Below are 72,089 nucleotides of genomic sequence, written 5' to 3' on the forward strand. Positions count from 1 at the left end.
ATAAGTTCAAATTGTTATTAATTCAGTTAATGCATATGATTAAAACAGATCTTAATTACTAGCATTCTTTTATTCGAAAATAATATTTTATTACGAGAAACTCTTTCAAGAATAAGATTGCAATTTTGATAAATTTATTGTGCTTCTATATATCATTTTGCAGAAATAATAAAATTAATTAGTTAAGTTTACAAACGGAACTCTACCGAAATTCCCTTCATTAGTTGGTGCCCCATGTGATTCCGATCTACCGCTCCACATAAGCTCCTTAATGTTATACTTTTAAAGCATTACTCTCTTCAATAATGATCAATATTTAATGATCAACATAATTGATTTATGAAAATCAATTCAATAAAAATCTTCCATAAAAGTATAATCCTAGTGTAAAGAGTATCTTCCTTAGTTCTAGGCTTATGAACTGTACGTTGTTGTCATCAGTGTGTACAAATTATAAAGTTTGTTTAAGCAATGCTAGCTTTTGATGACTAAATTCTCCAGATTTGCTCATATTTACAGTCAATTAATGTTCCTGATTTGCACACTTGCATGGGATCTTCTTAAATAAAGAAAGTACTAAACAATTAGAATAAACCATAATCCTATATTTGAAATATGCGCACCTCAATGATCTGTATTCCACTCCCTTCATAATTAATGTCTTACTATAAGAAGCTCAGGTTCATACTTGATACCTAATACTAGACTTCTCCAAACGCACTGACAGAGGATTTCAGTTGTGATAATCAAAAGTTTAAGTTTATAGTCAGAGAGGTTAAAGTATATTATATATATAATCTAATATACCCTTTAAAAGAGAGTTATTTAGACTAAAAGTATAGATGTAATATATGTTACCATCATATATACTTCACGCTGAATATATATTCCACTATGAATGAGAGGTGGTTCATATTCGAATTTGTGATCTTTTTTCACGTTGACTTTCGATACTATATTAAGTAACCAACTCAATCAAAAGTTTAAGTTGATGGCTAAGACCTTAAAGATATATTAATACTCAATAAAACACTTGCGCATGTGCATATATATATATATATATATATATATATATATATATATATATATATATATATATATATATATATATATATATATAAGAAGACTATTTAAAATAAGAATGATAAGATTGATTTTTTCTGGTCACTATGTATTCAGAAAAAGGTATTAAGTTATAAATTAAAAACATTTTTAAAAATACCCTTATTATAAATATTGATCGTTATTATTAAAAGTTTTTCTAATTTTATATTAATCTTAAATTTTTTATCTTATTGAAATTAAGACGGTCACTACAACAAAATAAACTTTTCGCGACATAGGAATTAGTGACATTAAAAAAATATCGTTTATTTATATTTTCAGTGTAACTTTTATTGGTTTTTATTTTAAGTTTCACTATAAAGTAATGTAGTGATACTTTATTTGGTTTTTTAATGACATATGTAATTATTATTATACTCTATAGTGGCATTTATGAGAAATGTCACTAGATCCTATGTCGCAAAAGACTTTATATTAATTGTTTATTATGCTGTTAAAGATCTAATAAATGTCACTAAATTCACTATATATACTATTAGAATTTTAAAGTAGTAATATTTAATCTAAATGTAACTAAATATATCTCACTAAAAGTATGTTATATTATAGTAGGTATAATAGAATACTTCATTTCTTCTTATTTTAAACACCTACATAATGCTTAAGAGACATTTAAACTATAATTCTCTCTTATTCTGTCAGATTTTTGTCTCAACTGATTAGCATATACTATTTTTCAGAAAATATGTATTTTCGATTCTACACCTACTTCTACATACCCCTTTTCTCACTACACGAAAAGTTAAATGCCTGTGACGACCCAAAATATAAAGTAATATATTTTCTCAGAAATCTGAATTGTTATTCTCTTTTGTCACAAATAACTATTCTCAAGTACATGCTTTTGGGAATTAGGATGAAATCAAAAAATTTATGCAGAGTAAAAAGTTATGGATTATGGAAAAATGAGTTAAATGTATGGATTCAATGAAAAGTTAAGTTATATATGTGAAGAAGAATTAAAAAAAAAGTATGTGATAGCTAAAACTATATAAAACCCTAGCAAATTAAATTAAACGGATTATACATGGAATGTATATTTTATTTACATTAGAATTAATTTCTTTAGGCTCTAAAAATTTGTTGTTTATTTTTACTCCGCCAGTATATATTATATAATATATACTGGCGGAGTAAAAATATACAATAAAATTTTAGAGTCTAAAGAAAGTAATTACATAATCTGTACAATTTAATTTGCCACGGTTCTATATATTTAATTATTTCACTTACTACTTGGTTTCGTTCTGTCAGTTTGTTTCTATAAATTGCAAACATAACAATTATCTCATACACCCATATTCAGTTGAAATCAACTCAAATCTCAGAGAAAATGGCTGTTTATCTATGCTTCTTGTTCTTCTTCCTTCTGTTTTCATCTGTTAATGCTGCTTGTAATCAATGTGTCCAAGCTAAAGCTACGTTCTTTCGCAACTCTGAAGCTCTTTCATGTAAGTTTTTTCTCTTTTCTTGATTCACTATAACATAATATATTTTTCTTAGAAAATATTTAGTGACATTTAATTTAAATATCACTACTTTTAATTTCTAATGATATATATAATGAATTTAGTAATATTTATTCGACCCTTTAACTGAATAATAAAAAATAATACTAAAATTTTTTGCAACATAAAATCTAGTGACATTTCTTATAAACGTTACAATAGACTATAGTAACAATTACATATGCACTAAAGACCAAATAAATCAATACTGAATCACTTTATTATGGAACATAAAATATAAACTAACAATTTGAAAGGAGAGGTGTATACCTCAAGGATCAAAAATATGAAGTTAAGTTGATGTTTGTGTTGTGTCTTAGTATAGGAACCAAATATGCATGTATATGATGAATGACAATAATAAAGTAAATAATCAAGACAAAGATTTTAAGGTGGTTCGCCAAACATAGGCTACATTAACCATCTAGCCTAGGATTAATATTATATGTTTAAAGGAGAGAATACAAAATTTAGTACAAGGGAAGAGAGGAGCTAATATGAAGTAATTTACATAGAAGAAGGTAGCTGCTTTTAGTGTGAGACTTTGGTGCATTTGATAAGTCCAAGTCTTGTGTATATAGATAGCAAACAATAGGCTTCTAGTAGCAAAAGTGGGGCATCAATAACAGACAACACAGCAGCATGCTGTACACTCAATAAAGGAGCAGCAGGTCAATTTATGGCAGCAGCTTCTGTTTGCATTTCTTTCCTCTTTCATGCTTACCCACGGTCTTCGATGCCTTTTTACACTTGCACTTAGGATTTAATACTTGCTCTCCTAGCCTTCACATGTCAAAGATACACATGGTACTATTGATGCCTTATATGTCGCTGAAAAATAAATGTTATTGTAGTGATTTATTATAAACACAATTGATCTTTTGTGCAAAAGTGCAAACAAAAAGTTACATAAATTGTTGAAACAACTCCTTGTGATGCAGATGGAGCATGTGGGTATGGTCCTATAGCTCTAAACTTGAATGCTGGACATGTTGCTGCCGCTCTTCCTTCTATTTACAAAGATGGTGAAGGTTGTGGTTCTTGCTTTCAGGTATCTCCCCCTCATCACTTTTTTTCTTACTTAAATTTGCTTATTTGCTCCGTCTTTTAAAAGGTGCAGCCATTAAATAAAAATTGGACCAATTGAATAGTTGTAGTTTTATATTTTTTTCAATTAACTTTTTATTAATATTTTTTCATATTAATTGTCCTTACTTTTCTTCTATTAAATTTATTATCAATAGAATAATTTGTTAATTACAACCTTAAAATTTAGCAATTTTGCAAATTACAACCTCAATATTTATTTTTTTTCGAATTACAGCCATTAAAGAATCAATATTCGCAGGTTCAGGCCAAAAACATAGAACTCCGACCACCAAAATAGTCGAAATTCTGTGTTTTGGCATGAACCTGCAAACTTTAATTTTGGTGGCTGTGATTCGCATAAAATAAACATTAAGGCTAGAATTTGCAAAAGTGCTAATTTTTAAGGCTATAATTTGCAAATTATTTTATTCATTATAAATTAATTATATATCCAAAAAGTTTATTTTTCTAAATTCCTTGAACATTCCTTGTCGAAACAATATTAAGGAACGGATGGACTATATGCTTTTGAGCTACGAAGACTTGACTAGTCACAAATTGTGAGTAACAGTTTACATTTAGTGATATGATTTATTGTTTTGAGCAGATAAGATGCAATAAAACTGGTGTTTGCAAAGGAACAGGAACGACTTTTGTAGTGACTGATAGCCAAACTGATGATCAGAACATCACCACAGATTTTGTGCTAAGTAATAGAGCTTTTAGAGCCATGGCCTTACCTGGCATGGACAAACAACTCTTACACCTTGGCATTGCCGACGTCGAATATAAAAGGTGAAACTAATGTCTTTGCCAAACTTGTGATAGTTTATATAAAATTAATTGAAAGGTTGTAAATTATATATAAAAGTTTTTAATATATCATATGGTAATTGACATATATATAACTATACACTATAATAAAATATTAACATAATACTTATGTAACTAATTAAGTAACATGTACAAATATAAATATATAAATAATATACATGTAGAATAATTAACTAAAAGTAACACATAATGAATGTTGCAACAGGGTACCCTGTGTTTACAAACATCAAAACTTGGCTATTCGAGTGGAAGAATTCAGCAAACCTCCAAACTATTTAGCCATCAAAGTCCTCTACCAAGGTGGCCAAACTTCCATCTTGGGAGGTGATGTAGCTAGGGTAAGCTGCATTGCTTTATCTTTAACTCATTCGAAACCTTGTTTTTATTGTCATATGGTTTTGAGATGGTATCTGCTTGACTTATAAATTATATGCACTGTTTTTCCTGATTATATTTTGACATTGACAATGTAAGTGCAACTAAATTTAACATATTATTGGTCTTGTTGGTTGCCTTATTCTTTCTCGGTCGAAGACCTCACTAGCTGCAACCGTCTTCCGATCCAACCCTTCATACATTAGCTATAATGATGATGACGTTGGCCTTATTCTTTTGATTAATAGTCTGGTCAAATTGTCAAAAAACTAGTCATTTCCACAATTCTTCTTTATATAATTTATCATTTACTTGTGAAATGTAGTGAGTAACAGTGGTGGTGGCGTATCTAAAGTGATGTCATTAAGATTAGATAATATCACTCAAATCTAAAATAAAATTAAATATTACATATAAATATATCTTAGATGAGTTAGTTGGTACATTGTCATTTATTACATATGTGAGCAGGGATATATTAGAACCCAATAGACGTTTTTTACTTAAATTGATATTAACTTTTTTTTCTGGATCCGTCACCAAGTGAGTTACAAGGTTTTTCCATCTACTGACGGGTATATAAATGTTGCAACTAGGATGATGAAAGCGTGTGGGCTTTCTTAAGCCGAAAGTATGGTGCAGTTTGGGACACAGACAGTGCTCCAACCGGGAATCTGACGTTCAGGTTCATCATAAACTCAGGCTTTAATCCTCGATACTTCTACACCAATCAAGGAGTGTTGCCTGCAAATTGGAAGGCTGGTGTCATATATAACTCCACTGTACAGATCACTGACGTCGCTTTGGATGTGTGTGGTCGTAACTGTAAACCATGGAAATAGAAATTAGACAGTATTCTGTGTTTTCTGTGGTGTCATAATTGTGTGGAATATTAGTGTACTGATGTTAAAAATTGCCGTAGGAAGAAAGCTTGAGCTTCATGTCATATGCTTGTTATTAATCTTATATGATGAGAAATTATAAAGTGTTCGATTTCAAGACTTCAAAAGTTAATTAATATGATAATTATTAAATAAAATTTACTTATTACAATGTTGTAATAGTTTTTTGAACAAAAATTATACAATATATTTCTTTATAGATTTTCGTGCTAAATACGGTTTATGAATGTTTTTAATAAAACTTAAAATAATCGAGTAATTTGCAAATTATAATCTTTAAATTTATAGCTTTTGCGATTTATAGAATCAAAAATTAATTTTTGCGAATTACACCCTTCAAAATATCAAAGTCTACATCATAAGGCCAAGTGACCATTGACCAACCTAATGACCTTTGACTAGGCTAACTCAAGGTTATTAGAACCGGGATTCTACCTAGGGTCGTTGAGAAGGTAGAATCAAAATCGGTAGAATCGGATCGTAAGATCGTGTGATCTTACAAGTATGCATCAATGTGCTTTGAATTAATGATTATCATTTATATTTTTTCTCTTTTTAAGTTTTAAGGTGTAAATAAGAACTTATTTGACTTCATCTATTAAGTTTTGAACAAAAAATACTTTTAATGAACATTTTTAAACTGCAAATTAACAAAAACTTGAATTTTATAAAGGTATTAATATAATTATTTTAGTTATATATTTATACGTAAGTGAAATTTGTATTATATGAAAATATTTTACGATTGAAACTACCCATGTAGGATCGGATCGTAAAATCGTAGGATTGTAGAATCGCGTAATGATCCTATCACCTAAATTTTTTAGCTAAGTAGGATCGCATGATTCTATCATATTAAGATCCTACCTACGATCTGAATCGATCACCCATTTTTGGATCGTAAGATCGTAGAATCATAGATTAGAATCGGGATTCTGATAACTATGGGCTAAATGACCGTTGATCATTAATAATCGCCTTTGACTTTTGTTGACAATATCTAATCACCTTTGACTTTCCTAATAACAATGGTACCCTTGTTTTAGCACTTTAAGATCGTTTTTACCCATCATATTTTTTCAAAAAATGGATGTCACGATTACTTTTATGGGGTAATAACCTGTTCTCTTCGTCTGATCTGATTGAATCTTCTCTGAATTTACAAAAGTCTAATCTGATCTGATCTGGTCTGATTCAGTCTGATCTAATCTAAATCTTTCTAATCTGATCTGGTCTAGGCTGATCTGATCTGGTCTGAATTAATTATATATTATTATTATTATTATTATTATTATTATTATTATTATTATTATTATTATTAATTTCTTTTTTTTAATTATTATTATTATTATACTATTATCATCATCATCATCATCATCATCATCATCATCATCATTGATGTTTAATTAATAAACTAACAAAAGTTATATTGATATGAATTAATGAGTTAATGAATTAATGTATTATTATTATTATTATTATTAAATTATAATTCATTTTTTAGTTTATTTTTTATTATTTAATTATTATTATTAGAATTATTATTTATTTACATATAGCTATTTTATTAATTAATCAATTAATAAATTAATTAATATTAATATTAGCTAAATAATTTAATTAATTAATTAATTAATTAATAATAATAATAATAATAATAATAATAATTAATCATTATTTGATCTGATTTGATCTGATCTAATCTGATTTGGTCTGATTTGATCTAATCTCATCTGGTCTGGTTTGGTCTGGTCTGATCTAGTCTGATTTGATGTGAATAAATATGATCTGATCTGATCAAATTTCAATAAGAATAAGTAATAAGTTCAAAAAATAAGTTGAAGAGAACAGACTCTAACTTTTTCAGAAATCTAGTCGAAATAAGTGCTTATACGCTTATTTTCCAACATGTAGACCGAAAAAGATATCTAACGTCGATTTTACCCATAATTACAATATGTTTTCAAAAAAAAGGAGGTCGCTATCTATTACTCTTATGGGGTAACTCTTTTGACAATCCGATTGAAACAAGTACTTATTCGCCTATTTTTCTGCACATGGACAGAATAATATATTTAGCGTTGTTTTCACCCATCATTACGATATTTTTTAAAAAAACAAACATAGCAATTATCCTTATGGCGTTACTTTTTCGAAAATGCGGTCGAAATAAGTACTTATTCGCCTAATTTCTGGCACGTAGATTCTAAAAGAGTAACCCCATAAGGATAACCGCAATGTTCGTTTTTTCCAAAAAATATCATTATGATGGGTAAAAACGACGTCAAATATCTTTTTTGGTCCATGTGCCGGAAAATAGGCGAATAAGTACTTGTTTTGACCGAATTTTTGAAAGAATTATCTTATACGGGAAATTGCAACATCCTGTTTTTAAAAAATAATTTCATTATGATGGGTAAAAACGACTTTAACTTTCTTTTTCGATCTACGTGCCAGAAAAGAAGTGAATAAGTAATTATTTCGACCGGACTTCTGAAAGAGATATCATATAAGGACAATCGTGACGTCCATTTTTTGGAAAAGAATATCGTTATGATGGTAATAAAACGACGTTAAAGTGCTAAAATACAAGGATACCTTTGGTAATTAGGAAAGTCAAAGGTGGTTATGAATGGTCAACAAAAGTCAAAGTTGATTAGTAATGGTCAACAGTCATTTAGGCTAGTCAAAGGTTATTTGAGTTGGTCAACGGTCACTTGCCTTAATGGGGTAGACATTGATACTGTGGATCCTGTAATTCGTAAAAATTAAACTTTGAGCATGTAATTCACCAAAACCTTCAAAATAAAAACTATAATTCGCAAATTATTCAATAATCGTGTCATATACATTATACTAAAAGACTTGGACTTAAGAGTTAAACATAATGAAAAAAATAAGTATACTACTCAATTGACGAACACGAATTGATATAGCTTGCAACACTTTTTTGCTCAAAAATCTTGATAATTAATTGAAACTATAAGTAACTTTTTTTTTGTAATAATCTCTCACAAAGGTACTTGGATTATGATATAAAAAATCACAATAAAATACAATTAAAAAGGGAATAATCATCTAAATTTAAAATATATATCTTAACACAATGATTTATTCAGAATTCTATCAAATCGAAAATTGCTTAAACCAATAAAAATTCACTTTTAAAATTAATAAACTAAAAAATGACTTACCTAACATTTTCATGATTAAATCTTTTCTAATCGTACTATTTCTTTTGCCTTTCTTATTTTTTTATTCTTTAACATGTTAAAATTTGATGTATTACACTTGAACAAATAAAAAATAAAGCAAGTAACTTGCAATCACTCCTATGTTCCTATAAATTAAACCACTTTTCTATTCCTTTAAATTTGTTCTATTATGTAAATAAAGTGAGGTATTTTTATGTGTGGTATAGCAAATTCAAAAGCAGGAAATGAGTTTACTCTAATTATTTTACTATATTCGTACAATGCACAAATTTTATTGACTACATAAAGAATAAATTTTTTAAAAAATACATTGCATATTATTATTATTAGATTACAAAATTTCTAATGTAAAGTAATAACTAATACTTCCATCGTTTCTTTTACTTACAACCAATTAACAAAGTTTTGTACTGCTCATCATTAATGATATTTTATGTATTTTAGCTATTATACGAGAAATAAACATAGTTATGTGAGATCATGTTTTATTTGTCGCGTCGGATATTTTGATAATATTTAATTTTATAATTTTTAGTTGTGTATAATTCTTGATATAAAAAGGTGTTTGGATGCAAGTAAAAAACGGAGGAACTAAAAATTGATAATATCAACATAATGAGTAAATGATCGAATAAATAATTATCGACTATATCACTACAAAAAAAAAGTTTCCGACTACCCAAAACAGTCGGAATTAAGTCAGTCGGAATTCAGTCGGTATAGGGATATACCGACTAAATTCCGACTATCTTCATCCAGTCGGCTCAGAGTGGTCGGAAATTAGGATTAGTCAGTATAGTAGTCGTAATTCCGACTAATTTCCTACCACCATTTTTTTTAGTCGGAATTCCGACTAAAAGAGCTGGTAGGCATTTGGTCGGAATTTCCGACTGATCTCCTACTATTTATCATTCGGAAATTTCTGACTAGCCGTTGGTCGGAGATTTTTCGGAAAATTAGAAAATCAAAATTCACTTGATTTTTCAAAAAATTAGGTATTAAAATATTAATTTAATTTTTCGACTATTTCCCAACTAAAAAGTAGTAGGAATTTAGTCGGAAAAGTCAAACTGCAAAATTTACTTGATCTTACCAGAAAAAGGCGGCTACTGATTCCGACTGATTTGCTACTAAAATATGGTCGGTATCTAGTCGGAAAAGTCAAACCTGAAATTTGACTAGATTTTAGCAAGAAAAAGCGGTTTAAAATTTCCGACTGAATTGCTACTACCTTTTAGTCGGAAAATAGTCGGAAAATATTATTATTAAAATAATTAATCATATTGACCACGTTTGACCAAATGTACTATTTTATCGATGAAATAAATTATCGATCAAAGAAAACAATTAAACGATAAAAATAAGATCAAATACGAACGAAACTAAACTTATATACAAATTAACAAAAACATAAAAGGATTTGACAAATAAATTATACAAACCCAAATTGATGCGAACACAATTCATCTTTAAGAAAAGTAAAAACAGTGGTCTAAGATGGTGGAGGCGGAGGAGGTTGTTGAAAAGCCGGGTTCTGCGGGAACAGCGTGCGCAAGAAGGATAGCAAATGGTTCACCTCTTCCCTTGTTTTGCGTTGCTCCTCCAAAAGGGCCATATGCTCTTTCCCTGGAAATGGCATTGTTGACACGATCATCTATTTGATTCATGACTTGTTGAAGATGATCGAGCCTCTGATTAACCATTTGGGCCGGAGGAGGAGCGCTTTGATGTTGGGATTGCGGCGTCACAAATTCAGTATAATAATGTTGTGCCGCATCACCAACACCAAAGACAGCCTTAGAGGGCTTCTTCTTCCTGGGCGCCTATGATTCGATGGTTTTAACGGCCATAAAATAGGCGTCGTCCAAACACTCGACGGGCGCATCTACGGGGAGAGGTGCAATGAGGCGCTTGTATTCATCCTACAAATTGAAATTATAAACATTTAAACAATGGATTTGTAAAAATTTCGGTAGAGTTTCCTTTGTAAATTAACAAAAACCAAAACTTAAGTAACCCCTGAAATATAAACCAATATAGATATACTATCTATCTAATTCGAAAACAGCTAAAAATCCAGCATTTCCTCAACATCCAACATCAGCTATTCCAAAGAATGTTCTAAAATATATGTATATATAATATAATCTACAACAGCTAACCTACCAAAAGCTAATCTAATTATTTATGTTAACCAAAAATGCTAACCAAAAATAAGGTAGATAAGAAGTTAAACATACACTTATAGCCTCGGCCTTCTTGTTGACCCACTGAAAACCATCTCTGGTTCGCACTTTATGAGTGTGAAGAAACAACTCATAAGAACAAGGCGTCGTTTGTTGCTCTTGCTCCTGAAATAAATTTCATGAATGGTTATTGAATCTATGTATATATATAAAGTAAATAAATAAAATTAAAAAAATTAGAACTTATATCAAAATGTGCAACGTCCTGCTCGTAGAAACCGAACAAGTTTGAATTAAAACAGAAGTTAGAATTATCTCTAATTTTGCTTGAAGTAAATATGTATTAGTATTAGTGCTTGGCTACTTACCTTTTGAACTTTATAATGCCAACAATTTGAATGAAAACAGAATTATTACAATATTTATGGGCGTTAATAGATTAAACGGTGAATTAAACATTAAATTGGAGAATTAAACGTTAAAATTGTGAATTAAACAAAAACTGGATGCTATCATGTGGAAAAAACTTACAAAATGATGAATTAAACGGAATTTAACAAGAACTTAACGGAAAATACTACGGCAATTAGTTTATGCATAAACTGGATGCTACCATGTGGAATTTTTTTTAAAAAGTACTACCACTGGCATTTCATGAAAACTGGATGCTACAATGTGGAATTTCCCTTTTATTAATTTAGTATAAATTCTACAATTATATTTTAAATTAATCTTAATACTTACTTAAATTGAAAATCGTTCCAAATTTAAAAATAAATGTACTTAATTAAACATACGACTAAAAAAATATTGGATAACAAAATATTTATTGGGTTATATAATTGTTATTGACATCATCGTCGTCAGAAAATACAGGATCTTCGTCGGTGTCTTCATTTTCATCGACATCATCAATCGTTTCATCTAACACTAACAAATTACCGGCTGGATCACATAGCGGTGCGACTATTTCCTCTGAAACATCTTCATTTACCACAAAATCTGGTGATTTCTCTTCCAGTTGGAAAGCACTTTCCTCGAAATGCTTTGATCCGACTTTGTAAACAACTCGCCAATCTTTGTAATACTATTGACATGGTCAATCTGCTCTGGGTTTAAATTTGGTTCGTACTTTTTGATTAACAGCACAAATTGATCATAAAAGTGATTAACCTCCGGACAGTTTCGCAAAACATATGTCTGAGCAATGTTGCGATCTGCTTCATCCATTATAAGAACCTTACCACTCCCATGGAATTTGATTGGATATGTGAATATGGACAAAACACCCGATCTGACGTTATTAAAGCCTTCGTCATCGTTTCTAGGAAGATCTCTAACTCTGCATCGAATGTCTTGCCCAAAGTAATGCGAGACAAAGTAAGATGCTTCTTCTATAAGATATGCGTTACAAATTGAAGCCTCAACATGCGCTTTGTTTTTGATATTAAGCTTTAAATGTCAAAGGTACCTATAATTTTGTTAAACAGTAATTATTAAGACTTGCTGACTTGTAACCTAATTAATAATTAGTTTTAAAATTTACCTCTCAAATGGATGCGTCCACCTATATAGTACCGGGCCAGCAATCCTTGCCTTGTAAGCTAGATGAACAGGGAGATGTTTCATGACATCAAAGAATGTTAGAGGAAATATAGTCTCTAATTTTTAGAGCACCATTGTAATTTCCTCATCCAACCTCCACATATCAGTTGCATAAATCTTTGGAGAAGTAAGACTTCTAAAGAACAGACTAACTTCTGTTAGAGCTTCCCATACTTTGGCTGGCAGCAATTACCGAAATGCTATGGGAATTAATTGTTGCATGAACACATGACAATCATGAATATTCATCCCAAATATCTGATGTTTAGCCATGTCGATGTTCCTGGCTAAATTTGAAACATACCCATCAGGAAATCTTAGAGTTTTAAGCCACTCTAAAAGGACAGGCTTTTGTTGTGTATTAAGTGTGTATGAGGCCTTAGGGATGGTTGAACAAACTGGATGCAATTCCGATCGGATGTCGAGATCAGCTAAATCTTGACGTGCCTTCAAATGATCCTTAGTTTTTCCCGACACACACATTGATGTGTTGAAAATGTTATCAAAAAAGTTCTTCTCAATGCGCATCACGTCCAAGTTGTGACGGATCATGTTTGCTCTGTAGTACGGTAGATCCCAAAAAGGGCTTCTCTTCTTCTATCCTACACATTATTTGCTAATTTCAGCGTTGTACTCAGGTGCATCATCTTAAAATACCCGTAAAAACCAAAAATGATCCAACTCCTCTAACAGCTCATTTTTCGTAAGTATGTCGGGTCTAATATCCTTCTCAACAGCTCCATGATTGAAATTTATTCGATTTCTGCGGTACGGGTGCCTCCTATCTAAATTCTCCTATGTGAGTCAAACCAACTCACTTTTCTGTTGTGTCTTAGATAGACGGCTTTGGAATCATCCATACAGTACGGACAAGCGTGCACGCCATATGTACTCCACCCCGACATCATCGAATAAGCTGGAAAGTCGTTGATTGTCCACATCAAAGCCGCACGAAGCTAAAAGTTCTCCTTCTTAGATACGTCGTATGTCTGGATTCCATCTTCCCACAACAGCTTCAACTCATGTATCAATGGCTATAGGTACAGGTCAATCTTATGTTTTGGGTTGTTAGGACCGGGGACGATAACCGTTAAGAACATATACTGTTTCTTTATGCACATCAAGGGAGGAAGATTATATGGAGTTAATATTACGGGCCAACATGAATATTTTTGTCCCGAGCTGCCAAATGGGTTGAAACCATCTGTACACAACCCTAGTCTCACATTTCTTGTCTCCCTAAAAAAATTCGGATGGATCGCGATGAATGTCAACCAGGCATCACTGTCCGAGGGGTGACACATCTCTCCATCTTCTGAACGGTGCTCCGCATGCCACCTCATGTGACTGGCAGTAGTCGCAGAAGCATACAACCGTTGTAGCCTAAGACCAAGGGGAAAGTAGTGGAACTGCTTTCTAGGGGTCTTATCTGTTATCCATCTAGAAACCCCACAATTATCACATCCTGTCATACTCGCTGTGGGGCCCCAATAATCATACACCTATTAACATAACAGTCAATTTTCTCTACCAGCAATCTAGGAGCCGAAATTTGTTTCTTCGTATCTTAAAAACTGGATGCCATCCGATTATCTTTCGGCAACACTTTAAAAATCAATTGACAGATTTCATCATAAAGTCTCTCAGGAATAAGAAAGTCCGTCTTTAGACTCCTCGCCATCCTTCCTATTACCGACATCTAAGTATGATTTTTGATGTGCAAATTTTATTTAACCACAAGCACACGGTGTACGTGAGTCGTGGGTCGAACACAAGGAAGTTAGGACAAGATACTTGCTAATTTCTACTAACTATATTGCTCAAGGAGAAAAAAGGTTGATTGGTTGTTTATCTAACAGACTAAAAATGCCATGATAATATGGGTTTAAACTATATGATGAAGAGATCTAGGGTGTCGGGAATCCCCTAAATTCTAATATGATCAAACTCTTATTAGTGGAATCATCAAGCTCAATTGTTGCACCACTGGTTTTCTCATTGTCTATTTCCATCTGATCAATAATTGCTGGATTACGAGCAAGACTAGTTGATTGCTCAGCCAATTGTTCGTTCCATTTTGCTAACTCCTCGATCATCATTGATAATTTTCTAGAAAGAGATTCTTGACGTTGTTCATCCTGCAAACACTGAGCATACATATTGCAAAAAACGTCCCAACGATAACCGTCATCCATGTCAAGTATCTAACCATTGCCCATATAGTTTGCTAGACTCCAAGACTCGGGGCTCAACCCCTCCAATATCACATAGTCTAAATCCTCATAGTAAAAAGTGTAACCACAAGAGGCCCAGTATTCCACATAACTTTGAAATCAGCATTACAAGAAAGCAATATATGTAATAAAAATTAACAAATTAATTATCTGCCGCTTCCCAGGGAAGGGCGCCAAAAACTTGATGTGCAAATTTTATTTAACCGCAAGCACACGGTGTACGTGTAGTCGTGGGTCGAACACAAGGAAGCAAAAAAACAATAAACTTGCTAATTTCTACTAATTATATTGCTCAAGGAGAAAAAATGTTGATTGGTTGTTTATCTAACAAACTAAAAATGTAATGAAAATATAGGTTTAAACTATATGATGAAGAGATCTAGAGTGTCGAGAAAACCCTAAATTCTCATATGATCAAACTCTTATTAGTGTCTATGAAATGTCAGATTAATTGTGTGATTAAATATGATCTTGTTAATCTCAAACTCTCGCTCTGGTGATTAACTATAATTAGATTTAGACCCTATTAGTTCAATTCTCACACGCTAGCTTTATTGAACGAATTAATAAGAATTTAACTAAAATTTACTCTAAAGCAAAGTTGATCCTAATCTCACACGCCAGTTCTACTGACTAGTCTAACAAAGCATATTTAATTTAGGGTTATTGGCACAATTCAATCATTTTAATCCTAATTTCATAGACACATTCAATAATCAAATCATACTTGAATTATAGGTTCAAACCCTAATCCTAGAAAATCGATCTACTCACTATTCATGGTGGAAATAATGAACACAAACCCTAAGATAATACTAAGCATGAATAATATGATGAAATGTTAAAACTTGCAAGAGAGGCAATAATTAAACAGTAAAAAACACAACAATGAATCAAGAGAGAAATTATGAAGAACAAAACTAATTCTTTATTGAAGGATGATTAATTGAAGACAATTAAAATTCACTAATGAAAGATTAAAACTAGTACAAGGAATTAAAAAAAAGGAAATTAAATACTAAGAAAAACTTACAATACTTCAAGGAATGATTAATATTAGACTTAATGAAGAACTAAAATTAAAGGAAGAAATTAAAAGTAAAAGTAATGGATAATGAGTAAAAGGAACACTAAAGGATGAAGAAAGAAGAGGGAAAGAGAGTAGAGGAGGAAGGACCCTCACCATACAAAAGGCTTAACCTAATTCTCCTTCTTAATATATAGATTAACCCTAAGAAGTTAATTAAAAATAAAGATAAAAGAAAATAATACAAAATTAGAGTATTGAAAAATGGGCTGCACGGAGTCCAGAAAAAAAAACACTAGTCGGCGGTCTCTTCCACAACCACGAAGTCGAGTCGGCTTTTTTGGCTGACAATTTCAGCAAGCTTTAAATGATCGTCATTTCTTTCTCGGTTATTGGAATTGGGCATATAATATACCATTGGAAAGCTCTTGAAGTCTAGTTTCCATTGCCGTAAAATTTGCATTAATACGATCTTCATATCAAAAGTGATGACCAAAAGAGTAGACATGTATTAAATTTCACCTCAAAACTTTTGCCTTATAAACACACTTTTAGACTTTTGCTCATTTTCTATGTAGAATATCTTAACCGGAGCTAAAATCCCCTTAGTAAACTTCGTCATCACTAAAATCATAAGAATTATGCGTAAAACAATCAAAACCACTCAAAATCAAAACGAGTAAAGTAGTATAAATCTTAAGAATTACTAACAACGACCATCATTAAGGAGTATAAAATGATATAAATAAGTGCAAATAATTACACTTATCAAGTTTTGCAACTAGGGTATAGAGGTAAGTTGGCGGCTTTTAACATTTCAAAGAATTGTCTTGATTGAGGATTCGAATCTTCTTCAATATGTAAAGGCGAGTTTGGTACATTAGCGATGACATCATCACAATGAGGTAGAAAATGATGATGCGTATTAGGAAAATTACTCGCAGCTGCATCGTACACCATTTGTGCAAACGAATTTTGAACTGTGTTCTGCTGTTGTTCTACCGGAGCCACACATTAATTGGTGCACCTTCAGAACATTTGTGCAGGTACCAATCGTAGTAGTTTTCAACAAAGCCCTTCTTTAACAATCTCTAATGACTTCTGGAGCAAACAATTTACTGTTATTAGATCGTTTGCACGGACATCTAACCTCATCTGGATTTTTTTTCTTTACGAATTGTATAAATTCTTCGTCCCCTTCTAAATATCTAATATTATAAACTCCTTTACAACTTTGCTTATACATCCAACTTCTTTCACTACGTAATTCCATTACTCTGCGAAATAAGTAGCGCGTAGAATATTAAACCAAAAAAAAACTGACAAGTGAAACAACTTTTCATAATACCGACCAAATTCCAACTAGAAGTTGGTCGTAGATTAGTCGGTAACTGAAAAGTTGTTCCCCATAAATACGCCTGTCAGAGCATCTTTGACTGAAGCTCCAAATTTTGAAATTTTAAATTCCGACTGATCAGCGACCATATGTTGGTCGTTATTTAGTCGGTAAATTATTAGAAAAAATTTAATAAGCTTTTGGGACAGGCATTTTTTCATGAAAATTATACGTACTAGACACAAATAATAGTTTTTCTTAAATATATCCTCGTATGTACTATAAAAAAGTGGAAATGTTAAATATATGTTTCTTAAATCTAATGAAATTAAGCATTATAAATTTTACTTATTGCTTTTGTTGCAACATCAAATTTTACTAAAAAATTGGCGAATCAGAGCTTCAAAACTATGCACTTGTACGAATTATAGCCTTAAAAAATAAACATACAGGTCGTAATTAGCACAAGTGCGCAGTTTGAAGCTCTAACTCACAAATTATTACTTTACTTATTTTAGTAAGATTTTATTGTTGCAACATAATATAAGTAAATAATACAATACTTAATTTCATTAAATTTGAGGAACATATTTTAATCATTTCTAACACATATTTATAGTACATACAAGAATATAATTATGAAAAACTACTATTTCGGTAAGTGCTTATAATTATTACAAAAAAATGGCCGTGGCTAAAAGCTTATTAATTTTTTTTTTCAAAATAAATACAACATATATCATAAAATAATAAATAATGCATATAACTAAAATTAAATTAATGAAAATATAACTAAAATTCATAAAACGATAAATAATGTAATTAACAGAAAGAAAACATACCTTGATAGTGTTAAGAATTCTTGTTAATTTTGAGAGATAATTTAAATATGATAATTTTGTATGAAAGAAATTAAAGTATTTAGGAGAAAGAAATTTTTATAGAGAGTGAGATATGAAAGGAGTAAAGAAAATTGTTTCGTTGGTTGAGGGTATTTATAGAAGGAATACGATCTCTTCCGACTAATCACCGACGACCCTCCGACAAACTGCTCCTCTCCATAAATTCCGACTGATTTTCGATCATTGTGGTTGTCGGAAATATTCCGACTCTTATTTTAGTCGGTAAGCAGTCAAAGTTCCTAACAATTACCTGTTAGTAGGTATTTAGTTGGAAATTCCGACTGTATGTGTTTAGTCGATACTTTGGTCGGAAAATTCCGACTGTTTGTGGGTAGTCGGTATTTTCAGTTAGAAAGTTGCGTTTTTTTTGTGGGTAGTCGGTATAAATTCAGATAACAATAATTCAGGATGTATATGCCATAAACTTGGCACCCGCTAGACAGGTCTTAGCCTTTTGATTAATTATACTACTCTATTTCAAGAAAATTAATTTATTTTTTAAAAGATATTCATTTGAATTTATTTGATTTGTATTAATTTAAATTTTATGAATATTAATTTTTAGAAAATTTTAATTATATTTAATTAAAATATTAAAAATTAAATTAATATATTATATAAAACTGTGATACTTATGTTAAAAATAAGTGTTTTGTCCATTCTCTCTCCAATTATTTGCTGCGTCACTAAACTTATCAGCTTAAAAAATGGATAATATTGAGCTAACCTTTTGCAACCTACACACACAACAACTCCCACTCGTGTAAAGAATGCCAAACCATTCACTTAGCTTTCATTAATCAGAATTCAAAGGTGTTTGGCATCTTTGTGTTAAAATAAGAAAGCCTTTTTCATTTTTCTATTTTTTATGGACTACTTAACTAACTAATTAGTGGTCCCATTGATTTGGTACGCCGAAATTGTACTATTAACAATAAGCAAGGAATAAAAGAAAATACTTTTTATATTATTTGATGTTGAGTTTTTAAATTATAGGAGTATTTCTTTAGAGCATTATTTTACTTAAATAGCCATGTAAGAGATTTTAAAGTTTAGGGGTGGCTTGGATTGAAGGCAAATATTTAAGTGGTAAATAAAACTTAAATTAGGAAAATAAAATTAGATAGATTATTACAGAAATTTGATTGTTAAAAAGGTCAAATAATTAATTAGAAGGTATTGAAAAATAGAGAAAATAGCAATAAAATCCCTTATTTTGAGGTATAAATTTACCCTAAGGGGAGGTGGAGGAATTCTTTACCTCTAAATAAGAGAAATTAACCTCTTTTTTTGTTCATCTTTTTTAATCTACTTATATTCTACCTCTATCACAATTATTTGAATAACTTCATTTGTCATCTCTCATTACTTTGTTACGTTAGTTTGACTTTTTTCTACCCCTTAAATATTTATTCTCAATCAAAGTGATTCCTTAAAATAATACTCCCTCCGAACCATTATAAATGTCTCATTTCCTTATTTGGCAACTCCGAACCATTATAAATGTCTCATTTCCTTATTTGGCAAAGTCTTTTTAGTTGTCTCATTTCTATTTTTGTCAATCTTTTTTTACTTAAATACCCTTAGTTCACACACGTAATTACGAATCTACCCCCGTAAACCCTACTAACCCAAAATAATTAACAATATAACCCAACATCAATAATCTTAATCACTCCCTCCCTTTTTTAATTCTCCTATTTACTTTACTGAAACCCTATATCTCCCTCTCTCTCATCTTCATCCTCAACGTCTGTATTTTTCTTCATCTTCTTCAATGATCTTCATCTTCATCCCCATTCTTACTGTTTACAGTTTATTATCTTCATCTTCATTTTTTTTTCCACCATCTTCATCTTCTTTGAAACCCTAATAATTTTAGGGGTTTTTTAAATCTGGGTTTGTTCTTTACTTTTCTGGGTTTTTCGAACATGGCGTCACCAAGGTCTTGTCTTTCTTGGTTGTCTTCGTCCCAAGAAAGTGATCCTACGATTGGATCTCCTAGCCCATGGTTCTATTTCTACAATCGCCTACCTGCATCTTCTACGACTTCTGATGAAACGGATCCTAACTGGGGAAGAAGTATAACTTCTGAAGATGAAGAAATACAGGGTATGTTTGATTTACAACTGGATCTTCAAGATCTATACATTGAGAACTTGTTCCCTTCCTCAGATGAAGAATCATTGGATGATGATGAATTGCTGTCTGATATAGATGTTCGAGGCCCATTTTCTCGTATGGATACATCTTTCCTCTATGACTAATGATGCTTTTGTTTATGTGGTTTGTATGGTATGCATGTCTATGTTTGTAATCTATTTTTGTTGCCCTATGATTTTTTTTTAGGGTAAACAATTGATTATAGCTAAAAAATCCCTAAATCCATTCATTTTGCCACCAATCTAGGGTTTTCAGTTCATAAGCCACCAAACATTATGTTTAGGAGGCTATGTTCTTACCAGATGTAGGAGGCAATTAATATGGGATTTGAGTTATTTGTGATGAGTTCAATTTGTTCTCTGAGATGAATTTGTTTTTCATTTTGTTTTTGAAGCCATCAATAAATTGTTATATGACATTTCCTTCTAAATGTTTACGACTAAACAACTTCAAGATTTAATTTCTACATCGTGTTTAGACCTAAACATTTACCTAACAATGTAACCCAAAAGTGAGTACTTGTTTCTTTTGTTGGTTCTGTTGCTTCATTTGTTGCTGGAATATCTACTACTGCTTCTGTTAACGCTGTCTTATATAGATGCACTGATTCTTGGTGTTTTTTGTTGTTGTATGGGCGCAATTTTTTTTTAGTTTGGCGCCATTCCACTAAAACTAATTGTCAACTCACTGGATTGATGGCTTCTTTTCATCAGTGTATTTATCTTCCAGTTTCATTGATGGCTTCTGTTCATCAGTTTATTTTTCTTCCAGTGTCATTGATGGCATCTTTTCAAAATCAAAACCTTTAGATTTTTTGTAGTTATTTAATTAATTTTGAACACTAAATGCATACCGTGTTTGTTTTTTTATAAATCTGAATTCAACGAAAGATTTAATATTCGCATGCGCATGTGGCTAGAGGGTTGCTCGTTTTCAATTGCCGTTCAAAAAACGTTGAAGAAATCAAGGAAGAATTGAAGACTTAGTTTATTTTATGATTTTGACGGTTTTTGTAATTTATTTGATGTAATTTTTTGGAATTTAAATTAAGTAGTTTAATGGTTGGTTAATTATAACAATTTCGGAAATGTATTAATTTCAATTAATTTCCAAACAATGTGAAATCCAATTTTCCCCTCCAAAATTTATTCTATCTACTTTATTAAGTAAAAGGAGGGAATCATTAACAATTAATCCAATTACTTAAAAATACCCAACTATCACCTTTTTAATGGACCCCACACCACCCATAATAACCGTGCCCAAGGAAATGAGACATCTATAATGGTTCGGAGGGAGTATATTTTAAAGAGATCAAGTATATATTTATAGTATTGTTAATTGAAAAAATAAGTGATAAAAGGCACAATAGGGGCGCAACACGTTAATTTGAAGTTTGAAAAAAAAAGTCATACAGATATTACTAGTATTATGAGTCAGCAATAATAATGGGTTGTTGTTTGGTTGTTACTCGTTAAATTATTAATTTGATTGGCCAGCTAAAAATATGGTCGTTTTTATTGGTTTTTGAATTAATTAAATAAATCAGATTATTAAAGAGATTTTTGTTAAAATTATGTACTGATTGTTGTGGATTTATTAGAGAAAAAATAAGAGAATAAACAAAAATTCATTAGAAAGAAGCAAAAACGTTACTTGCTTTTCCATTTTGAATTAAAATTCAGTTTAGTAGCTTAAAAATCATTATATATCAAATATTTTTTTTGCCTTTTTAACCAACCAACAAGCAAGAATTCAATTCAAAGGTCAATTACCAAACAACCCCGATTTTAAGGACATTAGGTGGGTATAATAATATGAGTTTTGCACTGCATTCACCGTAGTTCGGACGGGTAAGGGTATGAATTTAGTGGGTAATTGTTAAAAATATGAGTATGAAAAGTCTTATATGCTATAGGTAGTGGATAGGTGGTTTATAGCGAGTATGATGTCTAACCCGTTTCATATCTACCTGACTCGGCTCATACCCACTCGACCCATCTCATACTCACTCATCTCATACGTATGATATACTACTTTATTAAAGACATTGATTTTATCTATTACATTGTGTGCTTTATATAATATTAGATATACAATTAAATTTGTAATAAATTACATTGAATAGAGCATATTTAACGCAAACGCGTGGAAGTGAAAAGTTTACACATCATAGATAGTGGCCTGATAGGTAAGAGGTGGACATGGATATGGAGAAGAACATACCACACTCGCACACCCATTTTGTCAAATATATCTAATATATATTTGAGTCAAGTATGGTAAATAGTATACGAAATTCATTATTTTTAGTATGATTTTATTGTTTTATTACCTTACTACTACTAGTATATGGTATGATCCGGCCTTTTTATAGTTGTAAAAATTAAAAAATAAACATGTTATTGCTCTTGCAATATCATTGATGGACATTGGCACTTTGCTTGACAAATTGGATCACTCTCATCTTAGATGTTTCTTTCGCATACAAGTATACAACCACGTCCTTATTCGCCACTTGATATAACTTCTAAAAAGAGATGTTTATGAAGTGCCCTATTTCCCATTAAAAAACATTGACTAGTATGTATGTATTCATTACTAATTTACAATGAAACAAATATTACTATGTGATCCATGTTAGAGTAGGCTAACGAATGCGGAAGCGTGGGCCTAAAAGTGGTACAAAAGGTTAATAACCATGGCTTAAAGGTGCACTAATGAAACATGGTTATATACAAGTATTAAGGTGATTTAAGCAATAAAAATAAATAAAACATTAACACCAAGATTTAAGGTGGTTCATCATTAATGAGCCTACACCCATCATCCTGGGCTAGTGTATCAGTGTTTAAAGAATAGAGGAGCTTGAAAGCTCATTATAATGTTGAAGGAATTATGTCAATGGTAGTATATGTGAGCTATACATTGAGTAGAGAATAAAGTAGTATGGTAAGGATAAAATGGGAGACTCAAACTCTTGGCTTGGCACTACTCAATACAATAAGTACTACACATATATATAGGCTAAGAAAGACACATGGGACAGCAATAACCACAACAAGCAATACATAAAAATGCGCAAAATCGATGCAGCAACTATGTTCTGTGCACTTTGTTTTCTCTTTTGTGTATGCTACAGTCTCCCATGCTTCTTACATTTACACTTAGGTCTGAATATTTGCACTCCTAACCTTCACATGTCAAAGATACACTATCTATAGTACATTGAACTATTTGATTCCCAACAAACCAATCACAAAGTGTGATGTGTCCTTAACCATCATCAAACATGCTTATGGTTTAGTAATCACTTTGTTACTTTTAACCTTTAAGTCATAATTCTTCTACATTTAAATTGTCATCTAATATATAATTAATTAATACAAGACTCAAATCACACTTTTTTCACTCCATAATATGGATAAGTTTACATATCTTTATTAATCTATAAGAACTAGAAAATTAAATTTCGGGTTATTATGAGAATCTACAATCTATTTATGCAATCAGACATGTTTAAAATACAAGAAAAATACAATTGCTTTACTTGATTTCAACTGCTATGACATGCCTCGAACACTAAATCTCAAGATTTTACAATTAATGTGACGTAACATTTAAAACCCTAAATTTCATACTATACAACTTTGATTCATAAACTAATTATTCAATCAAATTTAGACAACAGTGGATTCTCCCTTCAGAAGGATATAAAGCATCATAATGAATAGTAAGAAAAGTTGAGGAAGACATAAAAAAAATATGGGTTGAACAAATTTAAAAAGACTTGAGCGAGTTGTATCTAGACGACTTGACTAGAGAAATAGTTAGAGACGCCAACTTCATATTTCAATGTACTAACAGTTTTTTTAGTTGTCTTGCTTGTCCTAATATCTAGTTGCTTCTTACCTATTTTTTCACGTTTATTTATTTACTTATCATATCTATTATATTGTTTTAGATCTAGTTTTGCTAATTTTGTTTTTCTACTGGTATTTTTACTCTTAAGGCAAAGATATCACTCATTTTTCCTTCACACAGAGCTCTTATTTTTTAGGGTAAAATTGACCACATTTTCTAGTCCTCTTTTTGAATTAAAGGAGTACGAGTATGAATTACTTATCACATTTTCTCACTCAAATCTTATTTTCAAATAAAATATTAAATTGTTAAATAATAGTAATGAATATGATGATTCATACAACAAGAGTTTATACCATATACGCAATTTTATTGACCCTAAACTTCAAAATGACCTTAAAAAGATAAAAGTAGAGAACGCTTAATGAAGTAACCTTTACTTCTAAGTTTCAACTTTCAAGTATGAAAATCGCTCTGCAATCGTAATAAGTCTTGGTGTCAGTATTACATATCCACTTGTCAAGCATACAGTCGACCATTCTCGCTTAACACCAATCTCTTCTGTCTCACTGCCACCATCATATAAGTCGGTAATTCCTTAATTTCGCTGTCTTCCTTTGCATTCTTCTTTTACGCGGCTTTTATCGCGTCGTTTTTTAAAATATTGTATGGATTTACTCTTAGTCCTTTTGTCCCATATAATTTAAATCAAATATATATTATTATTTTTAAGAAAAAGTGGATAACGATAATAAATAAAAAAAGATATTAAATTGTATGGGTCAAAATAAAAAAAAGTTAAAATGTATGGATAAGAATAAAAGGTAATGGTGGGTCATAATCTAAAGATAGAAATGATACAAATTAGATGAGACAAACCTAAATGAAAAATACTGTAAATTAAATAGGACAGAGGGAGTACTATTTTTGAATACAATAATTTTAAGAAAAATTTTATAAGTATCTACCACAAAATAGGAGTAGAGTTAGACCAACGAAGAATCATGAAGAAGAAGTAAAGTGTAACGGCTAGTAATTACCTACAGCAGTCGGTTGAAATGTGAAAAGGGGTATCGTCAGCAAAAATTATACAAAAGTTAGATTATTTAGAAATTAATAATCAATAGTAAAAATTATTCACAGCAGATGGTTAATATGTGAGATTATTCAAGGTAATTTTTCCTTCATTTTAAAAAATTATTAATATATTAAATATTTTTCCATCCTAATAGAATTGCATCAAAGAGAAATTGAAATTTTTTTTGAGAAAAAGATATTGTAACAAATGAAGAGCGACAATAAATAATGCGGATGTAATTTAATTATTTGAGCATAGTTAAAATATATAGATAAGATTAAAGGATAGTGATGGATGATTTCAAAATGACAATTGATATAAATTGAGTGAGACAAAATAAAATAACAATTAATACAAAAATAAGTAGGATGAAAGAGTATTTTTATTTATAAGTACAAATGTATAATCATGTACGTTCTTTGTGCACACTAAAATAGTACTCCTACTAAGTGTAAACAAGACTTTTATGTTTTGTTTTTATTTTTTTCAAGTAGGCCAAAGAAAGGAGTTTTGCAAAAGAAAGGAGTTTTGCAAGTATTATAGATGGATAAAATTAAAATAAAATAATCAATCATATCTAAAAATATAAATAATGTAAAATAAAATATAGCTATTAGCCCAAAATAGAAAATATACTAATAGAAAGATTGAGAGTACATGTACAGCAATCAAATACTCGGGCAACCCAAATAATTTATAGAAAAATATAAGAAAAATAAAAATAATTAGTTGTACAATTATTTTTCTCCTTATATAAATATGAAACACATCACTTTCTTGAATTCATTGCACATCAAATACTAAGTCTGCCTAGAAAACACTAAAACAGAGCTTTTTCTATAAAATGGCTATTTTTATTTACTTAATGTTCTTTCTCATTTCAACTGCAACTGCTTGTGAAGAGTGTGTTCTATCAAAGGCATCAGTTTACTCTAAAGCTTCTATTCTTTCATGTAAGTTCATATTCTTTTTTTCAATTGATTTATAACCCACAGACCCAGATGAATTATAAATAAAATTAGCTTAATTTGATATGAACCCAGATTTTATTTCAGCAAATAAATAAGTGGGTAATCTTGAATTTTATGATTTGATACAGCTGGAGCATGTGGGTATGGCTCTTTAGCTCTTAAATTTAATGGTGGACATGTAGCTGCTGGTGTTCCTTCACTTTACAAGGACGGTGTTAATTGTGGTGCTTGCTTTCAGGTACAACCTTTCTGTTAAACAACTACCACCTCCATCAAATTTAATTCGTCTATTCGTCTGTTATCATTGTTAGTGTATATAAAATATTCTGGTGCCTCAATAATCAGTTTAATTTTGTTATTAAGTTGATTCTTTCACATGATATCAGAAGCCTACGTGACAAGAGGTTACAAATTCGAATCTTAACCATTCTTAAGCTAATAGTTGAGGCCCCATGATATGTTATACTCCCTCCTATTCGCTCTAGTTGTCCCATTTGGTTTTTTTAACACTATTTATCAACCACTTTTAATACGTAATTTATTCTTATTTTATAAGTTACAACAATATAGTTATGTGCAATCTTGTTTAATTCGACTTATTTAAGATTGAAAACGTACCTTGATAAATATATCAAAACTAAATGGGACAAATAAAGAAAATAATCGGGGTATAATCTAACAATTATAATTTTAAATATAAACGTTAAAAATAGTTTATTGGCGTATGTCGCAAAACAAATGCGACTAATAGGATGGATCAAACGAAGTATTTTTTGGAATCTTACGTTTCAGAGTTGAAGTGCTAAAAGAGTGAGTATAGGCCAACAACCAATTTATCACCCTCTAATATCTCTTAAGAAAAATCAAAACTTAAGAGTTAAGATTTTATACTTTCTTCAATGGGGAATGGAGTCCAAAACACTACTCGATACAATAAGTTGTATTTACATGTGTATATAATTAACTTTGCTAGTTATTACTTTATTATGTTATATGTTAATCTTAACTAATTAACTCAACCAAAAGCTTAACGCTAACTTATAATAACATGTCAAGAAATCAATTTAAATACCAATTTAAACTGATTTAAAGTTTCAGAATATGTTATAATTACACTATTCAACATTGAAATGTTTTTAATCAAATAAAAATGACATGATATATACCTATTTAAATTTTTTTAAGTAGTTTTATTATTTGCTTGATGCATACAATATTGGATTAGATATTGATGAATTTATATAAAATGATGAGCAGATAAGATGCAAGAACAGTGGAATTTGTAATAAAGCAGGAACTAAAGTGATAATGACTGATGTGAATAAGGGTAACAACAGCACTGATTTTGTGCTTAGTAGCCGCGCATTCAGGTCCATGGCCTTACCTGGCAAGGACCTACATATTCTTAAGCTTCCACTAGTTGATATTGAATATAAAAGGTTAATTTCTTTACTCAAATGCCAGTTTACTCTTGTTGCTTACATTCTATTTTTAATGTATAATGCTATTAGAATATAAGTGCTATTAGCGGAAAATTGTTCTAGTGGCAAATCTATTGTGATTAATTGAGATCGAGCTCAATTGACATCACTCAAATTCAAAATAAATTCAAATATTACATGATAATACATCCTGTGTTAGTTAGTGTAGTGAATTCTACATATGCGACTATAGATTAAAACCTAATAATCTCTTTTTATTTAAATTGACGTCACTCACATTTTATTGATCCACTACTAAATTATTTGAATTTCACCATTTATAGTAAAGTTCAGTTTTCTCTCGAATTTCTGAATTTGAGTTAATATTAAATCCAAGTTACTAACTTCATGGATAACTATGTATTTGGATTTAGCATTTTACACTAATAAGTCAATAAATGGGTAAATGGTTGTATTTTTGTTATATTTTTAATTATGTTGAAAAAAAAAATTGAAATCCAAGAAATTACAAACCACCTATTTCCACTTGCTGTATTTCCTGGCACTAATATAACTTATGATGCTAAAGATTATTAAGATAATTGGTTCCAAAATCTCACTTGTAATTCTATCGCAATCATTGGTGACCATTCGAATAATAATTTTGGGATATCATTTTAAAATATTCATTATTATGTGGAAATTAGGAGATTTGTAATGATCTTGACCATAAGCCTTTGTCAAATAGTATCATAGGAATTAGGTGGTTTGAGGATGTTCATTCAATCGCATAGGGCTCTAAAAAATTAAGAGCCATAGTATTTTATTATTTAGTATATGTTAGATGTTTAAAGCGATAAAATTACTAGAAAAATATCATAATTTTAAAAATTACACAGGGTCTTTATAAAATTTGTCATTTTTTACTTCGCCCCTAAATAGTATGACTAGATAGTATAGTGCTGAGCACATGTAAACTGTGATAAAATACAAAAAATAAGACTTAATTATTATTTTATTTTAATTTGATCTCTTATTTTTGGGTTTTCAGTTTAACTTGGGCAAATATGATTTAACTTGGGTTAAGTGTGATGATTAAAGATAAATAAGGATTGTCAATGGTCAATATCAGTTAATGAATAACATTCTTTAAATCTTTCGGCTATATCTCGTAAATATTATATTTTTCGACTATAATTTATAAAAATAATCTAAAATCTTGTGCCGATAATTTATATATAATTCTTAAAAATAATTTATATATAATCTAAAACCCTATATATTTGTTTTTCAATTATTTATAAAATATTTTTTATTTTATTTATTAAATGAGTATTATTTAGTGTATTGTATATTTTGAGATGGTTAAAAAATAATATACTTTTATTAAGATTTTTTATACATTGGTTGCTTAAATGCAATGCTTAATTCTAATATGATTCAGGTTGTGACTATTTTTATATAAGGCGATTATATTTTCATGAAAAAAACTATTTTTTCGTTTAAACCTTTGTAAAATAATTTTACATATTTTTTGTTAGTTTTGATTTTGAAATGTGTTATTCATAGTTGTAATACTTTTTTAAAATTAATGTAATTTATGTTAGAAAATTTAATAAAATCGTGCACTATCTAGTAAATGAATAAAGGGGAGAAGTATAAGTCCACCATACTTCGTAAATCAAACAATTTTTGTTTTTTTTTTCAGTTTAGATACTTCAATATTCTCCATTTGCTATATATGAAAAAATCTTGTATATTTTTTTATGTAGTTTAATATCTTGCTTTGAAATATAAGATTATTTTTACCTTTTATTCTCTCATAAGATAACAATAGTCTAAAACATTAGCATTATTCTCGATTTTTATATTAGATTCTCTTAAAAATATAAAATAATTAATTATACAGAGACAGTGTTGATTTTTAAATTTGTCATTAGGGTTGTAAATATCTATTACCATGTATTTAATTATTATAATAGAATTAGTATAAAAATTTTGCAATGATTGAAGACTTTGGAGTCAGTAGTAAGAGATATACATAAATATAATTTTTCAAAAATGATTAAAGTATATATTATCGTTATAGAATTAAAATATTTTTGATATGATATGAGTAATAATAAATATAAAATGACTATAACAAAATAATGGTTGTGTGATTGTGTATATAATTATTGAATATATATTCTCTGTTTGGTTGCTTATATAAAAGTTCATTAGAATTTTTATCTGAAGAGGCCCCTATATAAATAGCTAAATGAAAATTTGTCCAAAAATATTCTCCTTTATTTATTTGTTTGGAAAATTTATTTGAATTATTATTCTTAATATTCACAATTATGTCACACCATTGTTCTTACTGAACCTTTTTGTTTCAGGATACCTTGTGATTACAAAGGTAAAAACTTGGCAATTCGAGTGGAAGAGATCAGTAAAAATCCAGGTTATTTGGCTATAAAAATTCTTTATCAAGGTGGTCAAACTGAGATTGTTGCCATTGATGTTGCTGAGGTAATAAATTGTAATTCCAATTTTTTTTTTTTTGAAAGAGTAAATCTAAAATTAACATTGTACATTTATTGCGTATTTACTGTATGCAATCCTATCATGTGTTTCAAATGTCAAAACTAGATGTGTTAATTTTTTAGTCGATCTAAAATTAGTCTAAATTCTGATTGGATTTTGGTGAGTCCTAATCCAAAAACTAAGATACTTTTATGTAATAAAAATAACTAAGACGCGAAAATGCTGAAATAACTAGGTTAGATTTGAGCATAAACTAAATCTGATTGTATTAACCCGTTTAATTTTTTTTTTTATTTCTTTCCATTTTCCATCAACTTTGATATGTAATCAAAAATAACCAACACATGAAAATGCTAAAATAACTAGGTTAGATTTGGGCATAACCTAAATCTGATTGTATTAACCCGTTTATTTAAATTTGTTTTTCATTTCTTTTCATTTTCCATCAACTTTGATATGTAATAAAAATAACCAACACACGAAAATGCTGAAATAACTAGGTTACATCAGGTTATAATCTAAATCTGATCGTGTTATTAGCCTATTTATTCATTTTTTTTCTTTTTTTCAGTCATTATATTTAGTTAGACAGCATAATGCTAGTCAAGTTTTCTATTTTGAGTCAATATTTATTTACTGAAGCTTTAAATCAATATATTGGTTATTTTGATAAGGAACTAAATAATTATATAGTAACAAAAAGTTATTCTCAAATTAGTAAAATATTATGTTATGATTTTATGCAACAAAAAACTTGTGATTTATTGTGTTGATCCGAACTTAATCTGTATGGATTTGACTCATCCGAAAATTATTTGATTTGTAAACGACTCGATTTGGAATGGACCTAATATAAAACCTATCTTAGCAAAGTTTGAAAGATGTGCTCATATACCTTAATTATTAGCTCTAATTCATTTTAAAGCACTGAATCATTTGTTTAATTATTCACAAATTTTTGTAGGAGATGGTCTTACCGTGAGGCAAGTCTTATATTTTGGTTAAATAGCCCAATAATAAACTTTTAGCTTATGACCTATGGATTTCTTGTTTTGAAGTCGTCTCACCATGAGACAGTCTCATACGAGACGGACTGTTAATTATTTGTTTTCCCTGTTCAGGTTGGTTCAGCTAATTGGACATTCATGTCTAGGAAATATGGAGCAGTATGGGAAGCAAGCAGGTTTCCTGGAGCAGGCCCATTACAGTTTAGATTTGTCGTAACAGCGGGTTTTGATGGCAAAAACATTTGGGCTAAAAATGTTCTGCCTGCAAATTGGAAGCCCGGAATTGTATATGATTCTAAAGTCCAAATTGATGATGTTGCACTACAGGGTTGCAGCCCATGTTCTGATACCCACTGGAATTAATTTTTCTCTTTTTTTTTCTTTAAATATAAATTTATCAATTTTTTGGGCATGAATAGGGTAGGAAACTTATGTTTAATAACTATGACATTAGTCTTCAGTTGTTACTAAGGGGATAAAAATCGGGTTTTTGTCTACTTCTATTTTTCATTGTTGTAAATAATTTTTTTTTGAATTTGTGTTGATGTCGAATTTAGTTATATAAGATTGGGTAAATGTTGGGACGTCTTTTTTTTGTACACTTTAAGTTGTTACTTGTTATTATTATATTAAACAGGCGACTATAGCTTTATCATCAGCACAAGCAGAATATATTGCAGCAACAAGTGCAGCACGTGAAGCAGTCTGGCTCAGAAGGATATTAATCAATCTACAACATAAGCAAGAGACACCAACTACAATGTTATGCGACAACATGTCAACAACAGCAATGACGAAGAATCCAGTGTTTCATAGCAGATCAAAACACATCGAGATACGACATTACTACATTCGTGAGTTAGTAGACAAGAAAGAGATCGAACTACAATTCTGCAAGACGGGGGAGCAGCTCGCAAACATTTTCACAAAACCCATATCAACTGATAGATTTATCGAGTTTAGAAGACAACTTAGAGTTCAAGATTTTTCAGATTAGGGGGAGTGTTAAAATAATCTAGAAAAATCTAGGATTTTAATTAAATATAAAAATATCTAAACTAAAGAATTAAAAAATAAAAATATCTTAGATAATATAATGGAAGATCCTAGAAAAAGTAATTAAAAAATAAAAATATCTAAGATATTTTAGTAAACTTGTAATCAAACTCAATAGTATAAATACCCATTGATGTAATCAATTTTTTGGCAATGAAGAACAATATCCATTCTACATATTCACTCATCTTTCTCTCCAAATAAATTCATTCACTGTTTTACCATCTAAGTTTTTCTACAGTTAATTCTGATGCTTCATACATTATGATGTTATTGGGTGTAATTTGTGTAGTGAAAGCATAAACTTTTCTATGTTTTCGGCATTAGAAAAATCAGCAAACCTTCTGAAGTTGAAGTATTTAAAGGAGTTTATTACGATGTTCAAAAGAAACCTATAGCTAATGGTCTTTTGGACCCTAAAATGGTGATCTTCTTTTTTTAAATTTTTTTATTTTTGATTTTTGAATTATTATGTTTTTTTTTATTTTTTTATTTTGCCTTATTCACTAGTGGAAAAAATTGTATTTGCTGCTCATTATTTGCTGCGGTTTTTTCATATTCGCAGCAATAAAGAGGAGAATGAATAAGGAAAAAAAAAACCTTTAATTGCTGCGGTTAACCAATGGACCGCAGCAAATATTATTCAAAACACATTAATTGCTCCGGTTAAGGCCAAACCGCAGCAAATAGCTCTTCATTATTTCCTTAATTGCTCCGGTTTTTCATGAACCGCAGCAAATAAACCGGGAAAATAAATTAATTGCTTCGGTTTCCTTTGAACCGCAGCAAATGAGCTTTGGAATTTTAAGAAAACCCGCCATAATCATCAATTTCTTTTTCACAATAAACCCTTCACAAAACCCTTCATACAAAACGATTAAACTGCCTTTGTTCTCTCAAACGAACCCATTGAAAACCAAAAACCCAGAACTGTACGTTTGCTACTGCTGTTCTACTGCTGCTTTGTTCTCTCAATCAAACGTTTGCTTGTTCTACTGTACGTGTTCATCTTTATTTTCATTCACAAACCCAGAACAAACGTTTGCTTGTTCTACTGTACGTGTTCATCTTCATTGTCATTCACAAACCCAGAAATCAAAAGTTTGCTTGTTCTACTGTGTTCACAAACGTTTGCTTGTTTCGTGCATTTGCTTGTTCTACTGTGTGCGCATTCTTCAAAACCGTTGTTTGAAACCAAAGGCATTTGCTTGTTCTACTGTGTGCGCATTCTTCAAAACCGTTGTTTGAAACCAAAGGCATTTGCTTGTTCATCTTCAAAACTCACGAATTAAGGTATTATTTCTCTTTTTAATTTCAATAAGCATTGAAATATCTCATTGTTGCTTCTGTTCTTGTTGCTGGTCGCATTTGCTTTGTTCTTGTTGCTGGTCGCATGTGATTGTTTTACACTTATTATTTCATTGATTAGATTATATATTAGTTCAATCTAATCTAGATGATGATCAAAACAAAGAAAACTAAAAAATTAAAATTAAAAATGAAGATGTACGTGGGTTTGTAAATATCTAAATTTGACAAAAAAAAGAAGTTTTCAAAGATTAAATTGCATATAAAATATCGTTTATCCAATCTTGGTTAGAATGGTTAGAATTGATAATAATAGTCATATGCTAGAAATTAGAAGTTAAGTTGCGATTTTATGCGTTTTTAAGCGTTTTTGTCAATTTCGCGCGTAAAGTACTCAAACTTGGTTTTGATGCGAAACCGGGGCTGATTAAGGCCTTGGTTATGCAAGGATTTATGTTGTGCGTAAGCTTTGATTAATGACACAGTCAAAAACTACAAATGATCATGAAAAGAACACGAAACAACCACAAACACTTAAACAAAATTCTGATCTAGCAAACTGTCGACCAGCCCTCCTTCGGCTCAGCTTCTAGGAGTCCACGGGGATTGTTAGAATGGTTTTAGGACCTTGATAGCTAGATCCAAGTACCAAGATTCCATTTCCACTTTAGCCTAGGTCCTGGATGCATAGGTTTGGTCTCCATGTGTCGTGCAAGTTGGTCTGGTCACTAGTTTGATGCTGTAAATTTTGTGTTTTTATTTGTCAATTTCGCGCGTAAAGTAGGTCAAACATGGTTTGTTATGCACGAAACTTGGCACACAACACTATTTGGCATATATTATTGTGTTGAAATGGTTAGACTTGATAATAATAGTCATATGCTAGAAATTAGAAGTTAAGTTGCGATTTTATGTGTTTTTAAGCTTTTTTGTCAATTTCGCGCGTAAAGTAGGTCAAACATGGTTTGTTATGCACGAAACTTGGCACACAACACTATTTGGCATATATTATTGTGTTGAAATGGTTATACTTGATAATAATAGTCATATGCTAGAAATTAGAAGTTAAGTTGCGATTTTATGCGTTTTTAAGCATTTTTGTCAATTTCGCGCGTAAAGTAGGTCAAACATGGTTTGTTATGCACGAAACTTGGCACACAACACTATTTGGCATATATTATTGTGTTGAAATGGTTAGAATTGATAATAATAGTCATATGCTAGAAATTAGAAGTTAAGTTGCGATTTTATGCGTTTTTAAGCGTTTTTGTCAATTTCGCGCGTAAAGTACTCAAACTTGGTTTGTTATGCACGAAACTTGGCACACAACACTATTTGGCATATATTATTGTGTTGAAATGGTTAGAATTGATAATAATAGTCATATGCTAGAAATTAGAAGTTAAGTTGCGATTTTATGCGTTTTTAAGCGTTTTTGTCAATTCCGCGCGTAAAGTAGCTCAAACTTTGTTTGTTTTGCACGAAACTTGGCACACAACACTATTTGGTATATATTATTGTGTAGAAGTTGTTAGAATTGAAAATCATAGTCATATTCTAGAATTTATGTGTTAAGTTGCGATTTTATGCGTTTTTAACCGTTTTTGACACTAACTTCTATTTTCTCTTAGTGCTTTCAACAACCTCCTTCTTCCGTTGACTGCGGCTACTACGCGCTGAAGTTTATGGACGATATTATAAATTCCGTGAAGGAATTTGGAGTCGAAAATATAGATGTCGTAAGTATTTGTTACGTTCTTAATTAAATATATTATTGGTAAAATCTAATTTTTCTATATTAATAGCTTTTATTTTAATATTATAATATAGGTTTTAAACGACATTCCGAGGGAAACACGCGCTTTGAGAAGTGAAGAGATGCGCAAATTAAAAGACAAGATTGCCGTGTATCTTGCTAATATTTGTCCTTGATAAATTGTAATTTGTATTGATTATTTTTATAGTTTATTTAATGTATATATATATATATATATATATATATATATATATATATATATATATACATATATATATATATATATATATATATATATATATATATATATATATATATATATATATATATATATATATATGTACGTACATATATATACGAGCGAGATTTTATTATTACAAAGAGATTAATGTTGATTATCTGTGATTATCATTGGATTAATCACTGTTATTACATTGTAATATTATTGCATTATTATAAGGATTAAACGGAAAAAGAAAAAAAAAAGAGACTTATTGCTGCGGTTTTAGGCCTGACCGCAGCAAATAATGCCACACTTATTGATGTGGTTTTTCCCCCTGACCGCAGCAAATAACACCCATTATTTGCTGCGGTTTTAGCCCATGACCGCAGCAAATAATGCCCTTATTTGCTGCGGTTTTGAACCGCAGCATTTAAAGTAGGACATTTGCTGCTATCACTATTGCTGGGGGCCAACACCGCAGCATATAATGGCAAAAAAAACCGCAGCAAACGAGGTTTTTTCCACTAGTGATTGTTGTCCTTGTTATTGAAATGGTGCTGGTTGTGTTAATGATGCTGATTCAATAACTCTTACATTGCTTCTTATGTTTAACTTGAGTTATACCACTCCTACGTACTCTCGAAGGTTCCAATATTTCCTTAACTTATGGTTAGAAGTAAGTCACATGTTCAATGCTAGAATGTTCTAAGTATTTTGTTGGAAAAATGTGACTCGAACAGGAAGAATGCAGTTGGCAAGCAGAGGAAGGTCCGCGGGCCGCGTAGAAGACCGCGGGGCGCGGAGTTGATGCAGAATGGACTCCGCGGGGCGCGGAGTTGGCTCTGCCCTTTTTCACAGTTCGTGTAAGGACGGTTTCTTGGCACGTTTTTGCCCGGTTATTCTTAGTTTTTGACGGTTTCTCTTGTTTTTTCTTAACCCTAATTTCTTTTATTGTGAGGTATAATATATAAAGGCCCCATGTAATTAGAATTAGAGTGGAGATGCAACGCAAAACACAAAGTGAGGAAAACTAAGAGAGAAAAAGCTTGGAGAGCCATTGTTGTGGTTTCTCGTGTTCATCTTGTAATCTCCCGGTTTATAGTGAAAAGTTTATTCTCGGTGCCGGTGGATGTAGCTATCATGTTGATAGTGAACCACGTTAATTTCTCGATGTGATTTTCTTTATTGTTTGTTTGAATCTTTATTGTTCCATTATTGTTTTTCGATCTTTGCTTCCGCTGTCGCACAACAATTGGTATCAAGAGCTCAGGTTTAATCCTAGGAAGAGTTTTTGAAGGAAACAATGGTAGGAGATTCTACAATAAGGATTGAGAAATTTAATGGGAAGAATAGCTTTGGGCTATGGCAGATTAAGATGAAGGCATTATTAAAGCAGTTGCAGATTTGGCGTCCGTTGATCCCAAAGAGTGCGGCGTCTACGTCGGGATCTGGAAACGGATGGACTGATGAACAGTTAGTAGTGATGGAAGAGAAGGCTCATTCTACCATCTTACTAAGTCATGATGATCATATCATCAAGGAGGTTGCTGATCAGGAGACAGCCGCAGAATTATGGTTAAAATTGGAGTCACTATACATGACAAAATCTTTAACCAACAAATTACTACTGAAACAGCGGTTGTTTAGCCTCAGGATGCAGTCAGGTACGCCATTAAGGGATCATCTAGAAAATATTAATTCTATTTTACTAGATTTGCGTAATTTAGAAGTTAAGATAGATGATGAGGATGCAGCTTTAATATTGCTTGTTTCTCTACCGAATAGTTATGAGAACTTTGTGGAGTCTTTTGTGGTTGGCAAAGACTCGTTGACCCTAGAAGAGGTGAAGGCAGCACTTTTTACTAGGGAGTTGCGTCAAAAGGCGACAGGTGATAATGAGAATTATGGTAGTGGGTTAGTTGTTAGGTCGGGTAGAAATTCTAAAAAGAACAAGGGGTCTAACAATAGTAACGGTGCTAGGTCGGATACTTGTAATAGTAGAGATGGGTCTAGCAACACTAAGACCATAATATGTTATCACTGTCAGGAACCAGGGCATTTTAGGTCTAAATGTCCAGAATTAAAGAATAAATCTCAGGCCACAGTAGTTGAAAGTAAACAGAACAAGAGCTATGATTCGGAGGAAGATTTAGCATTGATTAGTTGTGTTGAGTCTAGTGATTTGGTTGATAGCTAGATTCTTGATTCTGGTAGTTCGTTCCATATGAGTCCTCGTCGGGTTTTGGTTTGATACTTATGAGTCTTGTTTTGGGGCTTCAGTTGCGATTGCTAACGGTACTCCATGTGAAGTAGTAGGTATTGGTTCCATGAGACTTCGGACTAATGATGGGAGAAGGGTTACTTTGACTAAGGTGAGGCATGTTCCTGCATTGGAGAAGAACTTGATATCGCTTGGGACCTTAGATGATTTGGGGCTCAAGGGTGAGTTTAGCAATGGGAAAGTGAGTTTCTTTAAGGGTTCGGATTTGATACTTAAGGGTGTCAAGGTGAAATCCCTGTATGTCTTTCAGGGTATTACGCTGCCTAGTTCTGCAGTTAGTGCTTCTACTTGTCACCACGAGATGACGATTTATGATAGGCATGGTCATATGGGTGAAAGTAGAGGGCTGAATTGTCCATTGAGAATCGTCTTACATGTGTCAAGGATGCCTACCTTGAGGAAGACAAGCATTGGGTGTTTGGGTTTAAACACGGGTTTGAGCTTAGCATTGAAGCTCATGATCACTTGTATGGTAAGATGGTTAGTTGGCTACATTTGGATAGTTCGTTTTGTGGATTTGTTATGTTCTGTGTTTTAGGTATTTTGTGGCATCATACCTATGGGATAACACCATTGCAGAACGGTGTTACAGGAATAGCAAATTGGACCTTGTTAGGGGGAGTCTTATGCATGCTCTCTGATACTTGGTTGTTGAGTAGATACTGGATTAGTTTGTTTGATCGGGGTTTACACACGGGATTAGAGGTGCCCAGTATGTGTGTGGTGTGGCTCAGTAGGGTATCGTGCTATCTCATATTTGGAGTCTTGTTAGGGCTTTGGTGTGTTGTTGTGTATTTTGCAGCAGCCGGTTATGGTGATAGTGGTACCGAGTTTGAGGTGGAGTATGAGGTTAACTCCTCATCCATCTCTGTTCGACCCCAGATTGATGGTGTTGATGCTACCCCAGGTATCTCTCTGACTGTGATTTCTGGTGCTATCTTTGTCTCTGTGGATAGTTTAAAGGAGTCAGTACAGGGAACATTCCGCCGATCTAAAGGGTTTCAAGAAAAGCCTATATGTGTTATCGAGAAGTCTAATAGGCTGGCTGTAGGGAGTGTTGTTTTCGTTGCTATAAGTGTGGAAGGTTATGCATTGAACCTTGTGGGATTGGCAAGGTTGGTAGCCATTTTTGTGGAGTCACTTGGACCTCCAACTTATGAGCACATTGTAGAGTATAGTGAGCAGGCGCAGTGGTTTGCTATGACTTTACGTATGAGCAGAGTGTGGGAACTGTTGTATGGACTGGTAGTGTTACTTAGCTCAATTACATCACCTCATTTTGAGACTAAGTCGGTCTACATGTCTAGAGTAATGGTTCGGTGTTTGAAGTATGCGGTGATGTGTACTTGTTTTGCGCATGCCAGAAGTGTCATTTGCAGGTTTGTGACTCAACCTGAGTGGGGGCACTGGCAGGTAGAGATTTGTTCTCTCTACGGTTTGCTTGGATCAGCTGTTGTGTTTCTTATGTACGGGAATGATACTAAGTGCTTTGTTACATCGGTTGAAGCTTGGGTTGTGTTCGCTGAGTTTGATTATGTCTTGATCTCGGTGATGGTTCTTTGTGATCAACCTTGTCTGGCTTTTGTGTACTACGATTGTGTGTTTAGTGATCAGGTACTTGATGTTCGGGAGAAGCACAGTGTGGTCAGATTTCATTCGGAATGCACGTACATGAAGATAGAGGTAAAGAAGGTAGGATGGTCTGATAGTCCTAGTAGATTCTTTAATATGCTGGATTCATTAGCATAGGCCCTTAGGGGCGGTGTGAGGGAGCTCACAGGTGGAGGTGTGCACAACCTCAAGGTGGAGCTTGCCTCGTGTACTCGTGATGCAGGTGGAGCATTATGAGTGAACTTGTGATGCTAGTTGAGCGTTATGAGTTGTTATACTTGGAAACGAGTATGTGATGGGTCTTAGTTGAAGACTTATCGGGATGGGTCTTGGTTGGAGACTTGTCGGGATGTATGGCTTATGCTTGAGCTTTGCATCGGGTTTGACTTGAGAATAGTTTTGTTTCACTATGGTTTGATGAGGTAGTGGTTGACTACGTGTTCTCGTCAAGGTGGAGATTGTTGGAAAAATGTGACTTGAACAGGAAGAATGCAGTTGGCAAGCAGAGGAAGGTCCGCGGGCCGCGTAGAAGACCGCGGGGCGCGGAGTTGATGCAGAATGGACTCCGCGGGACGCGTAGAACTCCGCGGGGCGCGGAGTTGGCTCTGCCCTTTTTCACAGTTCGCGTAATGACGGTTTCTTGGCACGTTTTTGGCCGGTTATTCTTAGTTTTTGACGGTTTCTCTTGTTTTTTCTTAACCCTAATTTCTTTTATTGTGAGGTATAATATATAAAGGCCCCATGTAATTAGAATTAGAGTGGAGATGCAACACAAAACACAAAGTGAGGAAAACTAAGAGAGAAAAAGCTTGGAGAGCCATTATTGTGGTTTCTCGTGTTCATCTTGTAATCTCCCGGTTTATAGTGAAAAGTTTATTCTCGGTGCCGGTGGATGTAGCTATCATGTTGATAGTGAACCACGTTAATTTCTCGGTGTGATTTTCTTTATTGTTTGTTTGAATCTTTATTGTTCCATTATTGTTTTTCGATCTTTGCTTCCGCTGTCGTACAACATATTTCTACACAATTCTAATACATACAAGACTTTATTATAATGTTCTAGTTCTCTTAGAACATTCTAGATCCTACTAGTATTTATATGATACTTTTAGAGTGTTCTAGACTTTGCTAGAACATTCTTGACAATACTATAAGCTTTCAGAATGTTCTAGACTTTTCTAGAACATTTTTCATTTATCTAGAGCATTTTAGTCCTTTTTAAAATGTTCATGGACTATCATGCCTAATGATTAGAGGTATAAAAAGGCGTCTTGAGACAAGTATCTCTAATCTTTACATTTAAGGAATGTTTTTTGCAATACTTATTAGTTAACAATAACAATAATGTAGCCTTCAAAGTAAAGCCTTTACAACTATTTACAAAGCGTTGATAGTTATAGCCATTACGTAGCAGTTGAAAATAAAGTAGCGTTTAAAGAAAATTAATATGAAAGTTTTTATTAAAATAAAAAAAAATTTCTGAACAACATGCAATTTTTTTTATTGGTCTACTTTTTGATTTGTAGGCACCTTTCATTTTGACTTGCAATTTCTTACTTTGCTTTATAATTCAAATGTTTTTTTTTTTTATTTCTTTTACTTGATATGTTAATAAATCCTTGTTATATTTTTTGCATGATCATTCTGTATTTTGCAATGCACTAATTATGTTGATTTGGAATTTAATCATTGCCATTTCTATGTAATTTTTTTCTGACTGATGCTGCAATACCAATGAAATTTAATCAAAAAATTAGAACAAATAAGAATAATTTGCGAATTACAGCCTTTAAAATTTTTTAACTTTTGCGAATTATCGCCTTAATGTTTATTTTTTGAGAATTACAACTACCAAAGTTTCAAATTCTACAGCGTTCAGGATAAATTACAGAATTTCGATCACATAACCTAAATTTTCGACCACCAAAATGGTCGAAATTATGTGATTTGGTCTGAACGTTGTAGACTTTTAAACTTTGGTGGCTGTAATTTGAAAAAATTAACATTGAGTCTATAATTCGCAAAAGTGTTTAACTTTAAAGTTGTATTTCGCAAATTATTCAACAAATAATTTTAAACTTTGGGTAAGACATACTCTCATTCAGACTCAAAATGTATAATTAGAAAAGTAAAAAATGAGGCTAAAACGTATTTTGATCCGTAACCTATCATCTATGGGGAATTCACTTTGGGTTTACAATTTTAATCCTAGATTATGGGTTTGAGTTTGATATTTAAAATGAATGAATTTATCTAAAATCTTAAACCTATCTCAAATCTATTTCTAATGCTGCAAGATTGATTAATTTTAAAATAGTGTTTGATTATTATGTATGACAACTAGTGTTGAAAGAATAAAAACTATCATGAAAAAACGGAAACTTAAAAGAAAGCTAGGTTTTGTGTTTTTAAAAACGAAAAATCGAAAAACAGAATTGATAAGAAACAAGCCCTTATCAAAATTTTGGGATGAGTATTAAAATATTCACTCCTTGTGTTAATTGATGCTAGTTTTACACGATTGCTCATGTTTAATCGAGTCATGCTACGTTTTCACCATTTTATAAGTATTTTTTGAATCAAAATTGTGGGAGAAGTAGAAGAGAATTTATGTTTCTTCTAGTTCATTTCTACCCGATCAATTTGGCCTATGATAATACTTTATGAAGCTTGTGAAATGAAACTGATAGTTGAGGATTGGTTGTCATGGAATGACACTTAGGAAGAAATTTGTTTAGTTGAGACTTGTGGTAATGCAATTCCAATGTTTCTTTTTTCATTTATTTAAAATTTTTTGATATGCAACATATTTTTATTTTTAGGTTTGCAGTTGATGCTCATTATTGGTTTCTTTGACTATAGGGGCCTCCAAACAAAAGTATTGGCCTTTGCGCAACATGTCATGCGAAATATGAAGATTGTCGGGCCATTATGGATTCTTGACTCTTGCATTGCCTATTTTTAACATTGGCTACATTGGTACTATTCCTAAATGTTTTAAAGTGTATATGCAAGGCGTGTGTCTAGTTTATTTATTTGATAATTTTGTTAAAACTTATAACCAACTATGTTTTCCGTGGCTTTATTGATGGCTTGATATTTTATGCTTTATTTTGAGTATTTTCTTTGTATTTGTTAAAGTGATTTGTGTCTTGAGTGCACCATTCAAGTCTACGCATTTATTTGTGCATAGAGGTGTGGATGCTATGTAGGATTAAAGATGGGTGATTAAGTTGGACTTAATGTGTATGATTGATGATGGTATTTAAGTATGGTGTTTAATTCTTGAAGTTATGATGGAATTAAAGGAGATTCTTAAACATGCTTATTAAGATGGCATGATGAATGAAGAGATTTGATAAGGAATTTGAAGAGTTTTCTGTATAGCAATAGATGCCTTGAATGAGGCATCCAAATATATTGACCTGCCTTGAGCGAGCACAAGGATCAGAATGCAACATAATGATCAGAACAGGGTGTGCTCAAACGAGCACTATAGTCAGAAGTTGGCAGTTGGTTCTTGGAAGGGCGGCTCGAATGAGCACTTTAGTAGCTTGAACGAGCAGCTTAGTCTAATGTTTTGGATGCTGTTTTCAACCTTTTGAATGCTTAGAGCTGTTTCAATCCTATTGATTCTTAGCCTAATGTATAAAGTACTCATTAATGTAATCACCTCTATAAATAAGGAGCTCATATGTATATCCAAACACATCAAATACAAACCCCAAGCCTAAATATAACTTTTGTTATTCTCTTACTTAATTGTAATTTTTCATTTGTAAGAGTGTTATACTCCGTTAAAATAGTATAATCAAGATACTACACACCACGGAGGACGTAATCATAATTGGGTGAACCTCTTTAAATCATTGTGTCAAGTTTTGCATTTTATTTCCTTTCAAACGTTGTTAGTTCATTGAGATTGTTATTGTTCATCAGGGTACTTCAAACCTTTCGATCTTGGTGATATTCGAGGTGAAGATTTGTTCTTAGACTCTATTCAAGCTCTTATTTCAATTGGTATCAGAGCCAATTCGTTGTTACGGTGATTAAGAAGTCGTTTGTTGGTGAAACGTGTCCACAATGAAGCTTGACATAGAGAAGTTTGATAGCAGTGTGAACTTTGGCTTATGATAAGTCAAGATGAGAGCCATTTTGATGCAAAATGGTGTGCAAAAAGCAGTTGATGGTGTAGAAAAAATGCCCGAGGGCGTGATCGCAGCAAGATGGAAAAAGATTGATACAAGGGCACTTTCGGCAATTCAACTATGCCTTTCCAATGAAGTGCTAAAAAAGGTTGTCAAAGAAATTACAACTAAGGGTATAGGGAAAAATTAGAATCACTCTATATGACCAAGAGTTTTACCAGTGGACTACTTTTGAATAGTAGACTCTATGATTTGCGATTGGGGGAAGGTAACCTTTGAAACCTCATCTTGATGAGTTTTATTTTATTGTTATGGATTTACAAAACATTAAAGTCAAACTTGATGATGAAGATTTGGCTATTTATCTTTTATGTTCTCTACCTTCTTACAAGAATTTTAGAGAAACTCTACTTTATGGTTGAGAAAACTTGAATAGTGATGATGTGAGAAATGCCTTAACACAAAGGGATTTAATTGACACACAAATGTCACATAGAACACAAGGTGGCTCGAGCGATGTTTATTTGTTAGAGGGAGGACTCCTGAGAAATGTTCCACTAGTGGGAGTGGAAACAAGGGTTAAGGGAGGTCGAAGTCATAAGGGCCTAATAGAAATAAGACTTACAGCTAATGCTAGCTTAAAGGCCACATCAAGAAGAATTGTTGAAAATGGAAAAAGAAAGTTGCTAGTGATGATGGGTTTAGGGACACTACTAGTAATGCTGATGCTAGTTACATGAATGATAGTGATGATGGTGGTGTATTATTTGCCATACATGGGTACAAAAATAATGATGAATGGATTCATGAATCGGGGTGCACATTCCATATGACACCCAACAAGAGTTTCTTCCAAACATATGAGAGTGTTGATGGGGGAAATGTGACAATGGAAACAATACTACATGTAAGGTGGTCGGGGTTAGAAGTGTGAAAATGAGAATGTTTGATGGAATGGTGAGAACTTTGTTGGATGTGAGATGTGTTTCGGGTTTGAAAAAGAATAATTTTTGGGTACTCTTTATAAGATCGGGTGTAAAATCACCTGTGAAGGTAGAGTCATGAAGGTTGCTAGAGGGTCACTTGTTGCGATAAAGAAGGAGATGAATGGGAGTGTGTATGCTCTTGAAGTTCAACTAGCTCTGGCTTGGCAAATGTTTCTAAAAACAAAGTGTCCGATCATGAAACAATGCTTTGGCACTTGAGACTTGGTCATTTGAGTGAAAGAGGTATGTATAAACTTTCTAAACAAGGCGTATTTGATGGTAAAAAGTTTGGGAAACTTGGGTTTGCAAAGAATGTGTTGATGGGAAACACAAGAGGATTAGTTCAAACCCGCCATACACAACACCAAGGGGATATTTGACTATATTCATTCCGATTTGTGGAGGCCTTCAAGAAAGCCCTCTGTTGGTGGCTGTAATTACTATTTAACTTTCATAGATGACTTCTCAAGGAAAGTTTGGTGTTACTTCATCAAACATAAAAATGAAGTATTTGATGTTTTCTTAGAATGGAAGAAAATGATTGAGAAAAAGACTGGTAGGAGCATCAAGACCTTGAAAACCGATAATGGTCTTGAATTTGTTGATAATAAATTTCTTCAATATTTTGCTAGTGAAGGTATTGTTAGACATAGAGCTTGTGCAAGAAAGACACAACAAAATGGTGTTGCGGAGACGATTGTAGAAATGCTAATGGATGATCGAATGCAACAAGAGGGGGGGGGTGAATTGTTGTGTAGTAGGTTTAAGATTTTTGCCTCTAATTTTTGCGGAATTGTATCAAGTAAAGAACAAAACTTAAACTCAAAAACGAAAAGAAAAATAATAAAGGAGACAAAGATTTTACGTGGAAACCTTCTTGGCCTAATAAGAAGGAAAAACCACGACCCCCCGGGATTTCAAAATTCTCACTATGTTAAGGCAATCAATTACAATTACACAAAACAATGTTTGCTTCACTTGAAGCTTCTCAATTCTCTAAATGCTTTACTCAAAGCTTCTCTACTTAGGCCTACTTCTCTTCTCTTCTCTTTCTCTCCTTCTCTTTCTCTTCTCTCGATTCTATTCTCTATTCCCTTAGACTTCCCATAAGTCTAATTACAACAAAACACTTAATTACCCTTTACAAGGCCAATTCTCATGAAGATTAAAATTAAGTAGTTGCTCAAGAAAAATATAATGAATTAATTGGCATTCAAAAACAGAAAATATTTTTCTTTGAATGATCTCCCTTAAATGGACACTCTCTCTTCATATCCGCTTAACCGTAGCTTCCCTCTTTTATAAAGGGAACAGCCGTCAGTGCACTCAGCCCACGTTCTCCATGAGATGCACTTATCCCACGACTTCCATAAACTTACTTGCTCCCAAAGAAAGTGGGAAGTTAGTTGAAAGTAGGAGTGGAACATAACTGCTGTACGGTTAATATTACATGGGTTAAAGGAAGATCCTAAAATGTAGGAGACTAATTCAAAGTAGAGAACAAGTCTCTTGGATGTCCGAGTTTATAGGAGATAAACAAGGAATTAGTCTTCTCCATGTTTTTAGGCGTTTAAAAAACATTTAGCCAATTAATAAATAAATTTAATTAAGCAACTAATTAAATTTTAACCTTTTACATTAACTAAAAATAGAAAACATAATTTTCGTAACTTCCAGTCAATGTCTTCTTCAGACCTGTATCGTGGGGAACAGCGCACTGTCTCCATCTACAACTTTCGTCAGGACTTCAACTCTAGGAACAGTAAACTGACTTCTAAAGCAATTGCCCAACTTCTTGGATATTTGAGACATGTACAACTTCCACGAATCAAGTCATAGGCTTCATCAACGATTCAAATTAAACCGGATATATACCTACAAAACAATCTCTAATAATATGTTTGTTTATTTAAAAGTGAAGTCATCATCAAAACCTTAAGAGGCCAACAAATTCCCCCTTTTTGATGATGGCAAACTTTATAAACAAACTTAAGTAAAATAGAGTAAAACAAATTTCTTAGAGCATACTAGAGATTAAAGCAACTCTAAATAACTTAGCAAATCAACTCGTTACAATATAATTTACCAAGTATTCACAATAAAACAGTTTACTCCATAATATCAAATATTTTTTTCAAAACTTTCAAAATTAATTAACCTAAAACTTAAATAAAATAAACTAAGTTAAACTAAAATAAACTGACATAATAACTAACATAATTAAACTAACACACATTGTTAAATAATTTCAATCAAAAACATTTTGAGAACAAATGCACAAGAACAATAAATATCCTCAAAAACTTAGCAACACAGATGATCACTAAACATAGAATCAATATTAATCAACCAAGATATGTAATTGTGTATTCACTTCTCCTCTTAAGTTTGTGCATAATCTTCCCCCTTTTGTCATCAATCAAAAAGAATTGGGGTTATCAAACCTCAGCACAAACCAAATAGATTTGTTAGTGATGAAAGCAAGAAACAATAATAAGAGTAAGTGCCATGAATAAAAATCAAACCTGCATATAGTCAATTGTCACAGACCATTAATAAAAGCAAATAAAGAAAAGTAGCAATTGTTCAACAATACAACTTTGTACCTCAGATGGTACAAAATAAAAGGTGAAATTGTTTGTGAAATGTAACAGCCAATCAAATCTTAAAAACATAGGGAGAGGGTTCAAGGGGCAGTCTCTTCTTCGTCCACATATTCGGTCTACACTTCTACTGTATCTAACTTTGCACCAAGACGATGCTCCATCATGGTCAGTTGATCAACAATTGAAGCGAGTGAGACACGAACTTCATCTTGAAAAGTACTGAATTGAGACTGTAGATCATTAAGCTTGGAGAGAACAGAATGTGAAGATGCTGTAGGAATAGGATCAGCACAACCAATACCAGGAGATGATGGAAATGGTGGTGGTGTAAAGTGAATAGGTGATGGAGGTGGTGATGAAGTTTGATTTGGTGGTGAAGTGGTTGGCTTGGGTGAGAGAGGTTCGTTTAAAGTAGGCTCAGGAATGGTTTCAGAAGTGATATCATCAACCGTTGCAGCCTTTCGTTTTGAAGCAAGCCTCCTACTCTTCCTTTGAATAGCTTTACCCTTCCTCCTTAATGCAATCATAACCTCTTCATCACTGGAATCATGACAGAGATCATGAGGCACTTCTTTTCCTAAAGCTTCTTCCTCTCCTTGTTCCCCCTTAGTTCTTGTCCCCTCCTCCTGTTCCTCTTCTTCAGTGGGAACAGGCCCTTGTTCTTCCTTTTCTACTACTTCTTCTTTTTCTTTTTCTTTTTCTTTTTCTTTTTCCTCTTCTTTTTCCTTTCTTTATTTTTACTTCTTTTTCAATTTCTTCTTCTTCTTCCTCCATTTCCTCCTCATCAGAACCTACATCAATTACTTCTTCTGATTCATTTATTAACACCCCTTCATCGTTTAATTGGAGATGCAAATTTTTCAGACACCGTGCACCAATTTTCATATTGGGACCCATTGGGAACTCCAGCCCATCCAATGGTACACCAAACTTACGAAAAATCCATGTCAACAGCCCACCATAGCCAACAACATTCTTTTTCTCAATACAGTCAGATAAATGTGATATCATCAAAGATGGAAAATTTATTTTTATTTGATTGTCCATGCAATAAATCAAAGTTGCATCACGTAGACTCACCTCACTCCTCTTAGAGTTTCGGGGCAAGATGAATCTTCGTGCTACATTATAGAGTAATTTATGCATTGGAGACAAGACATTGTGACTGATTTTACCCCTTTTTTGTTCAACCCCTAAAAACTTAAAAATCGTTTTTTTCATTTATTCCAGAAAAGACTATCTTAGTACCAACACTATATGTATCAAACCCAACATTCGGAATTTTGAACCATTCTGCCAACAAAGCGCTGTTAAACTCTAATTTCATGTTCCTAACCATACTAGAACACTTTCCACTGTCATTGGAGAAGTTTGAAATAAACTCTCGCATAATATTTGGGAAGATGGGATTACAACTAAACTCAGTCATCAAAACCTCCCATTCTTGAAATTTTAAAATAGTATGAAGTTGAGGAAAGTGTGTAGAGTCATACCAGTACTTATCTACCCCAAATCCGACAGACATTTCCTTTGCAATCTCTTCAGCACTGTTAGGATCAACTTGCTTCAAACGCTTGGCCGTTTTGGAGGATGATTCACTTTTTGGTGAGAATGTTTTGCGTTTTGTTCCAATATTTTCAGTAGTTTCTTGGGATGGTAATGGTACATCTTCCAGTAATGGGGATGGATGAACAATTTTTAAAGGTTTTGGCTGGGTGTTTTGGTGAGATGTAGAGGCTTTCTTTCCTGATTTTGAAGTTTTCTTGCTTGATTTTGGTGTTTTCATGTTTGAATTTTGAAAGGTTGAGGAAGAAGAAGGACGGTTTCTTGAGACGGTTTTTGAAGAAGGCGTGTGAAGTGTGAAGTACGGGAAAGGTTAATAAAGCGGTGAAGTGACGGTTACCTCAAGTCCAATCCCCTTAAATGTTCTAATCATTGCTTTTGATATGGAAGGATTTTGAAGTGATGGGATTGAAAACCGTTTCCTATTGTTTTTAATTTCAGTTGGCCGTACATTTTTAAGAAAAATGTGAAATATGAATAAATTATAAAGAAAATGACAAACATATTGCTGTGGTCTGATCAAACTAACAACATGCAAACAAGAAAATATTCATAGTACAAACTTCATTACGTGTTTACCTGATCCATACAATAATTGATTTTCAATCAAAATTTTGAGGTTGATTCCTGACCCTCTTTTTTTATGATGCTTTATTGGAAATTTTATGCAACCAACTTTAGTGGAGCTTGATCATACCAAGTTCCAATCTCATCTTTTCATATTGTTCCCTAGGAAGTGGTTTGGTCAGAATATCTGCAACTTGTTCATTTGTGTTAACATGCCTTAATATAATATTTTTGTGTTCTACGTTATCCTTAAGAAAATGATGTCTAATATGTATATGTTTAGCACGAGAATGATGCACTGGATCTTTGGATATACATATGGCACTGGTATTATCACAATAAATAGGAATGCATTCAACTTTAATACCAAAATCTCTTAGTTGCTGTTTTATCCAAAGCATTTGGGAACAGCAAGCTGCTGCTGCTACGTATTCAGCTTCGGCAGTGGATAATGCAACAGTATTTTGCTTCTTGGAACTCCATGAAACTAAACATGAGCCAAGAAATTGTACCATACTTGACGTGCTTTTTCTATTAACTAGATCACCTGCATAATCTGCATCACTAAAACCTTTTAAATCATAAACATCACTTTTAGGATAAAATAGGGACAAGTCGTCTGTTCCCTTCAAATATCTTAAAATTCGTTTGACTGCCGTGAGATGTGATTCTTTAGGATTTGATTGAAATCTAGCACATAAACCAACACTAAATGAAATATCGGGTCTACTTGCAGTTAGATATAATAAGGAACCTATCATGCCTCGATACATTGTTTGATCTACGTTAGTTCCTTTTAGGTCTTCATCTAATCTAACATTTGTAGCCATGGGTGTATGGTTGGTTTTAGCATTTGTTAGACCATATTTCTTTAGAAGTTCTTTTATATATTTTTGTTGATGAATGAAGATACCATTTTCGGTTTGTTTAATTTGTAACCCAAGGAAGAAATTTAGTTCTCCCATCAAGCTCATTTCAAATTCTGTGCCCATTAGGTTAGCAAATTCTTTACATAATAAATCATTAGTGGCACCAAAAATAATATCATCAACATAAATTTGAACAACCAAAATATTAGAACCTTTATTCTTAAAGAACAAGGTTTTGTCGATTTTTCCTCTTACAAAGTTATTTTGAATCAAAAACTTTGAAAGTCTTTCATACCATTGCCTAGGAGCTTGCTTCAAGCCATATAGGGCTTTATCAAGCTTGTAAACATGATCAGGACAAGAGGTATTTTCAAAACCTGGGGGTTGTTCAACAAAAACTTCTTCATCAAGAAAGCCATTTAAAAAAGCACATTTCACATCCATTTGATATAATTTAAAATTCATGAATGCAGCAAAAGAAATTAAAATTCTAATAGACTCTAACCTTACTACCGGAGCAAATGTCTCAGTATAATCAATACCTTCTTGTTGATTGTACCCTTTGACCATGAGTCTTGCTTTATTTCTTACAATTATTCCATGCTCATCTAGCTTATTCCGAAATACCCATTTCAAACCAATTACTTTCTTGCCTTTTGGTTTGGGTTCTAAGTGCCACACTTTATTTCTTTCAAATTCATTTAATTCATCTTGCATGGCTACTATCCATTCGGAATCCTTTAGAGCTTCTTCGTGATTTTTGGGTTCAAGTGATGATAGGAACGCAAAGTGTGCACAAAAGTTTCTCAGTTGGGATCTGGTTTGTGTTCCTTTATTCATATCACTTATAATCAGATCAAGAGGATGATAACTTTGGTATTTCCAAGGTTTAGGCACAAATTCTCTGGAGGGAACAGTAGCATGTTCTGATTCAGCATCTTGATTTGCATTTTGTTCAGCTACTGGATCATCTTGGTCATCTGCGGGAACAGCTGGATTGGGAACAGTCTGCTGGTCCTGTTGAGCTGGCAGTTCCTGGATTTGGTCAGTTTCCTCTGCCTCTTCTTGTATTGACTGTTCACCTGCTGTTCCTGGATCTTGCATTTTAACTCCTTCATCATCTTCTTCTAAATTTGCAAGGCCTATTTTAATATTATTTGTTTCCTGTTCACTTGTTGAAAAGTTAGTTTCATCAAAAATTATGTGAATAGATTCCTCTACACACATTGTTCTCTTATTATAAACTCTGTAAGCTTTGCTATGTGATGAATAACCGAGGAATACTGCTTCATCACTTCTTTCATCAAACTTACCTATATTTCGTTTACCATTCACATGTACAAAACATTTGCATCCAAACACACGAAAATAGGAAATATTTGGTTTAACACCTTTGAGTAATTCATAGGGTGTCTTAGAAGTGATTGGTCTTATTAATACACGATTAAGAATATAACATGCAGTATTGACGGCTTCTGCCCAAAAATTCCTAGGTAGACCACTAGCAATCAACATGGTCCTAGCCATTTCTTCTAAGGTCCTATTTTTCCTTTCTACCACTCCATTTTGTTGTGGTGTTCTAGGAGCGGAAAAATTATGATTTATACCATGTTCATCACAATAATTCATGAAGTTTGAGTTTTCAAATTCTTTGCCATGATCCGATCTAATGTGAACAATTGAATTATTGGTAGATTTTTGTATTTTATTTGCAAAAGATACAAACTCATCGAAAGCTTCATCTTTGCTTGCTAAAAATAAGGTCCAAGTAAATCTACTAAAATCATCAACTATGACAAACACATATCTTTTGCGACTACGACTTTGTGTTCTCATAGGTCCACATAAATCCATATGAATTAATTCTAATGGTCTAGTGGTAGTCACAACGTTCTTTGATTTAAAGGATGACCGCACTTGTTTTCCTTTAGCACAAGGATCACAAACTTCATTTTTAAGGAATTTTATTGCAGGTAATCCTCTTACTAGGTCTTTTGATCTTAATGTGTTAATCAATGAATAACTAGCATGACCTAGACGTTTGTGCCAAAGAAGTGGGTTTTCTTCAATAACACTTAAACACGTTAGACTGTTTCTGGGAACAGTGTCCAGGTCCACCACATAGGTGTTCCCTTTTCTGATTCCCTCCAGCACAGGGTCTTCTGTACTATTCCTAGAAATTATGCATCGTTCAGAAGTAAACTTAACAGAGTTACCTTTGTCGCAAAATTGAGAAATACTTAACAAATTGTGTTTTAAATTCTCGACTAAAAATACGTTATCGATGGCATGGGAACTAGACCTTCCAACCTTTCCTTTGGCAATTATCTCACCCTTCATGTTGTCACCGAAGGTTACTGTTCCCCCATCATAGGCTTCAAGTGAGAGAAATTTAGATTTGTCACCCGTCATATGCTTGGAACACCCACTGTCGAGATACCATGAGTTGTTCCCCCTCACTTGAACCTGCAAAGCAAACTAATGGTTAGGTACAGGAACCCATTCATCCTTGGGTTCCTTGTCGACAATACTTGAATCACATTTCTTAATCCATATTCGTTCGACATAATTTTTATTTGCTTTGATATGCTGTTCCTTCTTTATACATTGATGTTTCAGGTGTCCACTTTTACCACAGAAGGAACATATTTTGCTACTAGGGAGATCTACATAGACCTTTTTCTTTTTATCATTCTTCATATAGCCTAGTCCTTCTTTACTTTTGATTTTAGCATTTAGAATCCATTTGGGAATTTCATTGAATTTCCCTTTTCTTCTTAAATTTATTTTATTTTTCAAATTTTCATTTTCAATTTCGTAGGATTCTAATTTTGATTTCAACTTTTGAAATTCAGTGTTAACCATGTGAGTAGATATATTGTTTGCATCTTTACTTAATCCTAACAATCTGTTTTGATTCATTTCGATACTAAGGAAAATAAATTCTTGTTTCAATTTCTCAATTGTCTCTTTCAAAACAACATTCTGATCTAGCAAATTAAAAAATCTGCTTTGTACATCTATTCTAAATGAATTTAGATAGGATACATGATCCTTGTTTGAGTTGAGGTCTTTCTCGATTTGGAGACACTTGGTATTCTGTTTTTCTAATTTCTCTTGTGTCTCCAAGAGCAACTTAATTAATTTATTCTTACTGAGTTTAGACAGTTGTTTAAGGGATGGACTAGAAGACATTACCTCTTTTTCTTTAGACTCTTCATGAGATGCCATGAGACACAGATTTGCGGTTTCTTCCTCCACTGGAGCTTCTGTCTCAGCCTCGCTCTCCGTATCACCCCAAGTTGCGATCATTGCCTTTCTAAAATCAGTTTTGAAGTTTCCCTTCTTATATTGTCTTCCAACTTCTCTTGCTTTTCCCTTGCCCCTCTAATTTTTCCATTGAGGGCAATCCTTGATGAAGTGTTCAGTGCTCCCGCATTTGTGGCATTCAAAATTTGTCTTCAAGTTTGTAGTTCCCTTTTCTTTATTATTTCTTTGATTTCCATATCTTCTGTTCCTGAAGAATTTTTTGAATTTACGTGCCAACAAAGCTGCTTCCTCTTCACCATCTTCTGATTCTTCACTATCATCTGCTGCTAGAGCCAATCCTTTGTTTCGGGAACTGTCAGCTGTTCCCAAATGCAATTCATGAGTCATGAGGGAACCAGCCAACTCTTCCAAATTAAACTTGGTGAAATCTTTGGACTCCTGGATGGCAGTGACCTTTGCTCTCCAGCGTTCGTCTTGAGGAAGACTTCTAAGTACTTTCCTAACTTGTTCATCAACGGGAATGATTCTACCAAGAGAGACTAACTCATTCGTAATGTTTGTGAACCTAGTGAACATCTCTTGAATGTTTTCCCTCGGTTCCATGACGAATCTTTCATATTTGGACATTAGCAAGTCAATCTTGGATCGCTTTACTTCACTAGTACCTTCATGGGTAACTTCTAGCAGGTCCCAAATCTGCTTAGCGGTTTTGCAACCCATAATACGATTGTGCTCATTTGGACCAAGCCCACAGTGAAGTAACTTGATAGCAAGAGCGTTCATCTCCATCTTTTGAAAATCTTCTTTTTCATATTCAGTGATTGGTTTTGGAACAGCTTCATTGTTGGAGTTGATGGTCATCACCTCAAAGTCTCTAATTTCAATGACTCTCCAAACTTGATAGTTTTCGGCCTTTATGAAGATTTCCATTCTATTTTTCCAGTAAGTATAGAATTTCCCATCGAACATGGGTGGCCTTTGTGTGGAGTACTCCTCTTCCATACGCTCGTTCATCTTCAACATCTTTCCAGGGAACAGGATACTGCTCTCAGGGTTTCCTGATTAAATGAGGAACAGGGCTCTGATACCAATTGTAGGAATGCTAATGGATGATCGAATGCAACAAGAGGGGGGGGTGAATTGTTGTGTAGTAGGTTTAAGATTTTTGCCTCTAATTTTTGCGGAATTGTATCAAGTAAAGAACAAAACTTAAACTCAAAAACGAAAAGAAAAATAATAAAGGAGACAAAGATTTTACGTGGAAACCTTCTTGGCCTAATAAGAAGGAAAAACCACGACCCCCCGGGATTTCAAAATTCTCACTATGTTAAGGCAATCAATTACAATTACACAAAACAATGTTTGCTTCACTTGAAGCTTCTCAATTCTCTAAATGCTTTACTCAAAGCTTCTCTACTTAGGCCTACTTCTCTTCTCTTCTCTTTCTCTCCTTCTCTTTCTCTTCTCTCGATTCTATTCTCTATTCCCTTAGACTTCCCATAAGTCTAATTACAACAAAACACTTAATTACCCTTTACAAGGCCAATTCTCATGAAGATTAAAATTAAGTAGTTGCTCAAGAAAAATATAATGAATTAATTGGCATTCAAAAACAGAAAATATTTTTCTTTGAATGATCTCCCTTAAATGGACACTCTCTCTTCATATCCGCTTAACCGTAGCTTCCCTCTTTTATAAAGGGAACAGCCGTCAGTGCACTCAGCCCACGTTCTCCATGAGATGCACTTATCCCACGACTTCCATAAACTTACTTGCTCCCAAAGAAAGTGGGAAGTTAGTTGAAAGTAGGAGTGGAACATAACTGCTGTACGGTTAATATTACATGGGTTAAAGGAAGATCCTAAAATGTAGGAGACTAATTCAAAGTAGAGAACAAGTCTCTTGGATGTCCGAGTTTATAGGAGATAAACAAGGAATTAGTCTTCTCCATGTTTTTAGGCGTTTAAAAAACATTTAGCCAATTAATAAATAAATTTAATTAAGCAACTAATTAAATTTTAACCTTTTACATTAACTAAAAATAGAAAACATAATTTTCGTAACTTCTAGTCAATGTCTTCTTCAGACCTGTATCGTGGGGAACAGCGCACTGTCTCCATCTACAACTTTCGTCAGGACTTCAACTCTAGGAACAGTAAACTGACTTCTAAAGCAATTGCCCAACTTCTTGGATATTTGAGACATGTACAACTTCCACGAATCAAGTCATAGGCTTCATCAACGATTCAAATTAAACCGGATATATACCTACAAAACAATCTCTAAAAATATGTTTGTTTATTTAAAAGTGAAGTCATCATCAAAACCTTAAGAGGCCAACAACGATGAACAAAACGTTGTTGGAGAGAGTACGGTGTATTCTAAAGCAAGCTAAATTGGGGAAGCATTTTTGGGCCGAAGTGGTGGCCACGACATGTTACTTGATCAATCTCTCACCTTATACAGCCTTAAAATTCAAGTCACCACAAGAAGTGTGGTACAACACTTCGGTAAATTATTCTAGTCTTAGAGTCTTTGGTTGTCTGATTTATATTCATGTAAATAATGGAAAGTTAGAACCTAAGGCTAGAAAATGCATATCTGTGGGATATGGAGTGGGTGTAAAGGGGTATAGGGTGTGGTGTGAAGAGTCAAAAAGAATAATTACTTTTAGAGAAGTTGTATTTGATGAAAATAACATGTTAGTCTCTAGTGTAGAAACGCCCATCGATAATGTTGTAAACCCCAGTGATATACAAGAGAAGGTTCAACCTTCCTGATATGCAGATTTTATTTAACCGTAAACACACGGTGTACGTGTAGTCGCGGGTTGAACACGAGTAAGTTAGGACAAGTAACTTGCTAATCTTTACTAATTATATTGCTTAAGGAGAAAAAAGGTTGATTGGTTGTTTAACTAATAAACTAAAAATGCAATGAAAATATGGATTGAAACTATATGATAGATCTAGGGTGTCGGAAATCCCCTAAATTCTCGTATGATCAAACTCTTATTAGTGTCTATGAAATGCCGGATTAATTATGTGATTAAATATGATCTTGTTAATCTCAAACTCACACGCTAGTTTTATTAAACGAATTAATAAGAATTTAATTAAAATTTACCCTAAAGCAAATTTTATCCTAATCTCACACGCTAGTTCTATTGACTAGTCCAACAAAGCATATTTAATTTAGAATTATTGGTACAATTCAATCACTTTAATCCTAATTTCATAGACACATTCAATAATCAAATCATACTTGAATTATAGGTTCAAACCCTAACCTTAGAAAATAAATCTACTCACTATTCGTGGTGGAAACAATGAATACAAACCCTAGAATGAAATTAAGCATGATAAAAGATGATAATAATGAAATTTACAAGGAAAAACAATAATTAAACTATGAGACACACAATTAAAGATTCAAGAGACAAAAATATGAAGAACAATACTACTTTAGAAAGATTAAACTACTTATAAGAAAGTAAATTAAAGACAAGAAATTAAAATCTTACCAGTATTAAAAAATGGAGTTTTATAGAGGAAGAAGGAGAAAGGAGGGGTTTTTCAATTTCCCCCCTTATACTCCCTAAAGGAGGCTTAACCTAAATGCTCCTCATTAACCCCTAAATAAAACCTAAGAAGTTAACTAAAAATAAAAATAAAATAAAATAATACACAATTAAAGTGATGAAAAAAAACGCTGCCTGGAATCCAGAAGAAAAAGCCTAGTTGGCGGCCATCTCCAAGATAGGGAAGCCGAGTCGGCTTTTTTGTCTAACAATTTCAGCAAATTTCAAACGATCGTCATTTCTTGTTCGATTATCGAAATCCGTTGGAAAGCTCTTGAAGTCTAGTTTCCAATGCCGCAAACCTTGTCTTAATGAAATCTTCCTATCAAAAGTTATGGCTAAAAGATTAGACATATATCAAATTTCACCTCAAAACTTTTGCATTATAAACACTCTTTTGCTCATTTTCTTTGTAGAACATCTTCGCCCGAGCTAAAATCTTCTTAGTAAACTTCGTCATCATTAAAACCATGAGAATAATGCTTAAAACAATCAAAACCACTCAAAATCAACATGAATAACCAAAACGAGTAAAGTAGCATAAATCTTTAAAATAAGCATGGAATTACTAACAACGACCATCATTAAGGAGTATAAAATGATATAAATAAGTGCAAATATTTTCACTTATCAAACTCCCCCATGCTTAACCTTTGCTCGTCTTCGAGCAAATCAAGGTTGACAGTGAAAAATGAAGGTTAAGACACAGTCTCCAAATCTAGTCTACTTCTTATGCCTCCCTTTCCCAGGCTCCTCTAATAATACCCTAGTGTGACCAAGTGTTCCAAGAAAACCATACCACTTTCCCCCATACTTGTCACACTACAAACAAAACAACTAATAAGAGTACAAATAGAAGGTACCCAAGTCCCTACGCTTCAACCTCTTTATAACTCCTAAAAAACATGAAAAATGAAAGAAATTCTACGGTTATTCCTCCAATATAGCCTACCCAAATACCTACCTTATAGCTCCTACTTTTTATGTCGCCAGCTCTAAAAACAAATGAGATGCAAAATTTAAAATCTCTCTTTATGTAAAAAGAACTAACACAAAAAAAAAATGTAACTAAAAGTACGGGTAGCCTCCTGTAAAGCGATTGTTTAATGTCTGTAGCTCGACTGTTGTGCTCAAGATTGGACATGACAAAGCTCTCAGCATCTTATCCAACTCCTCTGAAAAATTTAAACCAACAAAATAGAAGTAGTTCGAAAGTAAAACAACTACAAAAATAAAGGTGAGAGCCCTTTTCAATTTGTCAAACAGTCTAGCGGCACATTCAGAAAAAACTTGCATATTAATACAATTTAGCACATATGGATCATGGTCAAAGAGACTATAACAGGATATTAGAGGTTATTGTTATTAATTCTTAGCCTTAATGTATAGAATACTCATTAATGTAATCACCCTATAAATAGGAAGATCATATGTACATTCAAACACATCAAGGTACTTCAAACCTTTTCGATCTTGGTGATATTAGAGGTTAAGATTTGTTCTTAGACTCTAATCAAGCTCTCATTTTAGTATTGAATGGATCATGATGAGGAATTTGTTGATTTAGCTTTATGGAAAATAGTTCCGATTCTATTGTCAACATGGTGTTTTTCCCCATTACAAAACAAGATTAATATATCTGGATGTTTTTACATTTCTTCTTTTTTTTTTTTTTTCTTATCATTATTAGGGAGAATTGTAAAGAGCATATCATTGTAGGAAAGATAAGGTTCCATTCGTATGACTCCCCTTCTAGCGTGGGAGCTTGTTTATAGAAAATTTTTATTATTGGTTTTATGCATTATGATATACCTCATGCTATGTTACTAGGACTCTCTGTTTTCGTCGGCTCACAGTTGTTCGATACAGTGAACATGGATACCGGTGTCGAATATGTGCTCGGTACGACCATTGCACTAGGGTGCGACATAGTTTTGCAAACCCAATTGTCATTCTTACTTTTTCCATTAAAGGTTGTGAAGAAGATGAAGGGAAAAATTCCGAGAAAGGATGAGTTAGGGAAATATATCGATAGTGATTTTTGGGATAAGTGTGTTTTTATTGGAAATTATCTGAATTTATATTATAACGTTGGTACTAGTTAAAATAATCTGTAAATATTAGTGTTAAGGCTTGTTCATGCTACAAGTTTGGAATTTGTATCATGAAGTTGGTAATACTTTTTTTATTTTTTTCTTTTTCTTTTTCTTCACTTTTTACTTTACTTTTACTTTTTCTTTTTAAAATTAAGTTTTTTTTAATGAAGGAAGTACTACTACAACTAACAATAATAATAATAGTACTTAAAATAATTAATAATAAAATAATATTATATAGGGCTCACTAATGAATTTTATTTCTTTATCCATATTACTTCGTTTGTTAAGAAGGGGATGAAATGATTTTATTGTGTAGGAGATGAAGGAGGGGAAGAGGGGGTGGGGATATTTAAACTAAGGCCTAGGGGGTGATGGGTAAAATTTTACATTAAGATCTTTTTTTTTTTTCTTCACAATATATGTAGTCCCTTGTTTCCACCTTTAAGCACCTTAATCTTTTAGTTTAATTTTATTTCTCCTAATTCAAGTGCTTCCTTGTGAATTGTTTTGAATGTAAATATCGCATATGGTGCTTTTTCTCAAATGTAACTGTGTGATGTCATTTTGAGATGTGCAGCTATTTAGGGTCCTCAAACTTTTATTTTTCGTTTTCAGTTTTTAGTTAAGAAAAGCTATTAGTCTTTATCATTAGACAATAATATTTTATATAAATATCTCATCTATTTCAAACCTTTCTCGAGTCGAGAGACTCTGTGACCGCACTCTCCTTTATGAGTATGAACTGTCGTCTTTCTTCCCTTCCCAAACCCTGACCATAGTTTTCTATGAGTAGGATACACTGGGTATGATGACGATGATCTATTTCAAACACACAATTTTAAAATGAATTTTATTTTTCAAATACTACCTATAAAAATGGACTTTGTAAGAAATGCCATAGAATAATTTTTTTTTTTTTGTCAATAACTGTCTTCTTAATTACATTTTTTTAAAAGGCTACCAACTAACAATTTTCATATGTTTCTGTGATTAAGTTTATTTATATATTTTAATTTTTACAAAATAAAAATGCAAAACAAAGTAAACTACTTCATTGTAACCTGATGTCAACTTTTGGGCGTTCACTTGAGCTTCCTTCTAATTTGGCCCAGCTATTTTCGTTGACACAATTAAACTTCAACTCTCCTAAGGTAACAACTTCTGCTGCCGCATACATAATGGTCTGGAGTGTTTTATATAAAGACTATAAATTTTGCAATTAAAGGTTATTATATATTATCAATCTCAACATGTAGTCCAAGTATTGTTGGTCAGGTTTTAGTTACTTTCTCATGGCATTTCTGCTGACATTTAGCAGCAAGTGTTATGTTTCAGGAAAGTTGAAAAAGGGTAAAACTGCATTGCAAATTGTTCATGATCGTCCGAGGGAGAATAAAAATGATGAAGAAAGTGGAGGCTCCACTCTTTCCTTTATAAATCCTCATGATGCATTGTTATTATTTAAGCAAATGCTGGATCAGGTGAATATTTATGCTATGAATTTTGCAAACCAGATTCTTAATGATCACTAGAGTGTGGTTCTGCACAATTGTTTTGCAGGGTGTGAAAACTTATACATCTGTAGCCGAATAAAATTTTTCATAAATTGCTTATGGACAAGATATTAAAACTTCTATTAGTTTTTTAATTAAATATTTATCATCTTGCAGGATTGCGAGCTACTCTATTTGAATGATAGACCTGAAAAACTTGTAATTACCAACATGTGTGTTCCTCCTTTGTCCCTGCGTTCTTCTGTTTTTGTTGATGGTGGAATTCAAAGGTCTGGTTTCTCAACTTATCTGCATGCGCTGTTGCTTGTCTCTGGTTACCTTTTTCTGTTTTATCCAAAAAGAATTAGGGTCTATTATATCTAACTTAATAATGCTAAACTTATCTGAAGTCAGAACTTATGAGTGCCAAACTGAACATATTTTGAACAGAAAATTAAATGAAATTATCTTTGTATAGCATCTTTTACAAAAAAAACTACCACTTAACGAAATTAGTTAGTTGATCGTCAAGTGTATCTTTGACCTTGCACGTGACAGGCACGTGATCTCCACTTGGCATTATCAATTTGATCCTTGTATTTTTTTAAAATATTTTTAAAATAAAACAAATATTTTAATAAAAAAATAAAAAAAGGAAAAACACCACCATTACTGACTTGATCAACACCACCATTATCAATTTGATCCTTCCCAATATGATTATCAATTGGATTAAGATTCTCATTACTCCCTCCATTATCAATTTGATCCTTCCCAATATGATTAAGATTCTCATTACTCCCTCCATTACTCTCCACCGCCATCGCGACTGGGCCGTTTCCATTACTGACTTGACCAACACCACCATTGCAGACCCCACCAATCTTCTCTACCTTAATTGGGATTAAATTCGGGGCTGGATCAGGAGCTAAAACCGGAACAACAACATTATTGTTAATAACCTTCTACGGTTTGATATTATTAAACTTTGAAGAAATACTCATGACATAGTCAATTGCTTCATTAGCTCTTTTCTTAGCCAATGCAGATTCTCTAACTTTTCTCTCAGCTTCACTTGACGATTGAACAACCACTTTATTCATCGAAATCTTCGTAATCCTCGCTGCTAACGTCAGAATCCTAGCAGCCTTCTCATCAATAACCTGTCAATTTTCTGCGTCGGATCCAGACCCAGACACAAACCCGGGCTCCGACCCATTTTTGGATTGAGATTTTCTGGGTTTCTTAAAATCGAATAACTTGAAATTAGGGTTTGAACAAAGAAAGCAGAGGTAAGGAGATTTGGGGGTGTTAGGAGGGACACACGTGATGTGAGAGATTGAATTTCATTTCAAGCACGTGAGGGTACGATTGTTGGAAGAAGATGAAGAGAGACATGGAGGTGGGTTTAAGGAGTTCGGGTCATGGAGGTTAAACCAAGTAGGGCAAAACGACGTCAGATGAAGTCACATGCCTGTCACGTGCAAGGTCAAAGACACACTTGACGGTCAACTAACTGATTTCGTCAAGTGGTTGTCTTTTGCAAACAACAATATCATGTAAGGTAGTTTTTTTGCAAAAAAAATTAGATTAAGTAGTTTTTTGCAAAAGGTGCTATAGAATTGGTAGTTCCTTATAATTTTCTCTATTTTAAATTAAAATAATTGCTTGATTAGAGTCTAAGTATAGAACTTAACCTCTAATGTTACCAAGATCGCAAGGTTTGAAGCATCTTGATGAACCGATTGAAATTCAATGACTATGACAATGTTTAAAGGAAATAAAACAATGCAAAAGAACACAAAGATTTAAGGAGGTTCGTCCAATGATGGCTACGTCCTCCGTGATGTGTAGTGTCTTGTTTATATTATAACAATAGAGAAATACAACTCTTACAATGAAGTATTACAAATGATGTAAGAGAATGCAAAGGCTATGTTTTTAGGCTTGGGGTTTGTATTTTGATGACTTTGATGTTCATTGGAGCTCCCTATTTATAGGAGTCATTACATTAAAGAATATTGCATGATTAAGACTTATGGATTAATGCACAATTAAACAAATTCAGAACTTGAACTGTCGAAATTGGAATCCAATGCACTGATCTTGAAAGTGCTCGTTCGAGCTATGAGGAGCTTGTTTGAGCAGCAAACTACTGGAGCTACTGATCTTCTACCTGCTGCTTGCTTGTTCGAGCAGCCTGTTTTGCCGCATTTTGTCAGCTTCTGTTTGTGATGCTCGTTCAAGGCAAGGATTCTTCTATGAGTGCCTTGTTCGAGCACATCGTACAACACTAGATACTCTGACTCATGAACTCCTTCATTAATCACATTTACCACATACTTAACTAGCATCATTATACCATATGTTTAAGTCCTTTTCATCCCCTCATAACTTCATGAATTAAAATATATACACTTAAACTCCATTATAAACCACCACATTAAGTCACCAACTTAATACACCCATTAACTTACTCCATTCACCAACTTAATACACCCATTAACTTACTCCATAGGATTCCATCCCATGAGTCACACATGAATGCATGATAGTGCACTCAAGTCACACCATTAATCTCAACATAAATTATAATTTCTTAAGTGTAGTAGGTGCTTAGGCTCTGAAATCATCATACTATTTTTATCTGAACTTATCACTGCTGCATCGTAATTATTAGTACTAAAATAAATTTTTCCGAATTTATCTGAAATTGTTTAGTGCAGAAAATATAGTAATAAGTTGGACAAAACACACTATCAATTTGCAATATAGGATACTTGAACTTTATCAACTTTTTAGTTTCTGTTCTGATGATATTACCACTTCTTTCATGGTGCTTTCAGCAATGAAAATAACATCATAGAGAGGTTAAAGAGAATCATAAAAGCAAATCTTCAAAGAAAGTATCATGAGAAATTCTTCGTATATGAAGTTCTCTTTCGAAATGGACAAACTATAATCATTTAGTATAGCTATATTGTAATCCTAGTTTTCCATCAAATTCATTGAATATGTCATGTTTATAGAATTTTTTTGACCTGGTAGTTTTATTTCCATCTTTAAGTTTGTAAATTATTAGTGATACGTTACATAACATCTATAAAGTGGAGTACTAGAGTTGTGGATTTTTGTTTTGTTGGAGATTGTGAGATAAGGGCCATAACAATGTCCTTATGGATGTCTTGTGAAAGTGAGATACTTAAAATGGGAAGTTTTGCTTTGTGATATCTTTTCTGGTGCGGAACTCACCATTTGTGATCATGAGTATTGAGTCATTTTGCTCTTTCTTGACTTGCGTTCAGGTTATTGGGGGGGCGGTTTGGTGCTCGACCAATGGGCTTGGTGCGTTAGTGAGGATTACCGAATACAGGATCCGACATGTGAGGGTTTAAGAGATAGAGTAGTCTACCTAGTTTTCCTTTGTGCTGTTCCATTGGGTGTTCACAGGCTTTTATATTTATTAATGTTCTGTGATGCCGGGACAAGAGATCAGATTATACACAGAGGAAGAACAGGATATAGCAGAAATAGACGAGATTAAAGACAGAAAAGAAGAAGAATGAAAGGAAAGAATGCAAGATTATTTATCTAGATGGAGACTGTACCCATCCTGAACTCTTCTAGAGGTTCAGTAGCTCCCTAGTGTATATAGAAGAATTTCGACTATACACTATAATTTATGTCTTTTTCATTGGTGATAGAGTTTATGGACGCCATCATAGAAGAATTTTTCCACGAGAATTCAATAATATTTTACTTTATTGTGCCTATTCAAAAGACGTTAGTATAATGAGCTTACTTTTTTTATTAAGGAAAATTTGGGCAAATTGTAGCACGTTTTGAGTTATTGTGTTGAATTAGTCGAATGATATTTATTTTTCTTTTTTTTTTTTGAAAAATCTCTTGTAGCTTATATTAAATCGAGACCAACTAAAGTCCGTAGACCGGAAGAAAAAAGATCTATAAATATTCTATCCTGAACAGGACACGTATCCCATCTTGCGATCATATAGACTACAAGAGAAAGAATCAAAACATGAACTCAAAGCATCATATTTATTTGTTATGCAGAATTTGGGAAAATTATAGTGTATTTAGAAGAAATTATTTTTACGACTGTATTATTTATCGAAAAAAAATGTCATAATTCGACTTTGTTAAAAATTCGAGAATCTGAATTGGAGCAAAGTTGGAAGATGTATGATACGAATCCACGATAGGGATGTAGGGTGACAAGAAAATTTGACTTATATTTAGAGTCAAGTCGAAAAAATCTGATTCATTGACAATCCAAGTGAAAGTTAGTTAGCCACCCAAAAAAGTCAAAATAAATACAGGCATAGAATTAGTCAACTTATAATGGGCCGGGTTTTCTTTTACGAAATAGACGGCCTAACATGCAAGTGGCCCATTAATTTGAAAGAGTTCAACCTCAACATTTGCATATACTCTTATCAAATTGGTTTCAAAGGCAAGCATTACAGTTTGCCCTACCTATTGACAAAAGTTTGGTAATCACGAGAGTGACTAGGAATTCATTTTTTCCAACCCCCATTCTAATGTTTACACCTTATGCTAGTATTCCCTTTTATTCATAATATGTGTTTCATTTAATTATAAACTATTTTATTGGCAGCTAGTCTCCTAAGAGATCATCTTTATAGGGATGACTCTTCAAATCTAGCCCATTAACATTTTATAATTAAAAAAACATGTACATGCTATATCTGTTTAACCTATTTGAAGTTGGTGTTTTAACCTATTAAAGTTGATATCTGAAGTTGGTGATTTAATCTATTAAGTTGTTGTTATAGCCTATTAAGTTGCTCATCTATTGAAGTTGATATTTTAACTTATTGAAGTTGGTATTTTAACCTATTGAAAATAGTCCACTAATATTTTACAATCAAAAATACCAACTTTATTATATTAACAACTTTATAGGTTAAAAAACCACTCCAAATATATGTACATACTAACTTTAATAGGTTAAATTAACAACTCAAATAGGTTGAAAATAGCAACTTTAATATGTTAAAACTCCAACTCCAAATAGGTAACACAAGTAATAAAGCGCACGCTTATTATTTTTTTCTAATAATATATTGAATCGATCCAAATGCACGAGTCTCTAAAATAGACCATCTCTCATAACAATTTATCTTTTTTTTGATAGTCAAATAGAATCACGTGTAAAGAAGAGATATTATCGTTTAGTTCAACACCCATTCTAACGTTTACACCTTAGGCTAGTATAATATTCAATATTTCAATCATAGATACAATATTATTTGGATAATAATGTAGGTGAGAAACAAAAGGAATTGAAAGGAAAGAGGGAAGGGAAGGGAAGGGAAGGGAAGGGAAAAAAAAGATAAATAATAAAAACGACAACTTTTCTTGCTTATTTAGGAGGAAAGAGGAGGGAGAGGAATAGAAAACCCATTGTCCTTCCACATTTTATTTACTTTTGTATAAACTTGTCTATCCGCAATTTAAGGAACTAAATCCCTTCAAATATCTTCCTTTTAAATTCTTATTTTCTATTTTTTTCATTCATTTCATTCGAATAAAGATAAATACATTCCTCCAAATTCTTTATTATTTTCCTTCTAATTTCCTCAATTTAAACATAAAGTTAATAAATAACTATTCTCGACTAATTAGAAAAACTTACAAAAGATTATTTCTTTAGACTGAATTTTTGATATTTGTTTATATTAACACATAACTTTTCACAAAATAAAACTGTTTCAAAGAACACAATTTGTTGTATGAGATGGTTTCATTAAGAGACACCTCTCATACATAGGTCAAATAACCCATCTCATACGTATTATGAAAATATAAGTTCATTGTTTGAGGTCGCCTTATCGAGAGATGATCTCTCACACGAGCAGCTTTTGAAAGAATAAATAAGTATCATACATTTAATATAGCAATCAATTTTCTCAAATAAAATGTTTAACCACATGTTTATATGTCAAGTAAATAAGTATTTTCTCAAATTCCACCCAAAAATATGAAGTTGTAGAATTGACCACTAAGACAAAATTTTGTACTAGTCCACTATTGGTTAAGTGTCGGCTCAATCTCGTCCACTTTTTGCATTTGGGCTTAAAAGTAGGTGGATTTAACTTGTGGTCCACCAAGGCTTACATCCAATGTTTTACTTTATTCAATAAAGACCATATTCTATTTATCATAAATCACTTTTGTTTTGGTGCATAAGATAAGATGAGAACAACTCATAAACTAGCAACCACAAGACAAATCCAATTTTTGATATAATTAATAAATAATGATTGATTTAACTACAATTATAATTAATGAAATGTTGAAGTACTTTTCATTATTTGTACTTCAGTTTTTGTAAGTATTATAAATCAAAATTACTTGATATAATTGTTTTATTTTGGTATTTTGTTATTGATAATTATAAATGAGATTATATGGATTTAAAATGTCACTCCTATTATCTTTCATTCAAAAATGAATTGTTTAAAAAAAACAGTTACTCCCTCCAATTCAGCACTAACGTCCTATTTGCTTTTTGGATGTTATTCATCTCTTACTCTTAATTTATATTTTATTATCAATCTATAAGTTAAAACATAGTCAAGTGGGATCTTATTTGATTCGTTTCATTGCAAGAATTATTCATATCAACTTTTCATAATCTTTAATTATGCATAATTAGAGATATTAAGGATTGAATAAGTGCATGAGATAGAGTGCATAAAGCAAATAGGACATTAGTAATGAATTGGAGGGAGTATTTATTATAAGAAAAAAAGGTCAGGAGACATAATAAACTTGACCACAAATCAACCATCAATCTACAATTTTGAAAATTTCCTTAACCTAAGTAAGAAATAAATTGTGATCGGGTATATATTATATTCTAAGGTTTCAACTATAAATTTAGGTTTTTAGTTGGATTGGTTTTTTTGACATAGTATCGGAATACCTACGTGATGGATAATAATAGGTATTGTTATAAATTGCCACTCTTTTCATTTTATCGCCCCCCTAATGAAATTACAAATTTGCCTTTGGACTTAAAATTTGTTAAACAAACGTAAATCGCACTTAATAACACTATTATCACTTTAAAAACATTAAATTTGAAGTTTAAACGTAATCCCGAACATTTTTATCGTGACCCTATATATATTGAATTTTCAGTAACGCCCTTGCATGATATACGAATTCAAACACGGTATTATCTCTCTAAAATCTCTCTAAAAACATTCTTTGATTGTAAACAAGCTGATAGTTGTAATCGATGTACTATGGCTAACAAAAGGGACTATGAATCGGATTGGGTACGTACTTTAATCGATTTGAATCGGTGTATTTTTTTGAAAAAAAAATTGCAATCGCAAAAAACGTGCGAGTGATGTGCGACTTAACCGCGGTCAACTCGCACGTTTTGTGCGACTCCACCGTGGTTCACTCGCACGTTTTTTGCGACTGCACCGTGGTATACTCGCACGTTTTGTGCAACTGATTTTTTTTATTTACATTATAATTTTATATTTATTTAGTAATTTATATTATTATTATGTTTTAATATACGTTGTAGTAAATTAATAATAATAATAATAATAATAATAATAATAATAATAATAATAATAATAATAATAATTATTATTATTATTATTATTATTATTATTATTATTACTATTATTATTATTATTATTATTATTATTATTATTATTATTATTATTATTATTATTATTATTATTATTATTATTATTATTATTATTATTATTATTATTATTATTATTATTATTAATTTAGGTAATTTATAATTTATATTATTAACATTATTATTATTTTGTTATTATTAATTTAAATAATTTATAATTATATATTATAATTTTTAATTAATATTACTTTTATTTTAATATTAATTATTAAAGTAAATTATAATTTTTATTTATTATTGATTATTTTTTTTTATTAATGTTTGTATGTATAATTTTTTTAATAACCTAATGTATGGTTTATTTAATATTTTAAATTTGCAGTACTTTGAAAAACTTATGAGACAATGTAGATTACTCTGGTAGATTTGTTACGAATAGGAAATTTGATTCCATAGATGAATTACATAGTTGGGCGGATGAGATAGCAATAACAATTGGTTTTCAATTACACATGCTTCTTATAAACAAAAAGAAGGACGTTCTAGAGTTAGTTTGTATTTAAGATGTCACCGCTATGGTAATATTAGGGGTGATTTGCATAACCTAGATAATGTTGCCCGATCTGGTTCTAAAAGTAGAACATGTCGATGTAAATTTATGATTGTAGCAAGTAGTCGTAAACTAAAAGAAAGACCTTGGACGGTGAGGGTTTGTCCTGGGGAAAAAGGTAGACATAACCACCCGTTTTTAGTGTACAGAGATGGTCATGTAAGGGCAAATAGGATGAATGTAGATATTCGGGAGCACATACGACAGCTTAGTGCAACCGGCATGCAACCTGCCTTTATCATGACTTCAATTAGGGAAAATTATCCTGGTTTTTTTACTAGTATGAAATATACAATGCTAGGAAATCAATAAGGAGAGAAGAGATGGAGGGTAGGACTCCCCTTCAACACTGTCTTTATATGGCCACATAGCTTAATTACGTGGTCTTGACAGACTTGGATAGTGAAGGGGGATTCAGCAGATTATTAGTTGCAAATCCTACCTCTATCCAAATGATACGTACATGGACGTATGTTGTGTTGATAGATACAACGTACAAAACAAACAAACAAAAGTGGCCACTATGTGAAGTAATAGGAATGACGCCAACCAATCACAACTTCTTGGTTGCGTTCTGTTTGATGCGAGATGAGGCGGTTGTGTCATATTCGTGGGTGTCACAGGGATTGAAAGATATTTTAGGCACAACTCAGACTCCTAGCGTCATCGTCACTGATCGAGATGAGGGTTTTTCTGCAGCTATTAGTGATGTCTTCCAAGGTAAAATATTTTTGTTGATTAATTATTGTTGTTCTCTTTATTAAATATGTCTTAATTACGTTCAATGTTGTGTTTAATGTAGATGTGCGACATTTGTTATGCATTTGGAATATTGCTAACGACGTTGAAAATATGGTAGACAAGTTGTGTGGTGGAAAAAGAAATCAACAAGGGCAAGTATTCAGGAAAAGTAGATGAAACCCCTTGGTTGAAAGTCCTACACTCAACGAATTTGAATAGAGATGGCAATCGATTGTGACTATTTGGTCGGTTAGAAACAGAAAGGTCGTTCTATATTTGGCTAGAACATGGATTCCACTTAAAGAAAAATTTGTGCGTGCATCGACGAATGACTGTTTACACATAGGTAACCAGACTACCAGCAGAGTTGAAAGTCAACACTCGTCTTTCAAGTATTATCTTGGTAGCGGTAATAGCTCATTTGACACCCTTTTTAAAAGGGCACACGCACAGATAACAAACCAGCAAGCCAGGATCCGACAAGCGCTACAGGAATCCATGAAATCTGTTTCAAGTTTGTTGCGACATCATTTCTTTAGACCTTTATATCGCCATGCATCTATTTTCGCCTTGAAGAAGTTGAAGCTTGAGCATAACCGTATGTTAGATTTGGGTGATTATGTATTTAACAAATGCGGTTGTGTACTTCAACGTGCCCATGGATTTCCGTGTGTTTGTTATTTATATCTATCGATCGGTTCACAAGGTGCTTTGTATTTGGATGACATTCATCCATTCTGGAGTACTTTGACGTACACAGAGGTAGGAGATGACACCAACGAAGGAGTATGGCACGCAAACACCAATGACAAAGAGTACTTTCAATCGTCAGTCGATGAAGTCTTAAAAGCTGATCCCGCAGTTGTACGACGATTGTCTCAGGTACTTGAACATGAATTACACCCTGATGGAGCCGATATACCTAAGCCGATCGCAAATCCACCTAGAAAGGGAAGACCAACCACAAGCAAAACTCTTAGAAGAAATAAAAGCGCATTTGAACATAATAGATCATCTTCTCGTGGTCGAGGGTCTAGATCTTCATCCCGCGGGAGATCCAGTGGTAGATCTAATGGTCGGGAAACACAATCCTCAATTGGAATTAAGTTTATTTCCAACTTATCCGATACATGACTTTTCTTTTCGTTATTTAAATTAGTTTGTGACAGCTTAATTTTACTAACCTTATTTTCAATAATTGCAGATGATTCAAGAGGTCGTGATTTTTCACTGTTTTCATGGCCCAATCATATCCCGCACATTCTCCCTCCTTACTTGTTTGATTGGATTGATGTTATAGGTGATGGTAACTGTGGTTTTAGAGCTATTGCCGCCACAGAGTTGGGAGGCGAGGAGGCAAGGCCTCTTTTAAGACGTGCAATGTGCATGGAAATGCAAATAAACAGAGAGCAATACGTAAATGTGTACTTACCGGAGGAAGCATTAGACAATGCTATATTCAGAATTGGTTCACATAGCAATGGACCTGCACTGTTTATTCACTGGATGGAAGTACCGAAGGCATTGTACTCTCCAGTAACGTTTCTTAACATTGGCATTGCTTATTATGGTTCTGCTGACGGTAATCCGATGTACAACTGTTTGGTTCTTCCGTTGAGGAAAGCCGCGGGCGTACATAGTGTAAATAAAGTTATACATATATGTTGGGTGAATAGAAATCATTTTTTTCAACTATTAATGAACGATGATTTATCTCCACTGCCGCCAGTCCATCAATTATGGAGAGAAGCAGTTGACAATTTTTTCAGACATATAGAAACACATTTTCGTAGCAGGATTTTGCTCTGGAATAGACTATACGGGCCACAACCACCACAGCGTAATAACACCGTTGAAGATGCTGTAAATTCAGATAGTCCATAGTGTAACACAATGTGTAAATCATTATTTAGTTTAACTGTAAAAATGTAGATGGGATTCAATTTGTAGATAGTCCATAGTTATACTATTGTGTGCATCATTATTTAGTTTAACTACACATGTAAATGTGATTCAGTTTGTAGATGGAATTCATTATGTATAGTAATGATGTAAATTAATAAAAGCATTGATGTAACTCATGAATTAAATATAATGTAAAAGGTATTGATGTAAAGTAATAAAAGCATTAATGTAAATTATTTTAACTACAGTCTATGAAGGGTCATGCCCCTTAAAAGCTTGTCATTCGGAAAATAAATCTTTTACATCACCAAGGTATACATTTAAAGCATGTCTTTCCCGGGGGGTCATTTCCGCAACAGGAGGCAATCTCAACAATGGAGCGACTCGAC

General features: G+C 32.5%; 3 protein-coding genes and 1 long non-coding RNA gene across 6 annotated transcripts; 3 read left to right on the forward strand and 1 right to left on the reverse strand.

Moving 5' to 3' along the window:
* The first annotated feature begins 2,394 nt into the window (after positions 1 to 2,394).
* On the forward strand, positions 2,395 to 5,930 carry LOC130805870 (expansin-like A3). The gene is made up of 5 exons (XM_057670687.1): positions 2,395 to 2,576; positions 3,575 to 3,684; positions 4,330 to 4,517; positions 4,762 to 4,894; positions 5,528 to 5,930. Exons 1-5 carry the CDS (start codon positions 2,459 to 2,461, stop codon positions 5,771 to 5,773), a joined length of 795 nt encoding a protein of 264 aa, XP_057526670.1. The 5' UTR covers positions 2,395 to 2,458; the 3' UTR covers positions 5,774 to 5,930.
* Positions 5,931 to 26,078: 20,148 nt separating this feature from the next.
* Positions 26,079 to 32,002, forward strand: LOC130805871 (expansin-like A2). Its single transcript, XM_057670688.1, has 5 exons — positions 26,079 to 26,396; positions 26,543 to 26,652; positions 27,672 to 27,853; positions 30,217 to 30,349; positions 31,486 to 32,002. The coding sequence occupies exons 1-5, from the start codon at positions 26,288 to 26,290 to the stop codon at positions 31,732 to 31,734; spliced, it is 783 nt and encodes a 260-aa protein (XP_057526671.1). The 5' UTR covers positions 26,079 to 26,287; the 3' UTR covers positions 31,735 to 32,002.
* A 27,785-nt stretch (positions 32,003 to 59,787) lies between these two features.
* LOC130806898 (DNA-directed RNA polymerase III subunit 1-like) lies at positions 59,788 to 64,616 on the forward strand. 3 transcript variants are annotated; one of them, XR_009040387.1, is made up of 3 exons: positions 59,788 to 60,445; positions 60,613 to 60,775; positions 60,965 to 61,583. XR_009040387.1 is itself a non-coding variant. In XM_057672126.1 (3 exons), exons 1-3 carry the CDS (start codon positions 60,587 to 60,589, stop codon positions 64,139 to 64,141), a joined length of 351 nt encoding a protein of 116 aa, XP_057528109.1. In that variant the 5' UTR covers positions 60,236 to 60,586; the 3' UTR covers positions 64,142 to 64,616. The 3 variants fall into 3 exon arrangements, 2 of the variants coding, with proteins under 2 accessions (XP_057528109.1, XP_057528108.1); XM_057672126.1 differs by adding an exon at positions 64,093 to 64,616 and having other exon boundaries at positions 60,236 to 60,775; positions 60,965 to 61,077; XM_057672125.1 differs by lacking the exon at positions 59,788 to 60,445 and having other exon boundaries at positions 60,587 to 60,775.
* LOC130806899 (uncharacterized) lies at positions 60,720 to 64,147 on the reverse strand. The gene is made up of 2 exons (XR_009040388.1): positions 61,465 to 64,147; positions 60,720 to 61,132 (listed from the first exon to the last, which is right to left on the reverse strand). It is a non-coding gene; the product is annotated as an uncharacterized LOC130806899 (long non-coding RNA).
* Positions 64,617 to 72,089: the final 7,473 nt, after the last annotated feature.

Source organism: Amaranthus tricolor, chromosome 2, assembly GCF_026212465.1.
Source record: "Amaranthus tricolor cultivar Red isolate AtriRed21 chromosome 2, ASM2621246v1, whole genome shotgun sequence".
NCBI classification, from domain to species: Eukaryota; Viridiplantae; Streptophyta; class Magnoliopsida; order Caryophyllales; family Amaranthaceae; genus Amaranthus; species Amaranthus tricolor.

Excerpts from the sequence above, each read along its gene's own strand:
- LOC130805870 (XM_057670687.1), top strand. The coding sequence starts at position 2,459 with ATGGCTGTTTATCTATGCTTCTTGTTCTTCTTCCTTCTGTTTTCATCT. Across the intron at positions 2,577-3,574 it reads CAACTCTGAAGCTCTTTCAT|ATGGAGCATGTGGGTATGGT; the intron begins GTAAGTTTTTTC and ends CTTGTGATGCAG. Across the intron at positions 3,685-4,329 it reads GTTGTGGTTCTTGCTTTCAG|ATAAGATGCAATAAAACTGG; the intron begins GTATCTCCCCCT and ends TGTTTTGAGCAG.
- LOC130805871 (XM_057670688.1), top strand. The coding sequence starts at position 26,288 with ATGGCTATTTTTATTTACTTAATGTTCTTTCTCATTTCAACTGCAACT. Across the intron at positions 26,653-27,671 it reads ATTGTGGTGCTTGCTTTCAG|ATAAGATGCAAGAACAGTGG; the intron begins GTACAACCTTTC and ends AATGATGAGCAG. Across the intron at positions 30,350-31,485 it reads TTGCCATTGATGTTGCTGAG|GTTGGTTCAGCTAATTGGAC; the intron begins GTAATAAATTGT and ends TTCCCTGTTCAG.
- LOC130806898 (XM_057672125.1), top strand. The coding sequence starts at position 60,587 with ATGGCATTTCTGCTGACATTTAGCAGCAAGTGTTATGTTTCAGGAAAG. Across the intron at positions 60,776-60,964 it reads TTAAGCAAATGCTGGATCAG|GATTGCGAGCTACTCTATTT; the intron begins GTGAATATTTAT and ends ATCATCTTGCAG.